The sequence below is a fragment of the Mytilus californianus genome, unplaced genomic scaffold, assembly GCF_021869535.1.
Source record: "Mytilus californianus isolate M0D057914Y unplaced genomic scaffold, xbMytCali1.0.p SCAF_11, whole genome shotgun sequence".
NCBI lineage: Eukaryota > Metazoa > Mollusca > Bivalvia > Mytilida > Mytilidae > Mytilus > Mytilus californianus.
The window spans coordinates 48,567,057-48,628,004 of record NW_026262593.1 but is presented as its reverse complement, the minus strand read 5'-3'; the positions used below and the strand labels follow the sequence as shown (position 1 = coordinate 48,628,004).

General features: G+C 33.0%; 3 protein-coding genes and 1 long non-coding RNA gene across 4 annotated transcripts; all 4 read left to right on the top strand.

The window, feature by feature from the left end:
- The first annotated feature begins 652 nt into the window (after positions 1 to 652).
- LOC127720230 (sialin-like) lies at positions 653 to 22,559 on the top strand. Its single transcript, XM_052226715.1, has 11 exons — positions 653 to 779; positions 12,276 to 12,727; positions 14,963 to 15,199; positions 15,571 to 15,658; positions 16,714 to 16,809; positions 17,672 to 17,799; positions 18,389 to 18,538; positions 19,378 to 19,510; positions 20,249 to 20,399; positions 21,602 to 21,692; positions 22,186 to 22,559. The coding sequence occupies exons 1-11, from the start codon at positions 746 to 748 to the stop codon at positions 22,465 to 22,467; spliced, it is 1,842 nt and encodes a 613-aa protein (XP_052082675.1). The 5' UTR covers positions 653 to 745; the 3' UTR covers positions 22,468 to 22,559.
- A 7,581-nt stretch (positions 22,560 to 30,140) lies between these two features.
- On the top strand, positions 30,141 to 36,824 carry LOC127720234 (uncharacterized). Its single transcript, XR_007990673.1, has 4 exons — positions 30,141 to 30,285; positions 33,499 to 33,735; positions 35,337 to 35,463; positions 36,573 to 36,824. It is a non-coding gene; the product is annotated as an uncharacterized LOC127720234 (long non-coding RNA).
- Positions 36,825 to 46,829: 10,005 nt separating this feature from the next.
- LOC127719230 (acetylcholine receptor subunit alpha-like) lies at positions 46,830 to 47,998 on the top strand. Its single transcript, XM_052225246.1, has 2 exons — positions 46,830 to 47,735; positions 47,993 to 47,998. The coding sequence occupies exons 1-2, from the start codon at positions 46,830 to 46,832 to the stop codon at positions 47,996 to 47,998; spliced, it is 912 nt and encodes a 303-aa protein (XP_052081206.1).
- A 977-nt stretch (positions 47,999 to 48,975) lies between these two features.
- Positions 48,976 to 52,147, top strand: LOC127720232 (acetylcholine receptor subunit alpha-like). Its single transcript, XM_052226719.1, has one exon. It carries the CDS (start codon positions 48,997 to 48,999, stop codon positions 50,173 to 50,175), a length of 1,179 nt encoding a protein of 392 aa, XP_052082679.1. The 5' UTR covers positions 48,976 to 48,996; the 3' UTR covers positions 50,176 to 52,147.
- Positions 52,148 to 60,948: the final 8,801 nt, after the last annotated feature.

Below are 60,948 nucleotides of genomic sequence, written 5' to 3'. Positions count from 1 at the left end.
CAGCGCCCTAGACCACTCGACCACCTAGGCTACATAAAAATATAGCTTTCGTTGTCGGATTTATCTAGGGTTGTAACACGTACAGTACATGATGTATAGTGGCAAGTAGATGGTCTACCTTTCCGATCAGCTATTTTGTCTACTATAAGTACATTTTGCAGTTGGAAATTGTAAAAAAAAATTGACGGTAGTAATGTTTTATTCATGTATACGTGTATTTTTACATACAACACGTTTTACACATGTAAGGGTATCCGGTATCACGATGACCACAACTGACCACAACTGACCACTATGCGGAAATTGTTAAATAAATTTAGAACACTAATCATTTCGACACGTCCATACTAACTGATAATTTGGGAAAACACTTCATGTTATTGTTTATCCAACAATTAATCATAAATCAAAGAAAATAATTAATTCCGATTGATTCTATTTTTTGCAAAATGATAAATAAATCTTATTTCCTATCTATAAAAGTTGTTTAAATGTAATTACATGTAAATTGCACTGCACTTAGTGGCTTGACTGAAAAGATATAATTATACCTCAAGAATGATTACTTTTCGTTTTTCCGTTACATCATATAAGACAAATTAGGGTTATAAAACAGGAAAAAAAAGGAAACAGATATCTGAATGGACAACTACACATATCCTGCGCATACTTAGATCATGTTCATATAAATAAACTAAACCAAACCTCGAAGTATATTTTGGAATATTTCAATGGAACATTAACAATGCATATATCAGCAGTTCCTAGTGATAATAAAGGTAAATAATTATAACAGGATCTATTGCATAATATTTATAAAATAACTGACAATGAATTAAAATTAAACTTAATAAATTTTAAGCTTCCGAAGCAATTTTCTGGATTTTAATACCTTCATCAGGTACGCACAAATCAACAAATTTGAAATTCCAAGGACTTATATATTTTTATATCCGAATACGCGATAGCTATATATTAACCAAATTAGAATATGAAGATTTTAATTCTGTAAAGAATAAAAATGCACTTTGCGTTTAAAAATTAACACACACTTTTCCCAAAGCGACAAACAACAGTGGAATGAGTATAATTTAAAAAAGTATCAGCGATAATAGTCTTCCCCGTGCTTGATCAGGTGTATGCTCTTATGGTTTTTTTTTTAAGTTATATCAGTTTTATTCTTGAGATAACTTCTCTGATGAGTGCTACATCATTCTCTCAATTTAAGGCCAGTTTGTGTAATAAAATTTTAATTCACACCACCTTTTCTTGGCCCCCATTGCTTTCTTCTTTTAAATTTTCACTTTCAAATATTTATGGAAGGCGGGGTCAGTATACCATTATTTACGCATCTTACGGGTGTACTGGTTATTAGAACTTCGGGTACAACAAACCAGGTACTTCATATCTTACATTCTTAGTAACAGGCAATATATGCCCTCAATTTAAGAGTTCTCTCTTACATTTTTGTATTATTCAAAATTATCGGTCAAAAGGTGTTCAACCAGTCCTTCACCTTTCGTTTGATACCTAAATTACTATTATAACTATATTCTACATAGTTTGATATTTACACCTATTCGTAGGAACTGTTTTATTTTTAAGATGTACATGTACTACTTTTGTATGTTCTTTTTGACCGGGCCCGAGTTGGTGGTGTGACATCTTACATAGTCTAACCGAATTATTTGACCTATACATGCGTTATTTCCTGCCAAGTTATCTAACATATATCTCGGTGTGCCCCGTGGTTGTCTAAATGTTTGTATTGTTTTTTTGCACTCTTCAGTGTGATTGTCAGGCTAAATTATGACAGTACATGTTTGATTTATTTGCTAGATTTATTTTAATGATAATACTGCATGGCTTTGGTCTTCAATTCATTTCACAGTTGTGGCGTGATCGTCAGTTTGCAAAAAAAAAAATCCGCTCAAACCGGTGCTAGGGGCCGTCTTAAACTTGCTGTAAGGTGAGAGTTTGTTTGCTGAGAAGAAGAATAGCAATAAAAGAGCTGTTCCTTTTCTTTTTGTGTTTTTTGCTGTAAACATACTGATTTTGTGTCATGAATGGATATCCCGTATCCTTTCTTTTCTACTTTAAAGATCTAATAATAGTAAATTTGCAGAAAATGATCGCATCTATGAAATTTCATGTCCGCACCAGAGTGTTGCCCACACTATGAAAACGGTTTCCTCTAAGAAATGTGCCTTCGCGTTCTCGGTGTACTGTAACTTCCATTTTGCAACACCAATGTTTATTTTGTTTTTATATTGATTCTTCACATTTTTTACATGATGTATATTTTTACAGAATGAATTTTGCATATATAAATTGTATATTTATATAGAAGAAATAATAATACAATTTAAAAGTATTTGGGTGTATTGTCTGAACGTTTGAAGGCGTTCCAAGATTTTTGACAGTTTAGTAAGAGACAGTTTATATAAGAAAATATTGTTACTTCAAAATCAATTTATCTTTGATTTCAAACATGCATGGTCCCTAATATACATGGAATTAATATACCTAGTTTGTTTAGTTTGCAAGTGTGCAGTGACTTGGCGTTCATTTCAGTCCAGTGTACTGTCACCGGGGAAACTGGGTGACTTGTAGGGTGTGTAACAAGAGCCTGACTGAATGGCCTCTTATTACTGAAACTGTGTGATGCACCTGATCACACAATGAAGGATTGCTCTGAATAGCAATGACACTAGTGAGACTGAAACTCTGGTGAAAACTAACTCCTGAGACTGAAACTCTGGTGAAAACTAACTCCTGAGACTGAAACTCTGGTGAAAACTAACTCTTGAGACTGAAACTCTGGTGAAAACCAACTCCTGAGACTGAAACTCTGGTGAAAACTAACTCTTGAGACTGAAACTCTGGTGAAAACTAACTCCTGAGACTGAAACTCTGGTGAAAACTAACTCCTGAGACTGAAACTCTGGTGAAAACTAACTCTTGAGACTCTGGAACTAGCGTTGAATAAATCAATAATTCAGCATGGATACTTTTATTACAGATGGACTGTGTTCAGTGTAAAGTCCTGAGTCCAAATCTTGCTTATCAAAATTATAAACAAGTATTTATACACAATTGAAATGACAAGAATAAACATAACAAATACCAATTAATTTGAGTGATATTGTTCACTGTCAAGAATTAAACTATTTTTTGAACTTGAAGAATAAAAATGAAATGATAATCTAATTATGACAATTTAGAACATACATTATGAAAAAGGTAAATGGTCACTAATTAGGTAACTCTTAGGTCCGAGTACACAGTTATTTCGTAGTGCATTTCTTTTAGACAATAAATGAAAATTAAAAAAATCCCACCTGCGCTTTCTCAATAATATTTTTACAGTGTGTTGTACTACTTTTGGGACAAGTCATATCAAAATTATAGAAAACTTCATCGGCTCTAACTCAAAATATGGACAATTTTATGTTAAGGGGGTCTTGAAATCTTTTGACAGCTATCGAAGTGCTTATTTTTAACCTTTTTCAGCTGGACCAAATCACTACTTTACTTTAAAATTCATGACCCAAATTTTTTTACAGTGTAATTTCATCCCCCTACTTGCTATTTGAGGCATAAAACATGGAGAAATAAATTTGGAAGGGGTATAAAAAAAAATGGCAAGTAACACACTGTCCACACTAGGGACTATATGGACAACGAAAATCAAAGGACGATAACTGTGTACTCGGACCAGATTAAAACAAGTCACTCAATGTCCAAACTGAGAATTTCACATTAACACATCAAAACATGTCAATTAAAAGATATCATGGATAAGAAATGTTAATAGAAACCAAAATATAAAATGAATAATTAAACACAATGAATTAAAGTCCAAAAATGTCAGAATTGTAAATTTTAAGTAAAAGTCCAAAATGATTTCAGAAGCGACTTTTAGCTTGGTCACATATGTGACAGGGCAAACGTGGACATAACGTCTTATTAACTTATTTATAACATTTACGTTTAAATCTTGTATGAAATAAATAAATTCAATTATTTAATGAAAAAAAATGGATTAAGGAATAAATGTAGCCATTTTATCAACATGTAACGATTTTTGTTTACAAAGCTTTTTGTGTTATAAGTTACAATTAAGTGTCAAATATATTTTCACAAAGACGGAAATAAGACTTTTGATAAATAATAGATAAAGTAACAGCTTTACATAATATAAAGATTTCTTATGTAAAGAATAATTAATCCTCTAGTCTTTTCAATTAGCGCTTATTCGACCTAAAACCCAAGCGACAGATATTTATTATGTAATAAGGCATGAGGTCCGTCAAGGGGTTTCAACTAAACTAAACATTTTAAATAGTTTCAAATAAAGATGCCCAATTTACACAAATTATCCCTATCACAGATTCCCTCCCCATAAACGTAACAGGGAGACTGGCTACTTGGTTGACGATGATAACGAGCTGCAACCAACGACCGATTGCAGATGTTTGCGATGTGAACATTAGACAATGACTAAGACTTAGTCACTTGCCTGAGAATACTCGCTTGAACTCCACTTGTAGAATTAGACACAAGTCCTGTGCAGTAGTTAACAATTTATTGATTCAGGATGGAATACATGTACTTTTAAATCCGAATTAAGAAACTAAATGGGTCTATCAATACCCACGCTACGTCAATTTTTAAAGACCCAAATGTTGCAAAACACTTGTCCTACCTCCATGACAAATATATTGTTGTCCCCGCAGATAAAGCCCCAAACAACATCGTTTTTGTGTGTGAATACCATTACATAAACTGCTTGATAAATGAATTAGGTTTTGACAATTCATTTGGAAACTCAACATATACCCTCACGACACTTACCAAAGAGGAAATCCTGGATAATTATAGGTCTGTTCTATGTTCCTTTGGAATTTTAACCAAAGATGAAGAACTGGATCTTCCATCACTGTATTGGATACCTAAACTACATAAGTGTCCTTACAAACAATGGTATATTGCTGGGTCTTCCAAGTGCTCCACGAAACCTCTTTCTAAATTATTAACATCTATTTTATCAGCAATCAAAGCCGGGCTCCAAAGTTATTGTTAAACTGCCTATTCTAGAGGTGGCGTGAATCAGATATCATAATGGATACTAAAAAATTCCAAAGATCTTTTAGAGTGCATACAATCTAAGACTCTCTCATCTTGCAATACTATTAAAACATTTGACTTTTCTACACTTTACACAAATATTCCCCATTCCAAACTAAAAGACAAATTGAAAGAGTTGGGATTACTTTGTTTCATTAAAAAGAATGGTGAACGTAGATACAAGTATCTTGTCTTGGGGAGGGATAAATCCTACTTTGTAAAGAATCACTCCGATTCAAACAAAAAATTCTCTGAAACTGACATTATCAAATGCTTGATTTCTTGATAACATATTTGTTACGTTTGGAGGACGTGTTTTTCAACAGACTGTCGGAATTCCAATGGGACTGACCAATTGTGCCCCTCTTCTTGCCGACTTATTTCTTTATTATTATGAGGCTGACTTCATACAGGAACTTTTTAGGAAGAAAAATAAAAAGTTAGCAATATCCTTTAACTTTACGTTCCGTACATATATAGCTGATGTTCTCTCACTAAATAATACAAAATTTGGTGACTATGTTGAACGAATCTATCCCATCGAACTAGAGATAAAGGATACTACAGTTAAGTCTGCCTCATATCTTGACTTACATCTAGAATTGACAATGAGGGTCGGTTGAAAACAAAACTTTACGACAAAAGAGATGATTTCAGCTTCCCAATTGTGAACTTTCCATTTCTATGTAGCAACATTCCAGCAGCGCCTGCATACGGAGTGTATATATCTCCAAATTGATACGATATTCCCGGGCTTATATTTCCTATCATGATTTCCTTGATAGAGGATTGCTGCTCACAAGGAAGCTATTAAACCAAGAGTTCCAAATGGTGAAGTTGAAGTCATCCCTTCGTAAATTTTACGGACGCCATCACGAGTTGGTTGACCGTTATGGAATAACCGTTTCACAGATGATATCGAATATGTTCCTTATGTCGTAACTACAATACCCTTCCCTTTTCACGAATGTGACCTACCGAATTAGACTATTTACCGGATTTGTAATAACATAAGCAACACGACAGGTACCACATGTGGAGCAGGATCTGCTTACCCTTCCGGAGCACCTGAGATCACCCCCAGTTTTTTGTGGGGTTCGTGTTGCTTAGTCTTTAGTTTTCTATGTTGTGTCATCTGTACTATTATTTGTCTGTTTGTCTTTTTATTTTTGGCCATGGCGTTGTCAGTTTGTTTTCGATCTATGAGTTTGACTGTCCCTCTGGTATCTTTCGTCCCTCTTTTATAAATGAGCGCATGTTGTCAGTACGAATGCCCGACCGTCTCACTGAAGTTATAACTTCAGAAAACATATTTAAATAAAGAATTTACATGGTTACAATAATAGAAGCGAGATAACCGAATGACAATGAAATATACTATTAGCACTTGAAAGATTAACAAAAGAATATTACGAAAATATGTCGTTTGAGTTTAAGGCTTAATAGCGCTAATAGAAATAACTAAAGGATTATAAAAACTATACAAAGCTGTGACTTTATCTATTATTTATAAATAGAATTATCTTGAAACAAATTTCCGACTTTGTAAAAATGTACTGACACTTAATTGTTACTTATAACACAAAAAACTTTATAAAGAAAAATCGTTACATGTTAATAAAATTACTTTGACGGACAAATATTGCAAATAAAATGGTTTAGATAAAACGATAATAAGTATAACAATATAATGACATTTTATGACCGATCAGTTTGTCTGTGAAAGTCAAAAGATATCAGATTTAAGAAAACTAATCATTTTGAATAGTTTCAAATAAAGATGCACAATTTACACAAATTATACAGGATCTCATATCCTTTACTGTATAGAAAGTCTGTCTCTAATGCCATCTGCATCACCTGATTGTGTATCAGCCCTATTTTTTAATTCAAAAGAGAATATTCATAAATTTTGTGATTTTAGATTTTTGTTAGATATAGTCAAACCCTCAATACAACCAATCTCAAATAATGCTGTTTTGGTTTATAAAACAAATACTTTAGCATTCGATTGCCAAAAATTTAATAAGATTGTAAAAAGTTGCAACTTTTGCCTTTTAAATATTCCTTGTATGTGTTCAGTTAAAACATTTCAATTTGGATAATTTCATTTATTTTCAAAATCTATTCGTTGGGGACAACGAATTTCTCAGCGGGAGGGATATATGCGACAGGGCAAAAGTGGACATAACGTCTTATTAACTTATTAATAAAATTTACGTTTGAATTTTATATAAAATAAATAAATTCAATTATTTAATGAAAAAAAAATGAATAAAGGAATAATTGTAGCCATTTTATTAACATGTAACGATTTTTGTTTACAAAGCTTTTTGTGTTATAAGTTACAATTAAGGGTCAAATATATTTTCACAAAGACGGAAATAAGACTTTTGATAAATAAAAGATAAAGTAACAGCTTTACATAGTATAAAGATTTCTTATGTAAAGAATAATCAAACCTCTAGTTTTTCAATTAGCGCTTATTCGGCCTAAAACCCAAGCGACAGATATTTATTATGTAATAAGGCATGAGGTCCGTCAAGGGGTTTCAATCAGTTAATTCTTTGTTAGATTAAGAAAACTAAACATTTTAAATAGTTTCAAATAAAGATGCACAATTTACACAAATTATCCCTATCATAGTACTGTGACTTCTTGTACAAAGTGATTGTAAATTTTCTGTGACTTCATGTTCAACAAATCCCGGGAATGTAATTTTAGTCCCTTAAAATTGTTCTTTGTTGGCAGTTCTAGGCCTGCATATTTATATATTACATGGGATTGCTCTCATTTGACCTGTATTAGTTTTACGAAAAATGTGTATTGATGACTTTCATTCGTTGTACCTTTCAATTTTATTAATTTTTTCAAATGTTTGTTTTGTCGAGTCCACTGTGCTAAAAGAACAATTTCAGTTGTCATTACTGCTATGAAAGGTAATTGGCACAGAAAGACATACTAAAGCATACCATAGTTCGTCATAGAAATAAAGAGTTGAGATTCCAAAACAAAATTTATTATTGTAAAGTATTTACTATTATCATCACCATCTTAACAAAAAAACTGTTCAAAAGTTTTCCAGAATCCGACTATACTCTAAAAAATATTCAAATTGATAATCTTGATGTCTATACATTTATTAAGATGATGATGGTGATAACGAGGGTGATATGTCTTTTGATGATGATATGCATTTGGTATTATCGAACTTTTACCAGCGGTCATAATTTTCTTCAAGGAAAACGAACAGCTTGAAACTACTAGAAAGATTTCTACATGATCCAAGACAACACTTTTGTTTTTAGATATAGTTAAACTACTAAGTTCAGATGATGTAAATCAAATATTCGGATGCAATTAAACAATTGTGGCAAATTGGGTGTAAATTGTTCAATGGAAGATTTCTTCGATTGATGTCTTTAGAAAAAATGCACTTCAAAAATATGATTTCAAAAGAATATGAAAAACTGATAGCTGAGGTTGCGATATGTTTAAATTCTACATCACGAAGTCAAACTACCTTCTTATAGATTATGAACGCGAAGTCACAACTTACATTCGTTTGCAAACTAAACCGACTACGTATATTTAATCCATGTAAACGTATACAGCAAAATTAAGGACCATGCATGTTTGATATCAAAGATAAATTATTTTTGAAGAGGGATTTAATTCATGTTTTTGCATAAATAAATCGTCAGAAATCTTAAAGCGTCATCGAATGTTCAGACAATACACCCAAATACTTTTAAATCGTATTTTTATGTAAATATTCAATTAATGTATGCAAAATGCATTCGGTAATACATCATGTTATTAAAAAGTGAAGATTCAATATAGAATACAAAATAAACATACCAAACTGAATGTACTGTTGTTATTTGGTGTTGCAAAATGGAAGTCACAGTACACCGAGAACGCGAAAGCACATTTTACAGAGGACACCGTTTACAGTGTGTTGACTACCGTGTTGGAAATAAGACCAATACAAGTGAGAACAACACAGGTCGCAAGCACAATATAAAAATAAAGATACATTTTGTACATGCAATCAAAGCAACAGCACAAACGTTTGGGCAATGTGAGCTCCCATAATACCGGACATGAAACCATTTGATTCGGAAAATGTACCACACCCCACAGGGACTCGGTTTGCAGATTAAAAAAAATAATCAATGTTTTTTTTTCTTTTTTTTTTCGTATTTCCTGTCTATTCGTATTACTTTATTATACGTAATTAACGTTGGTATCAATATTTCTTTGATTTCTAGCAATGTGCAGTTTACTATCCTTATCTGTATACTGAAAAATCCTAAATTTTATTAATCTGCTAACCGAGTCCCTGTGCCACATCCTACTTTGCATTCCACATCAAAGATATTTTCAGGTTATTAAACTTTGTAAAGGGTCTAAGACCTATTAGATCTAATCTAATTCAAATGATATTTAAATAAAGAGCCTGTGTCATTGCTTCGCTTACAATGATACGACAACTCTATGTTCTACTATCTGTTCTGATATCATGTCAAATAATGAAATTCAGTCTGCAACTAAATTTTCGAAAGTGTATATCAGTACAACTAAAGTATATCCCGATAAGGTCTCCAAACAAAAAAATAATAACGAAGTTAACAACGTTGTCATGTTCTTGTTAGCGAAGCGTGGACGAAGGCACTGCATTTCAATCAAACTTGCAAACTAAGCAACAGCACGAAAAGGTTGTTTTCATTTTTTACAGCATTGGGTCGATACCGCTGCTGGTGGACTATCAGTCCCCGAGGGTATCATCAACTCATTAGTAAGTACTGCGGTACTGATATGATTTATAACAAAATTTTCTTAAATTGCTCGTTCATAAATTTTGAACTTACTAAGAAAATTAAAATTCAACTCCCTCAGGCAAAGTTGACCTTAGATGGATTTGGCTATTATCTAAGATCCTTTTTTGGTCAAATAGCTCTTCAACTGTTTCGGTTCTTATACATCCTTGGCTTTCAAATATTCGGCTTTGAGCGTTCCTGAAGAAGGTAAATTCAGAAAAAAGCTTCGGACGTTGTTTTCATTTTTTTTGGCAATGTGAACTTTCATAAAAGCGGGTATGATACCCTTTGATCTGGAACAGGTACCATACCTACCTTGCATCCCACTTCCATCCAAGTTATGAAAGATTGTAGAGGGTCTAATTACTATATGAGATCCAAACAAATTTACTTGCAAGGATTTTCACACAGCTCCGTCTTACTTTCTCTTCGGATAATGATATTACGTCAACCAACGATATTTCTTCCTCATATTTTTTAATGTTCGTATCATAACAACAAAATATGAGAATACGTCTACCAACCAGCAATAAACCACGTACCAAAGTCAACTGACGACGGACATGAAACTGTCGACGGACACGTCCACAGTCAAACGTAGTAACATGACCCGCTATCCTGAGTAGTATTTGATTGTGATAAGCGTACATGAGGGTCTGTATGGGGTTCACAAAATAGAGAAAAATGGGCCAAAATCTACAGAAAAATAATCTTTAAAATATAAAGAATATAGAATATTACCTAAAAAAATAAGGAATACAGAAAAGGACCACATCCAGATCCTCAAATATCTCCGACTGTCGCAGAAAGTCTAATATAGTCTTTTTATTTTTATTTGGGTTTGCGAAGACGACTTACACCAACAGAATATTACTATTTATCAGTAACGGAACACTAAACCTTTCGTAATCTGAAATATAATAATCGTCACGAACTTGCTGCTAATGTCTGTTCGTTAAATAATCAATACGAATTGAAAGGATGTGGGGTAAACGTCAATTAGACAAAAAGAACAAAAAGACGTCTATCAATGTCAAAATGAATCACGCGTCTATACAATATGTCAATCTATAAATCGCTTGTAATCCAAACTTTGGGGAAATATCATTCACATTTGAAATAAGACTTTAAAAACAATATGTTTTCGTGAAAAAAACAGGTCAACGATAACGAATTAATTATGTTAAAAGGGATATTTAAAAAAAATAGGAATTCAGAGGTCAGTGTATACAAACAGGCAAATTTGACAGGTACACGAACACACAGGCAAAGACGAATACGAACATCGATCACTATCTATGTCAATTATGATGGCTACAAATTAATATTTTGACGTTTCCTTTAATAGATTAATAATCAGTTCAAAGGAATGTTCTGATAACCGCCACGCAAAGCTAAGTAAAAGGTTACTACTGCGTATTGTCTTTTTAGCAAGAGGAACTGCTATTGTTTCAAATATATATTCCATGGATGAGGAAATATTTAAACTTATCGAATAAAAATAATTTGCATCAATATTTTAAGAAGGTCTGGGTGGGGAATCATTAATTTATGTATTCTGTAATTTTTTAGAGCATTTTTTTTCATCTTGAAAATTTTTACATACTATTTTTTTCCTGTAATCATATCTGATTTCTTTATTCTGTACATCGTTCATTTCTATAATCAGTAGTGTAAATCTATTATTTTCTAAAGTTATTCTCTATTCTCTATTTCTTTTACTTCATTTTTCTCTACTCCATATGTTCAATAACACGGCATTTTCTCACTTTCCAACTTTTCTTAATCAAATGCATAAATTTTACTGTGCAAATAAATGTTTTTCACCGCGAGTTTGATGATTTAACGTTTTTCCTATTTATATAATATTTTATGATAAATTCGAGTTCATGATCAACTTGCATGTGTATCGTTACTTTTGTTAACTAGTATATATGAGAGTCTGGCTTGGGTTAACAGAGAAATATGACACACAAAAAAAAATAATGGATAGAGACAAATGAGAAAAGATTATAAATAAAAGAGAATAATGGGGTGCAAAAGGTCAAAAAATAACTGGTAAATACAAGAATTATGTAATACTTTTACTGATTACAGAAATGAGCGATGAACAAAATAATGAAATCATCTTATTACAGAAAATTTAAATTGAATGATTATTTTCACGAAAATTTTCAAGTGTAAGCGTTATTTTTACAGATAAAGAAAAAAAATGCCCTAAAATTTTAAGGAATACAGAAATTAAGGTTCCCCCATCTATATTTACCCTCATTTATATATATAGTGCAGAGTTAATATTGTTCAATTTTCATTGTCATTCAGGATTGAAAGAATTGTACTTGCAAGTTCCAGCTGAGCAGAAGCCTGAAGTACTAGAAAACATTACACCACCTCCAAGCTACGACGATTGTGCACACAAATGTCTACTACAAATAAAGCATGAAAGGATAGAGAAAATCAGCATCAAACAAATTAAACCTACAAAGTGCAAAATTCATGATGACATTCCAATCCAACCATCAGTGTTCAACAGAAATAGTTCATTTCATGAAAAACTTGAGATTACTAATAAGGAAGGACAGGATTCAACCAATAAGAACGACGAAAGGTGCGTTCTGGAAAAATACGTTTCTTGTAGATGGAGAGTTGCCTTTCTTGCCCTCTCAGGTCTTATCTTACAAATAGCACACAGAAACTGTATCAGTGTAGCAATAGTCTGTATGACAAAAGAAGTTGTGATGAACGTCACCATAAATGGGACAGTTTCAAGCAAAGTAAGTATAAAGAGTGTGATAATGTGTTGGTAGATTTAACAAATATTAGCGTAACTATCAGAGCCAAGAAACAGAATGGTTGTAACAAAACAAACAAAAAAAACACGGTAAAACGAATATACCCTAGTACATGCACTCGTTACCATTTATAACCAGAGTAGAAGTTATGTATATATCCCGTTAAATATATTTAGGTGAGGCATCAAACACCCACTGTATGTGTTTTAACTGTTACATGTACAAAACGTATGATTAGTAAATAAAGAAATAAATAAAGAGCACACGAGTTTTAACGATTTAGAATTGACACAAAATTGTCTTCTGAGTTCAAGAAATATAAAATAAGGAGATGTGGTATGATTGCCAATGAGACAACTATCCATTCAAGTTCAAATGAAGTGGATGTAAGCAATTATAGGCAACCATACGGCCTTCAACAATGGGAAACCCTTACCGTAAATTCGGCTATAAAAGGCCCCGATATGAAAAACATAAAACAATTCAATTGAGAAAACTAACAACCTAATTTATAACAAAATAATTTACGAAAAAAAGTATGACAGACATGAACCAACGACAACCACTGAACTACATGCTCCTGACTTTGGATAAGCACATAAAGAATGTGGCAGGGTCAAATATGTTTGTGAGCGCTCAACCCTCCCCTAATATGGGACAGTAGTGTTACAACAACATAAGAACTAACTATAAAAATCAGTTGAAAATGGCTTAACTCATCAGATCTATACAAAGCAGACAAACATCTAACAAAAACGAAGACCGGACGTGGCAGGGTATTTATACATCCATAACTACAAGAAAGACACAAAGTACAGGTCTGAGAGTACTCGCAGTTACTGACAGCTAGTTCAAAGCCAAAAACAACTTATAAAAGAAATCATGTATCTAACACTAATACATCAATCAGTACACATCCACTGGTATAGTGTTTAAATGCAACAAGAACCAATTGAATGCTTTACCGGTAAAAAACATTGTAGTGACATGTATCTTTGAAAGTTTTTTGCGTCTTTTACTTTATTTATTCATATGTATATATCTTTATTTCCTTGCCCTTATGTCATGGTTATTTTTTTCTGAAATTAAGTTTTGACATGAAATTGTTGCATGCCTGAAATGTCCTCTATAGTTTTTGCTCGTTTAATTACATTTATTTCATGTTTTTTTTGCGTTTTTGTTTCCGTGTCATTAAAGTCTTTCAACACCTGGTGGTTTTGGTGGTATTTTAGGTTTTCTAATGTCAACCTCGTTACTACAGAAACTTTTATGTCGGAAATGGCAAATCTGATCAGGAAATGCACACTTTATCGAGTTCGTAATTTTGACTTTATTTTTTACGAATCGTACTTGATGATATTTCGCCGCGAAGTCGAACATGATGCTCTTGGTGACTTTCTTTCAAGAATCTGATCTAATATGACATGTTTACATCCGACCATACCACATAGGAAAACACTATGCTAATTTAATGATAAACTACTTTTAACCGATTAATTTGATATAACGTACTTTACGTGAATAAGAAGGGAACCTGCCGCACATGCATTAAAAAAGACAGTGTTCTTATAAAGTATATTTGACATTATGACATATATACTATTTTTAAAATTGATTTGTGTTTGTTTACAATCCAGCGGCAAGAATTTCATGGACTTTCAATAGAAATAAGAAGATGTGGTATGAGTGCCAATGAGGCAACTCTCCATCCAAGTCACAATGTGTACAAAGTAAACAATTATAGGTCTAAGTACGGCCTTCAACACGGAGCCTTGGCTCACACCGAATAGCAAGCTATAAAGACCCCAATTATTTACTATTGATTAAATTACCATTAGGCTTTTCTGATCCACTAATCCTCTGAAACAACAAAATGTTTCAAAGCTTTGTTTTAAAAATCAATTCTTTTTTCACAGTTTTCTCAATTTTTGTAACAGTTGTTTGTCACCTCTTCTGATGATCTTTAAAAATATACGAAAACAAAGGATGATTGAGGACAGAATCAAAAGTTGACTAATCTATAAACGAAACAAAAGTAATCTAAAGTTTTTGAAAACCGTTTTCGTATTCCTCCAAAAATAATCCTTTCTGAAAAATAAAAATTATTCAAAATGTGCCCATAATTTCACTTTTAGATATCATTATACATTTATTGATTTATTCTAATTATCAAATTTCTTATTTTCTTATCTCATCAAATGTGACATTCTATTTTAGATATATAAAGAATATAATTGGACATCAGAAATGGAAGGGGTCATCTTGTCTTCCTATTTTTATGGACAAATTATCTCACCATTGATATCCGGGGTGCTATGTCGCCATTATGGTGTGCGAGGGCCAATGACTGTATACGTTTTCTTGTCATCGTGTCTGCTTATTTCAACGCCTTTTGTTGCACAGTACGGAGCATGGAGCGTGATTATAATCAGGAGTGCCCAGGGGTTTTTTGGGGTAAGAATAATCTTATTAATGAAAACGAAAAACTTAAATAATGAAAATTAGGATATGTCAAAAGGGGGATCATAATCTTTACCAAGAAGGACACACTGATAACTTAAAGAGAGAAGAAATAAAAAAACAAAAACAAAAGCAAAACATCGTCAAAAGATTACGCAGAAGACTGTGAAATGCAATTTCCACTAAAAACTGAGGTCAACTTTGGGTTTCCCAGAACGGTTAAATAGCAACTGCTCCATAACATGTATGAAAAGTATTCTAAATTCTAATGATTTAACGGGCAAAATAATTTCTTACTTAATTCTTAATAAATTCTTATTGTAAAAACTGTTGGTTGATCGAAGTGTTCTTTTTGATTTCTCCAGTCAGGTTGCCTGCCTATGTATTCACATTTATGGTCTCGTTGGGCTCCGAAACAAGAACGAAGCCAGCTTATTTCGTTTACATTTTCTGGTAAGTATATGGCTTGGCTCAATAAAGTTTTATCTGTGCTAGGCGGAACTCTATTCGAAAGATTTTCTTCAAAAATAGCCTTTCCTTTTAACTTTTATTATAATTTTATTTATAGCAACACGATGTTTCCGCCATAATGGCTAATGCGCTCTAACCTTATCTCTTTACAAAGTAAAAAATGAACTTAAAAGACTGAAGAAAATCATTGCACCTATATGTCATAAGATAGCACCTATATGTCATAAGATCTATAGCATCTATATGTCATAGGATCTATAGCACATATATGTCAAAAGATCTATAGCATCTATATGTCATAAGATCTATAGCATCTATATGTCATAAGATCTATAGCACCTATATGTCATAAGATCTATAGCACCTATATGTCATAAAATCTATAGCACCTATATGTCATAAGATAGCACCTATATGTCATAAGATCTATAGCATCTATATGTCATAGGATCTATAGCACATATATGTCAAAAGATCTATAGCATCTATATGTCATAAGATCTATAGCATCTATATGTCATAAGATCTATAGCACCTATATGTCATAAGATCTATAGCACCTATATGTCATAAGATCTATAGCACCTATATGTCATAAGATCTATAGCACCTATATGTCATAAGATCTATAGCACCTATATGTCATAAGATCTATAGAACCTATAGGTCATAAAATATATATCACCTATATGTCATAAGATCTATGATATAATATTAATTAAGAAACTAATTGATAAAAGTAATATTTGGAAGTTTAAAATTGTTTTTTCATCAATGATAACATCAACATCAAAAGTGTCATTTAAATATTTACAGAAAAAGTCGGAGAGAACAAGAGGAGAAAAATCTCACTACATACGATACGATATCCTCTAGTATTCTAATGTGCCATTATTCAAAGACTATGCAATTAGTGTCGTTTGTTCTCTTTTTTCATCCGCATGAAATATTATCCACTGGACGTTTAGCAAACACCAATCAATCAATCAATCGTTCGTTTTCATCTGTATATATGAGTTTATTATTTTTTTTATCAGGATTGGACATTGGTGTCATCGTTGCTTTTACAATTTCTGGATGGCTTTGTACATTATCGAATGAACATGGATGGCCTCTGATATTTTATGTTTTTGGTAAGAACATTACATTATAATTGTTCAATCTAAAAAAGAAACAGGGTTATAATCTATCTATCTATCTAAAAATCGATGACATTCATGTATTACAGATAGAAATAATCAGACCTTAGAAAAAAATTAAACATTGGTATATACGTTTTTCTTTTATATAAATAAAAACTATTATTAAAAAAATAGTACCATGGCCTTTAAATTCAATAATTCGTATAAACTCTTGTTTGTCAGTATATACATTAAAACTAAAACATCCTAATACAATTTAATTAGAAAAACCAAAAGTAAAAGACGTGGCAAAAAAATGAAAAACGACGAAAAGACATAAACCGTAGGTACAAAAAACAACATAGAAAACTAATTAAAAGACTGAACAACACGTATCCCACTAAAACGGGGATGATCTCATTAAGGGTAAGCAGTTCCTGTTTCACATGTGGCACCCGTCGTGTTGCTAATGCAAAATTCAAATTTGACGAAAACATCTCGAACGTTTCTAACTACTAGTCCAATTAGGCTATACTCGACCAGGACAATGTGATTAAGTTATACTCGACCAGGACAATGTGATTAAGTTATACTCGACCAGGACAATGTGATTAAGTTATACTCGACCAGGACAATGTGATTAAGTTATAGTCGATCAATCAGGACAATATGATTAAGTTATACTCGATCAGGACAATGTGATTAAATTAAACTCGATCAGGACAATGTGGTAAAGTTATAACACAATTAGAAAGAAATGTAAACTATATTTTAATGTAAAAACTGCCTGGATATAAGATTATGTATGGTATACCTCAATGAGATAGCTGCCCCTAAACAAAATCATAACAATATGTTTTTTTAATGTTTGTAGGTGCTATTTCAATATTGTGGTGTGTAGTTTGGCTATTCTTTTTCACTGACTTGCCAGAGGAAAATTCCTTTATTTCAAAGCAAGAAGTGAAATACATAGTTTCAGAGCGTTCATCTGCAGTTAGTAAGGTATATCAAATATTTAAAGTCGGTCTTCTGTTATTAAGCATTGATCAATCAAAGTTTGTAAAAATGTAGTTGCAACTATTATATACCGTCTTAAATATCTCTACGTACTCAGTTTGAAGATTAAAAAGCTGCTGTTGAGACTACAAATATTCAAATGCAAAACTCTTAAAATGTCTTCCTAAATATTCTTAATAAATAAATTATACGCATCGATACTATTCTTTATATGTTAACTCAGTGTATGTTTTAATTGATTTAGGTGTAAGACACCGTTCAAAATTAATAGTATAAGATGCCAAAATTTTAAGAAAGAGAAAAATGAAAAATTTGTCAAAAATGGATTAAGCATAAGTGTATTAACTCTTCCTTATGAACGGTTTCAGAATCTTAAAGATTATTGATATTTTCGTCGATAATTCACCAAAATGAATATCAAACCGGTTACGTAAAAACTCTATTGTTTTTAACAATTTAAACCAATCCCCAAATATTGATGTACAATTTTAAAAGTTTATTTTATTTTCAAATTACATGGAACTAAATCATTGTTAAAGTAGTTGCATATTTATAATATACTATACTGTTTTAGCATGTATCGACTCCATGGTTTAAAATCTTTACTTCTGGTCCAGTATTTGCCATGATTATGGGAATGTTTACAGTGGCATGGGGAATGACGGTTGTGTTTTCTTTCCTGCCAAAATATATGAATGATGTTCTGAAATACGACATTAAGCAGGTAATGCTAGCTTTGTTAAGTTAATACCTTAAAAAATCTTATTTTTTACTGTAAATATTATCAAGCAATTAATGATTATCAATAACCTAGTGTGGTCCTAATTTATACTATACTTAAAACTTGAATCTGTTATTTCTCAAGACCCCATCAGGAGTATGTGAATATAAACGGTAATAACAACAATAACATGTATACAAAAGCAATAAGATGAATGGAATGACATGGTTACATATGCAGTTGTATAAATGATTTTTTTGCGGTGGAAGGCAAATCTAATTTATGACAGACAGAACAATTTACAAAATTAGGAAAGTTTGACAATTAAACTGCAGTCATCAGAACAAAAAAGTTAACAATACTTAATAGTATTAGGCTTTTTATACACATTACAGGGTATACGTACTTCGTATGTTCTTACTGGCTCCTTTTATTGCTTAATGGGGCCCTGCAATGAAGGATCGAAGGTATAACTGCATCTTTTACACACATAAAGAAATTATACCATGGATCATAGTCATATTTACGTAGAAAATTGTATATACACAACAATGGCTCACATTTTTTTTACATTATGTTATTCGAAATTTGAATGGTATATTTAAGATATATTCCGAACAATATGCATATGTATACGTAAAGGGGAATGTTCTATAAATTCGCCACAATGTCCTCCGACAAGGAAATGACAGTTATCGCTCTTACTACAGATAATCGAGTATTAGACTTCAACCTATATACAATAATTCTCTAATAAAATTAAACTTCGGAAGTTTTTTCCTTTTTAGTGTATTTCGTTATGTGCCTAACAACAATAAAATATATTTTCAAATACATTTCAGAATGGATTCTTTTCTTCCCTACCGTTCCTAGGAAGAGCGTTTTCAATTATCCTTGTTGGAAGATTAACAGATTATCTGTTAAACAGAAATTTTTTAAAACAGACAACAATGAGAAAAATTAACCAGTGTGGTGGTATGTATATTATAATGTTTATATCTTATCTCATATGTAAACAAAACGCTTTCACAGAGCATCATTGAAGCATATAATTAATCATATTGAAATTAATTTTTTACTATATTTTGTTACGAAAGAGACTGAAGATATCAGGGGGAATATTCAGAACCCGAAAAGTCGAAGAAAACTGACAACGTCATGTCAAAAATAGAAGGACGACGAAAATAAAAACTATGAAAAGTCCACAAAACACTACGAAGTAATCTTAATTAAGACCTAACAACACGAATACCACCAACAACTGAACGTTATCTCAAGTGCTATGGAAGGGTAAACAGATCCTGCTCCTCTATGAGTTAAGAATCTATTGATTCAATCAATGTTTGCTCAAATAGATAGTAGACACTAGGAATATAACAAAGAATTGATACCAGGGAGAGGAGGTTTCACCATGGGTCATCATGGCAAATAGATAAATTACAAAAACCAAACAACAACATGAATCATTAACCCTCCAACCCCCAAACAAAACAAACTTAGAGATTGAGAAATACGAACCCCTCCGAAAACGAATGGTGCAATTAAGTGCTCCAGAAGGATAGACAGGTCCTGCACCACTTTGGCACATGTCGTGAAGCTGTCGATGATATGCCTCGTAAACTCGACAAAACAATTTATGCATTATCTTACTGATCGGTACTTGTATAGCCATTGTGTACTTCATTAACAGGTTCTTTTTGGATTTTTCTTCAGCTGGAGTTCTGGGAGCAGCTATGATAATACCCGTCAGTTTTTTATCTGAAGGGGATAGCTTTTCAGCGGTTATGTTAATAACATTTTCCTCGATGGCTTTGGGAGGGACTATGTCCGGTTCGTATGCAAATATCTTGGAAATATTCCCTAGGTAGGTATTTATATGTTGAGACAATCTTAGTTTACATCATAATACAACAAGGGATTGCCGAAAAAAAACACAGTACAACAAACTACGTAAGCCAACAACATCCGACTCCGAAAAAAATACAAATACAAACAAGACAAGACAAGACAAACAACAACGAAATAAACAACGTCCAGATAGCCTTACTTGGTACAGGCACACAAGGTGGTAGAATAAAAACAGTTTTGCGTAGCACACAAACCTCCCCATATATACCTTTATAGACGATACATCGTAAAACTAAAATAAATGATAAAAGACTGCAAAGTGCAGTTGTTTAAAATAGCATAGTGTGTCATCCTCAAATGTTCAACCAATGTTATCATTTTCTTTACTTATATAGTACAATTGTATAAAATACAAAAATAAAAACATAAAATATAAAAACTGTTTGTTGGTTTGTCTAATGTCAAGAGTATTAGTGAAAACTGGCATAATGCCATTCGTAATTAAGACTAAAGCAACTTTTAAACCATAAAAAATATAGGAGTTTGAAATATTTGGTGGACGTCCAGAACAAATGGACGTAGAATTTTGAAGGACATTGAAAAAAGGAAAACTTAGAATTGGTAATAGATCATACCCAATAAGCAAAAAGCAAACTGACCTCGATCAATTTTATCACATTTTATAAAAGATCTTTATTTGCAAAGAGAGTTCATCACTCTACCAACAGACATACTAATACATTTCGTATAAACTGGTTTGTGCCAAAGCTTAACTGCGCATAACCTGTTTTGTTTCAAAGCTTAGCACAAGTGTATAATGTTCTTTGAGCCATATAATGGCAATATTTATGAATGATAAAAAAACAGCAACGTGTTCACATACTAATACATTTCGTATAAACTGGTTTGTGCCAAAGCTTAACTGCGCATAACCTGTTTTGTTTCAAAGCTTAGCACAAGTGTATAATGTTCTTTGAGCCATATAATGGCAATATTTATGAATGATAAAAAAACAGCAACGTGTTCACATGTATTCGTATACATAAAACTGCCTAAAGGAATATGGGGTTCATACTGCTATAAAAGGGGAACAACTCAATATTTAAAACCAGAACGTAAATCAAAGTACGTACAGTACTAATAGAATAATGTTACAAAGTGTTAACGCCGGACCGAAGAAGTCCAAGCTGTCAAGAATAATAATTTCCTTTTTTTCAGTCATGTATCTACAATTTCTGGTGTAGCCTTTGCAATGAATGGAGTAGGACAGATTACTGCTCCTATTATTATCGGACAGATGATAAAAAAGGTTAGTAATATTTATGTACTTTACTTGTTGTATAACAGTCCTTTCCAAAAATTAATTCAACACTTTCGTGCGTCCGAATCGCTTTGTTAGATTTACCTTCATCAGGAACGCTCAAAGCCGAATATTTGAAAGCCAATGATGTATAACAACCGAAACAGTTGAAGAGCTATATGACCATAAAGGACCTAAAAATAATAACCAAATCCATCTAAGGTCAACTTTGCCTGAGGGGTTGTCGTACCGAATAGCATAGTTATCTTTTAACAAGTCTAAGAATATAAACTGGAAAAAAAACCACTCAATCTCAACCTTATTTAGCCTGTCAGCCAATGAAATAGCACTGTTTTTGTACGTCTAAAGGACTTGGTAAACTTTGATAAACAGTTGAATCAAATTTTACTATGTGGAACTTTTATCATATAATTTTTCTTTCTTAATATTCCATAGAAGACATAAATGTACAGTTAAGAAACATTATTTTAATTATTTTCAGGGAAGCAGAGAAGAATGGATATATGTTTTTATTTCAATCGGTGTTGTCTATATTATTGGTGCTATAATTTATGCCTTACTTGGAAACGCTAATTCATGTGAAGAAATTGACGTCAAAATAACAGTATCACAAGAAGAAAATATCGATACTTGCAATTCAGGTGTACAGACAATTTCCGGAAAATGTACATCATTATCACCGTCGAATAAACAGATAGTATATTCTATTTCGGAATGTCCTGTTGTTTACAGGACGAAAAACTCTTACACTTACACTCTTTGATTTTTATTCCTTTGTTTTAAATCTTATTTATTTATTTAATTTATATTTCATGTTGAATATATACTCTATGAATAAATCTAAACAATAGTTAAGTTGTTTTTGTTTTGTTTTGTATGTCATTGAACATATTTCATTGTTTTACACCCCAATGGTGACTAGGGAATAGAAATATGGTCACTTTGGTCTACTTGCTAACGACATTAAAACCCTTGTTAAAGTGGGGCGTCCGTTTGGGTGTGTGGGATGTATAAGTACGCAGCCACGTCAGATCAGAATGGAGACGTTAAATCCGACACCTCTTGTAGAGAGAGTACCACGCTCTTTGCCCGTTAAGAACTCTTTCAACAACTCTTTGAGGTGTCCGTAGGTGGCATATCGCAAGACTAAATTTCTGTCCCTATTTAATATAGTCTAATTTTCCAGTAGCAGTCCAAATTTCCCGACCTCCATCCCGGACGGGCTCTATTACAGCACTTACTTAATGTAGCTATTGTTAATTTGTTCTCGTCCTGAATGTGCATGAAATATTTGCCACTGGACGTTTAACAAACATCTATTTATCAATCAATCATTGTTTTCCTATGTAGCATATCATATTTTACTCATTTCATGAGGTGAAGAAAAGGAATTACCAAAAAATATCGGTCAGTACTAAACAGCACACAAACACCGAGTTCACCCGAAAAAAAATTTAGACGTACATATACAAGTAAAAACAAATACGAACAGCTCTTGGTCCAGATATAGACTGATTTGTACAGGAACACAATGTGGCACAAATATCTACCCTTTGCCTACATAGACATTAAGACGTTAAGGTAAAACGCACAATAAAAAAGTTCCCACAATGAAAGTTTCCTTGTACGAAACGAAAAAAAAATATGTAAAATTCGTCATTTAAGGGCAATAACTCCTATAAGAAGTCGTCTGACAGTTTTGATATAAATTGTCAATAGGTAGATCTTAACATTCTGTCCCTGTCAGATGTTCTCTTATATTGATTTTCAAGATAATAGTCAAAACTTGCATTTTACCCCTATGTTCTATTTTAGGCATGTCGGCCATGTTGGTTGGTTAGCGGGGTCTTTAAAAAAACATTGTTTAGCCATTGAATACAGCTGTATGACATTGGACATATTTCGTGTTTAATCTTTGACAACAAATCACACCAACACCGAGTTAATCCGGAAAAAGACGCACAAAGACAAAATAACTACGACAAACGCTTGGTCCAGATATGATTGGTACACAATGTGGTGGGATTAATTAAGTTTTTTATGAACACAAGTATCCACCCTTTGCCTACATAGACTACTAGTATATTTATAAACGTTAAGGTAAAACGCACAATGAAAAAAAACCTGAACAAAAAGTTACCAACATGAGGATTATCATAAATTCAATAAGGAAAAAAAAACAAAAAAACGACGACACGTTAGGAAAACTAATGTCAAATGTGATTGCTAGGCTACTATTGGAGTATAACTAGGATAGTGACAGTTGTTGGTTTAATTCTGTAGCTCAAGAAATAAAAAAATCTGAAACATGAAACAACACTCCTAACGGGTTTCATGAACTCTCTTCACATATTTTTTAATAATATTTAATTTCCGTATAAAATGCAACATATATATAAAACTGAGAATGGAAATGGGGAATTTTTCAAAGAGACAGCAATCCAACCAAAGAGCAGAAAACAGCCGAAGGCCACCAATGGGTCTTCAACATAGCGAGAAAATCCCGCACCCTGAGGCAGGCTTCAGCTGGCCCCTAAACAAAAATATGTACTAGCTCAATGAAAATGGACGTCACACTAAACTCCAAAACATATAAATGAACTAAAATTAAAAAAACATACAAGACAAACAAATCCAGAGGTTCCTGACTTGGGACAGGCGCAAAAATGCGGCGGGGTTAAACATGTTTTGTGAGATCTCAACCCTCCCCCTATACCTCTAGCCAATGTAGAATAAACAAACACACACAAATACGTACAACAAAACTCAGTTTAAAAGAAGTCGGAGTCCGATGTCAGAATAGGTAACAAAAGAAACTAAGCAAAATGACAATGATACATAAATTAACATGAAGGACTACTAGCAGTTACTGACATGCCAGCTCCAGACCTCAATTAAACTGATTGAAAGATTATGTCTTCATCGTATGAAAATCAAGCACAGTCCCTCCCGTTAGGGGTTTAGTATCATACCATCATAAAATATATAAGAAGAACATAACCCGTTTCATGCCAACAACTGGTTTTAGAATAAATATGTTTTTATTTCCGATGCAAAGACCCTATGAGTGAATCAATATTAATACCAAAATATGCCATCTTTAATGACCTGACAACAGTATCGTAACTATATCCCTTCTGAATAAGTCTGTTTAATGGTTTGGTTAGCTTTTGAGGTGAATGTCGACATTGTTGTGCTTTGTATACAATATTACCATAAAAGATTGGATGTGAAATACCTGAACGTATAAGATGTCTGTATGTTGATTTATATTTACGAATGATGTCCTTGTACTGATGATAAAATTTAGTAATGTTTTGACTTGTTTGTGATATCGAAAACCCTGGTGTAATAATTTTTCCGTAATACAGAGGTTTCTTTCGTTAAAATCAAATACGTTGTTACATACACGAGCGAACAAGTTGAGATATATAAACACCATAAGATGGTGACAAGGGAACGACACCATCTAAAAATGGATAATTAACAATAGGAAATGAAAAATCATCTCTTTTATCATAAATTTTGGTATTAAGCTTCCTGTTAAAGATATAGATATCAAGATCCAGAAAAAGGAAGTGTTCATTGTTTGTATTAGCTTTATTTAAAGTCAGTTCAGCAGGATAAATCTCTTCATAGTGTACATACTGAAGTGGTCATTATTGAGAGCCAATATATCATCCAAATATCTAAAAGTGTTATTAAATTTTTGTATCAGATGTTGTTTCGATGGGTCTTTGCTGATTGTAACTCATAACAATACAGAAACAGGTCCGCAATAAGTGGTGCACAGTTAGTCCCCATTGGAATTCCGATAACTTGACGATATACGGAATCTCCATAGCGAACAAAAAAATTATCTAGTAAAAGATAAGGGCAGTTATCGTATCAAATCTCTAGAACCAAAAAGCTTATATCAAGAGCCTTTAATACATAACGGTATGTTTTCAGTTATTTCCCCTTGTACTTTTCTGTACTCAATTCTTTATAAAATGGTATACACAATCCATTCTTATTTTTTTGCGATGAAACTCTTAGATAAAGATTAACATACCCAAATCTTTAATCACCATGCAGTATGAAGTAATTTAGTGTTTCAGTCGTAGCAAATTGTTCCCTGCCTCTGTGTACTGTGGAAAACAGTCACAAGGTGAGAGTATGTTGCAAATTGGACCGATGTTAGTCAAAGTCCAATAACTCCAGCATACAATTTCAAATTTCAAATTAAAATGACAAAACAGAACGGTCAAGTACACTGGATGACAAACAATCTTTTCGAGTATAAAGGCTTTCGGGCAAAACATTTCAGAGGAGTTGCGTTCACATACAAGGTACCATTGTGTTAAATTAATTATTTTAATGGCAAAAGTCCTATAAAAATGAAAACAACACGTTATAAATTCCAAGCGTCCGAAGCGAGCGCTTTTCTGGATTTACCCTACCTTCATCAGGAACGCACAAAGCCTAATATTTGAAAGCCAAAGATGCTTAAGAACCGAAACAGTTGAAGAGCTATGTGACCAAAAAAGACCTAAACAGCCAAATCCATCTAAGGTCAACTTTGCCTGAAGGAGTTGAAACCTTAGTTTCTTCTAATTATATTTACGGACACTTTAACAAAAGTTTATTATAAATCATGTCAGTACCAAATTACTGACTACTAAGCTGATGATACTCTCGGGGACTGATAGTCCACCAGCAGAGGTATCGACCTAGTACTATAAAAAATAAAAACAACAAGGTATAAATTTCATGTGTCCAAAGCGCTTTTCTGGATTTACCTTCATCAGGAACGGTCCAATATTCGAAAGTCCCTTGGGATGTATACTCTCAAAACAATTGTCAATTCAAAATGGCGTTATAGTAAAATCACATGATGATAGTCATTCCACCAAGTATGAACTCTTTCTGGCATACGGTCTCTAGTGAGTTGCTTTCACATAGTACCATTGTGGTACAATAGTTCACATAGTCCCATATATAACTCCCTTCAAAATCGTCAAATGAAAAAGACGGTAAAATATTATGGAACGACATGACTGTCTTATGTTGATGATATAACCATTATATTTCATCTGAGAAAAAAACCCACCCGCTATTGTCTGCAATTTGGATAAAATTAGATGGTAGTTCACTCCGAGGAAATGATAAAACTACGAGTTACATGCATTATATTTATAGTTCTGTTAGTCCTAAATGAAAAAATAAAATTCTTAATTGAACTAAGTTAACTCATTTACCAATAACATGTTTATCTTCCATGAGGCCTTCAAAACTATTAATACAAATAGAAAATAAAATAAAACAAATGAAGAAATGCGCATGATATAATGTAGGTAAAAATAATGAATACTTATAATGAAACATTAAATGGCAGATTAGTATACCATATGCCTCGAGTTCATTTCTTACTGAACAGCCAATAGCTAGGTGCCACTTTAGTCGATATTCAGCGCCGTAATGCATATATACCTTACAAAGGCTTTACAAAAGTCTTTACAAAGGTATACAAATCCGTCATGTCTCGTGAAAAACATCTTAATTAAGTTGTACTTGAGGCACATATATAAAAAAGTGTATATGATAGGGTTTATTTTTTAAATAGCACACACCACATCAACCTTTAACCAATATAATCTCTCGAGCAGAGCTCTTGTAAATTGTTGAATCGGGTTGATGCGGTGCAATATTGAAAAAGCCATATGATATTATATAAGTAACACATAGCTGAGAGGGTGATAGGGCAGATTGTTACTCCGAGAAAACATTGTCAACTGAGGCGAAGCCAAGGTTGACAATGTCTTTTCGAGGGGTAACAATCTGCTCTATCACCCTCTAAGATATGTGTTATTTAATTTATTATACTGAATGCTGTTTCTATTAAATTTCAAATTCAAAGTAATAAACTATGTCGTCTTGTACATAACAATCATCCGTATTTATTAAAGCGCACACTTGAGCAAGCGTCTCCGTGAAGGGTAATAGAGTATTTGCCATGAGATAGAGTAAATTGTCTCCCTCGTATTAACCAATCAAAGTCTGGCATTTTGACATGAAGTATAATAATCTCTATTAATTGCTATCTGTTTGATAACAATAATAAATGTTATCGCTTCAAGAGTTTTAATTATTTTGAAAGGTATCAACTCAAACAAATGGTACATATAAAAGCTGACTGTTTGATGATGCAATTAGAATCCCACCATTCATCTTTTGTGGGGCATGGGTTTTTTTTTAGAATAAATTGTTTAATTCTTAGTTAAAAAATGAAATTCCACTATGAGATTCCTGTATGTTATTGAAAACTAAATTTTTTTCTTTGATTTAACTCGAAACAAAGTGTCCCAAGAAAAGAAAACCATCCCCCCCCCCCCCCCCAAAAAAAAGATGATTGGTCACGTGATCGGTGACTTATAAAACAGATTTGATCAATGACCTTGATCGAACTCATCCAAATTATATGTGTCTAGCAAAAGACCTTTTATTGCTTGAAAGCTCATCTCATGTGTCAACGACTGAACATAATAGGTTGATATATTGTCTTTATATAAAATTACATGTCCATGTTTTGAACCGGTAAGGTGACACCAAATGGATTTTTTGTTGTTTGGATATTTTCCACTGAAATTTCTGATAGAAACAGGATTTTTTTAAAAATTTTTCTTTCAGTATTCTAAATGAAAAACATTACAATGCTGCCTTTTTCAATTTTGAAACACGAAAAAAAAACCAACAAACAACAAACCCCCAAAAGAAACAAAAACAAAGCACAAATCATTAGATAACTATCCACCAGAGACCAAATGACGTCGATGGCCATATATCTATGTCCAAACTTGTACCACAGGCCTCTTAACATACGTACACAAATGGACACTGATTGAGGTCAATTATTTACCTCAGGCAAAATGCTACACTTTGCCAAATTTGTGTTACTTATTTTAAGAAAGAAAAAAAAAATAATTAAAAAAAAAAATAAAAAAACATTAAAGATAAATTAAATAGATTAATAAATAATTATTGCATTATATTTAGGAACGAATCAGACAATCCTTTCATGACTATTCTTAGCTAATTAAAACATTATCTTGTTTATTTCCTTGCAAAAATAATGATAATGTGACGTAAATATCAAGGGAATCCCAACACGCACAAGCATGACATAAACCACAACAGCGCTCTAATTGCTGTTCTTCATCTCAAAATCACAATATGATCTTCAAAACGAAGCAGAAGCTCACACCTCGCTGCAAATTCAAGATGGACCTCAGCACCTGACCAATCGGAGCTCTTTTCTAACTGTTGTTAGCATAATGTACTGGGCAAAGATATTGAAATAAAACTCACAATTTGCCCGATAATATTATTTAAGGTGGTACCTAACACTACAGGGAGAAAACTCTGTAAAAATCAGCTAAACGTTTTAATTACGTTGTATTGTTTAGGAAATATTAAGCTTCTCAATGATCAAAATTAGTGTTTGTCAAACTGTTATATAACCAATGAAATTTTTCTGATAAAGTGGTTGGTTCAAATTTTTTTAAATTTTTATATTTTTGTCAAAGGGTCAAAGTAAACATTTTGTCAAAATTTTATGAAAATTAAACGAGCCAAATTAATATTAGTCATGGTGTTGGGTACCACCTTAAGAATATACATAAACAATACAAACACTTTGACAAACACAGGGCAAATAAAATTATTGTTAAATATATCTTGACAGAACATTAAACACGAATTCATTTATGTTGATCACCCAGTGTACTAGTAATTCTGTTGCACATCTGATGTCCCTCTGATGCACAAACCTTTCAAAAATATTCGGGTGAAATTACAAGATTTTATGGGGAACACATGTTTTCTTAATTAATTGCTTGTACTCAATTTCATGAGAAAAAAGTGTGTTTCAAATTAGGTGGAAAATTAATTTAACATTGAGTTTCAAAGCAATGTCTTGTATCTGTATTTAGTTTGTATTTAGTTTGTTTTCAATTAAAGTCGAAAAAATTGTTTTTCCCAAGAAACACCTGGTCTGTGCCTTACAGTTTTTTCTTCAAAATCTTAGATAGACGAATAATAAAATACAGTAAATCAAATTGATATACTACCCTGGCCTGTGCATAATTATTGTTGACCATCGCCTCGAGATATTGTAAAAGATATTCATTGTATTTACTACTAGTTCACTTAAGGATTCTATACACAGGTTTTATATAAAGAAAAATATTAACATCCATTTTCAGTGTATAGTAAAAACTCCTCCATTACAAAATTCTTCTTAAACGATTAAAAGTTTTGCCAATTGGTCAGTTCCCGAAAGATTCCATCGGCGGAATCATCACTTAACGAAAACCTTTGGGTGCCTCATTTAATAGTTGTTTTGTCTATAAAACAATACGATATTATTCTAGACAAAATTATTATCTTGCGATAGAAATGGCTTTAACGGTGGTGTCTGCAATTCTGATTTTTTTAATTTCCTGCGTATTGGTTACTTGCTTTCGGATACCAGGTTTCGGTGGTTCGTCTGGTTTGAATGGCTCGCCCGGTTTGACGGGTTTTCCCGGTATAGCACCACCAGGTAAGATATATCTTTGGTTATAATCTTTTTAACTATTGAATTTATCAATTTATTCGATTAAATGATGATTGCTTTAATATTTTACTTTAATTTTTTTTTTATAATTATTTCATATTACTTTGAATTTAGATAATTAGTAAAGTTTTCTTAATTGTTTTTCTATCAATTTATCCCTATTTTTATTTTCTTCTATTTACCAAACAATACCTTTGTTACATGTAGTTTTATGTTGTTAATCTATATCATTTCTAAAATTAATTTTCTCAGTTTTATATTATAAATCATTATTGAAAAAAATAATAATACTTGGATTTTTCCGTGACAGAATTTTTGAAAATTCTATACAATTATCATTTTTTTCTATTCTCTCCTCCAAGTATATCACTGTATGTATAATAATTATTTACCATATCTCTCTTCTTGGAAGGATGCTTATTAAGAAAAGGGTTGAGGCATAATGGGTGGATTATTCTTATTAATAACCCATCTTATGCGAAAAAAAATATTTAGCCGCCCTGTACGCTCTCTTCCCCCACCCCCTGCCCATCTTGAATTTGCAGGTGGAAATGGTTCTTCCAACGACCTTTACTAAAGTGCCAGTAAATACCATAAGAGGTTTGACTTCTGGTTGAATCACAACAGGTGTTACAAAACCGACCTACTTAAAAATATTCAACAAAAGAGATACAAGGGTCTAAATATTTTCTAAGTAGATATAGGAAGATGTGGTATGAGTGCCAATGAGACAACTCTCCATCCAAGTTACAATTTATAAAAGTAAACCATTATAGGTCAAGGAATGTTTGTTTTAAGTGTAGAGCTACATAAATCTGTTGGACATTTAATGATAGATGGCGGTACGGAAATTCATGTATCGGGTGTATTCTATATAGCTTACACTACGGATTGTACTGTCAATTTCATTTATATACTTGCTGTGTCATTTTCATAATTATTGCTATATATTTCTTTAAAATACTGTCAACAAAATTCCTGGAGTTGAAAATATAAGTTGGGAGCAGGTGGTCCAATTTACCTATCCAGGAATTCAGAAATTGAGAATCAAATTATATAAGTACAGACACATAAATTCATATGACACTTAACTTTATAAACATGCAAATGTTATATACGACTTCTACTGGAATTGACAAGCGTATAAAATGATAAAGAGAGATTTAGCTGACAAGGCGCTGATTCAGAATTCCCGAGTCAAGTAGGGGTCGTTGGTAAAAAAAAAAACGAATATATTTTCATAGTTTTAAGAAAAAAAATGCCAAATTCAGGAAAGGCGCGCAAACCTCCACCCCTAGTTTAATCCGCCTCTGCAGATCTATTGGGGAAAAATGTATCTGTAAAGTTAAGTAACCTTATTTACGTGAATTTGGGGTTTAATAATTGTCACCACTTTTGTGATATGGAAACTAAGAATAAAAAATATATAAAGCGTGAAAAAAATCTATATCGAGCATAATACATGAGTGTCTGGATGGGGTTTATAGAATAGTGTGTCAATACAGCAGAAAAATGGATTAAGAAATTAAAGAATAGAGAAAAATAGACGCCAAAAAACTAATAAAGAATAGAGAAAAATAGGCCCCCAAAAATTAATAAAGAATATGGCTGAAAAATAGACCCCAAAAAATTAATAAAGAATAGAGAAAAATAGGCCAAAATAATACCGAATGAAGAATAATGGTCAAGAGTAGAGAAAAACGGCAAAAAAAAAAAATAACGCAGAAATGAGGTACCCCCGACCAGACCCTCATACTTTATGTGAGTAAGATAAGAATACTATTTAATTCATATACTTTGTTATATATTACTTGTTTATAATTCATTCATTTATTCATATATTCATTTATATATTTATTTTTGGTTTATTACTTCGAAATAAAAGTACTTAGAATTGGTATTTACGGCTTCTCTGCTAAGCATGCGGCATTTATGACTAAGACTAAACTGTTGTTCGGCTCGGTATCAAATAATGTATGCTTGTTGGATGTAAATCGTCTTGCAAACATTTTCATTGTGTACTAATATATAAGGTTAAGAGTGTCGGTCTAGTACAAAGCAGGGTTCATATTCATAACACATCAACATGTTCTCGTCCTGATAGGCACGTAATATTTGCAACTGGACGTAAATCACTCATCCACCTATCTTATACATTTAGTATTACTACACGCTGAATATAATCATGATTGAGTACATTTCTACACGCTGAATATAATCATGATTGAGTACATTTCTACACGCTGAATATAATCATGATTGAGTACATTTCTACACACTGAATATAATCATGATTGAGTACATTACTACATGCTGAATATAATTATGATTGAGTACATTACTACACGCTGAATATAATCATGATTGAGTACATTACTACACGCTGAATATAATCATGATTGAGTACATTTTATTGATATTTTTGCCATTCCTTTTTATATCATATTCAAATAATTACAATTCATGTGATCCTGGTATTTTGTTAAGTCAATATTTTAAAAAAGTGCTGACCAATAAGATTTTCTAATTAATGGACAGGCCCAGATTTTTCATATTTACCTGGACAACTTTTGCGTGTGCAATTCATCAATCTATTCATCCTCCCATCTATAGAATGCGTTAGTAAGATGTTTTGTCGTAAGTTAAAAAGGGTTAACTTCAATATTGAGACAGCAAGCTTACGACTTTAAAAACGAAGAAATATATACATGACCTGTAAAGTTGTATTCAACATATCAGGAGCACAAATTGAGCCAAAGAAATTTGGGATATACTTCAATGAGACAGCAACCCACCGATATAAAAAAAAATATCAAGAAGTTATCATACGGTCTTCTATGGATGTCTATATATATATAATATGACTAAGTCTACGTGAATACGATGCGATATGAATATGAATCCTGCTTCTTACTAGACAGACACTCTGAGCCAGATTTTAAACGTGCTAGTTCACAAGATAACAGTCTTTGCTTTAAATACATAATGTCGCGTGCTTAGCGGAGAAGCAGCAAATATCAATTTGAAAGTCTTTGGATGACCCGGCAGTGGATCGAAATCACACACTCCCGCACTGGAGGCAGGCTCGATACCACTAGACCAACTACTTTAAAATAAATGTATACTGCTTCATCACAATCTGTATTTTAATCAGATTGGCTACATTACTTACTATTCTAACATTCTACTCTTCCACAGCTTGCCAGACGATTCAAAGCAAACATTGTGCTAAATATGGATTCAATGTGACGAGCTTTCCGAACTATCTTGGACATACTTCGGTGGATATTGCAGATATCAATTTGGGCACTATACTCGAACAGATTAAATTCTGTACCATAGAAAGGACAAGATCTCAGTTGATAGCATGTGCAATACACGTTCCGATTTGCATTGAGGGCAAAAAAATACCACCCTGCATGGAAGATTGCAAAGGTAGGTGCAGTTATTTTAAATACACTTTTGAGATTTCATCATTACTTTTGTTTAAACAATTGCATTAAATGTAAGACTGGTGAGTCCGCTACTTACACATAAGTCGCTTCTCCGGACTTTTCTATTTTGTGAACGGATTAAGAATATGTTTTGTCTGTGAACTTCAATATAATACACAATTTGGTAATGTTGTTGTGCTGCCTCTAAGGTGAAATTAAAACGCACTACTGATCGAAATAAAAAGAGGATAGCTGAGTACTCACAAAACTAGTTTTATCTCCACCACTGTACATGTGACCTAGGGGGTGGTATATGGTATTGACACTTGATCTTTTGGGTTTTGTGGTATATAGTTGTGCTCATTGGCGTATACCTTAAAACCACTTTGGAAAATACCTTTACCAAGTTAGGTATATGACAATTGTTTTCAATTATTTTCAAATCGTTCCGTTGGTTAATATAATCGAGCGTTTGGTTTTGTCTGTTTTTATGGACTTTCCCATTTTAAATTACCTTTGAGTTCGATTACATTTTTTAATTAATATATGAGACAGAATAAAAAATCCCCTGCTTTTTTGAGGGAATAGGGCTACGATGGTTCAGCGCCATTGGGCCAGTTTCTTTAATTTTTTTTATAGAAAGCTCATATGCAACCAAATAAAAGTACAAAATCAAGCTGAAAAGCTGTCTTTCGGAAACAAACTGTATATATGCAACGTCCGGTCTGTGTTTGTGTTAGATGTTTTTCTGCTTTTAATCGATCTGATGAGTTATGCCCTTTTCAACTGATTTTTAAAGTTTGTTCTTATGCTGTACTGTTACACCACTGTTCTAGATTAGGGGAGGGTTGGCGCCCTCAAGCGTGTTTAACACCGCCACATTCTTTATGTGCCTATCCCAATTCAGGAGTCTGTAGTTCAGTGGATGTCGTTAGTTCATGTCTGTCAAATATTTGTTTTTCGTAAATTATTTTGTTATAAATTAGGCCGTTAGTTTTCTCAATTGAATTGTTTCATATTTTTCATGCTGTAGCCTTTCATCGCCGACTATACGGTATGGGTTTTTCTCATTTTTGAAAGGTACTGTTTTCTATAATTGCTTATATCCACTTCATTTAAACTTTGGTGGATAGTTGTATCATTGGCAAGCATACCACATCTCTTTAATTTTATATAGTGTGTACTAAATTCTTGTTCAAATCATTATAGAATCAATAAGGTTAGCTATATTCTAATTTCTCCAGAACTTCCATTGATTATACTGTAATCCATTGCATATATGCCGTTTTGGTATTGCTCGGTTTGCATTTAATGCAGACCCGATTAATGTTTGGTGAATGTCGGGAATACAAAACAGGTTTAACACCTATTTTAGACAAAGAGCCCTCAAACTTTAAAAATAGGGTTGTACATTTAAATTTAAAATGTGTATACCGTACTGCTGATACATATTGAACATTTTGGGTTGTGAAGCGTTGTCAATTTTCTACAACATTAAATAATGACGGTTTCCTATCTATAATTATGCAATCAACCCTTTCCAATCGGCAGAATATTTGTATATTATATGATATGTGCACCTCGTATAATTTGTCATTTCAGAAGTGATCACTACTTGTAAGGTAAACCAACTGCCAGGATTGCACATGGCTGAAACCCTATGTGGAATTTTCCCCTCCAAAGTAACTGCAGGAAACGGTGGTTGTATTAGTATGCCGTAGAGTGCAAGGTATGATGTTTTTATGGTACAGAAAACTATTCTATTCTAACAGCTTTTGAATAATATCAGCTGGAGAAATATATCCAGTTTTTAATCAATTCAATTAAAAAATTTCTTCAGAATCTGAATTTTACGAGTAAGTTCGTGTACTGGTTTTATAGGAAAAAAAAGGCGAAATATACCAAATGTAAGGCCAACAACGCTCACAAGTCGCAGAGAAACCATTTAAAACATGACAAAAAATGGAAAACGGCGAAAAAACAAACAACAGTTTACAACACAACACCTGAAAACCAAGGCTTAGCAACACAAACCCTACCAATATAATTTTAAAAAGGGAAACTGTTTACAATTTAAGTTTTATATGCAGACCAACGAGCTATCAACCTTATACAATGTATAAAACACAACATTTTACAAGAATCGGTTGTGCATACTACAAGAAGAAGTTTTCAAATATACCATTAGAAAAACTCAAACTTGAATTTGACTCAAAACAATAGATAATCGTATTAAATTACAGATCCCGTGTGCACGCGTTCCACTTTCTGTTCTGATAATGATTATAAATGAACCAATTAAATTAGTTCTCCAAATTTTTTAAGGTGAGTATCAGTAGTAAAACACATTGTTTTGGTGCGTAAACACTCAAACCCTTTTAAAACATTACATTTTTAAAACACATAAATCTTTTTGTTCGTTTTTTACCGACTTTGATTCCAACTTAATTTTGTTGAAATGACAAACCGTGGCTGTTTTCTCTTCATAGTAAGGGGCACATGCATCATGTATTGTAAATAATTCTTAGAGTTCGTAAATGCATCGAACATTTATGATAAAATACTTGGTTACGAAATAAAAGTTGACAGCTTTAAAAATACTCCTTTCATTAAGGTTTGTATTGACAGGGAACACAGTCACTCTGTCCTATAACGTAGTTAAAAGCAATCGTAAATAATCGGCAATTCTCGATCGGCGTAGCGAGAATGACCGAGTAGTAACGATTGACTTGACAGTTGTCACATTTTACCAAGCATTATAAAATTGGAAACATAGTCGACAATTTAAAATTGACGACACCATACATCAGCTACACGATGATTTATTTCTTATTGTAGGTCCATATACGGTTTGGGATATTTGCAGCGTTATAGTTGTATATTTAATAAATGCATCAAGACAATATCTTCTTATATCAATATACATATGCCGTATGTGGTTGATAAATAAACAAAGAAGTTGTATTGTTGATAATATTTGTTTTTAAATCACGGATATAAATATCTACAGAAATTTTGGATAATCATTGAAGACCAATCTGTTTATGAAATAATGTCTACGATTTTGAATTATAGACGATTTTGATTAAACTTTTGTTTCTTGTTTTTATTGTATTTAGATGATGATGAATGTGTCTGATGAAATGTACATCACTTAGTTTTATAGTCTGTTGAGCAGTTTTATAATGATACAACTGTTACAGATTTTGGCAGAACGAAGCGCTCGCAAAAATGTTTAGTTATGATGGTAATTGCACTGAAAAAAATCCATCTATACCTTATTATAACACTTTTACAGAGTAATAGACTGCGAGGTAATATGTTTACAGAGACAGACAAGTGCCTGTGAGTACAGCAAACTGCAGTACACAGGTCTAGTGTTATCCTCATTTAGCAAAAAATTCCGCTCAAACCGGTGTTGAGGGAACTTTTCATCCGTGTTTAAGGCCTCACTGTGACTTAAAGATGAAGAACAGATACGGATACAAAAACATCAAATATCATCTTTTCCATCTTGTCCGTCTATTTCGTGACGAGTCCAGTCAAGTATTGGTCGTTGTTTTCCTTTGATATATGTATAATTGTTTAATTTAAATGTTTTTGACTCAATTATGTTGTCAATTGTTTCTTTTGAATTTTCACTTTCTGTTTATCGTAGGCCTGTTTAGACTCTTAGAGTAGTTCACCCTTTTTTTGTGTTTGGTCATGTTGAAGACCCACAGTGACTAGACTAAGTTGATACTACTTCTTGGCGTCTTTTTTTTTGGTCTTTGGTGGATATATTAACTGTCTCACTTACAAACATACAGAAATCTCCTTTATGTATGAATAAAATCTGTGCCGAACTTTTAAGTCTTCATTTTAACACATGAACACTGGTGGAAAGCCGATGAAAAACACCGCTTGCAACACATCTCCTTACGGGCAGATACGACCTTTCGTATGTTCAAATCTTATACTGAAATGAAAATTGCAAGCATTCTTTAGATTTTTATAATTCAGATTAACTTTTCGCATGTATGAACAAGCAATTCAACAACATAGCCTTGAAAGGTTTGTACCTTGAGAGAATGCTGACATAAAATAACCTGATTGGTTTAGTTCAAGAGGGCGGATTAACGATCCAAGCTCAACTATTTTTCATATGAACAAAGTAAACTTATACGATGAATTGGAGCATAATAGACATTTGCGGAAACTAGGTCTATACCTAGGATTACACTTAGACTTACGATTACAGTTGACGAAAAACAAGGGGTCGTCTCAAAATTAAAAAACAACAACAATAGAGATACATAGTAAAACCAAATGATTTTTTGTTGTTATGTTAATAAGTCTTTACGACGATACACGAATGCAGCGCAAATGATAACAACAGATTCGAAACTCTGTACTGGATGTCACCCCAAAAATCCAAATAACTTTGTACTTTTTTTTTTTAATTTTCCAACGACGTGTTCAAACTTTTACTCTCTAGTGTGTATAATAGGTCTATTTAATTTTATAAACTTCTTCCACATATTCTGTGGTTTTTGAACAATCAATTGTATTGTCAGTATAAGGCAGCAATACTGTTCGGATATATTTTGTCGCCCCCAAAAAACAACAGAGAACGATACTCTTTTCCCTAGAAACAGAGTACTTCTCTTTAAGTTATAGTTCAATGATTTTGTCTTACCCTATTTTAGTATAGCAAAATCAGCAAACATTTATTTCAGAGGATAATCTACAAACGGTGCACTTGAAAACAACGGGAAAATGCGGTAAGCAAGTTACACAATATAATTATCAAACCCGCGCAGCACAGTCCTTTTGATATATAAACGTCCTTTGTTTCACGATTACACTTTTTTGATACGCAACTGCTCCCTAACCGACTTAAATAGTGTGAGATTTTTTTATCGATTCATTCTCGCCTAATATAACTTTGCACCTTTCATCTTTTTTAACCAACGGAATAATTTAGCGGATAAACTTTGTGTGACCGTCATAGTTGCACTCTGTAGTACAATTTCAAGAAATTAAGAAAGTTACTGCTCATTTATCATGCTTCGAGCAGACCAGACCCACCCATGTTCATGGGAGAGAATTATCGACACCTTGAAAAAAAACCTCCTTACCCAAATTATTCCTAAGATCTCTATAAAAATTGCACAAAAAAAATCAATCAGAACCCGGAAGTCATTTTTACCTGTGTCGCTGAAAGGAATGGATTTGATATTTGGTCTGCAGCTTAATAATTATGAGTTGCAGCTTGTAAGCAAAACAATATCTGCCGTGTAGCCACTTCCTGTTTGCCGATAGTATGAAATTTTACAAGATTCATTGCACAAAGACGATTTTCGTCAAAGTTTTCCCGGCTGGTATGGAAGGGAATGATTTTTAATTTGGTCAGCATCTTTCTAATGATGAGTTGTAGCGTGTAATCAGAATTGACGTCGAAATGTTCTTGCCTTCAATGAAAGGGAATGATCAGTTATGTTTCAGTATACATTCAACCCCAATCAATTACATGCAGCAACGCAAGACCAGACCCAGTATTGTTATTATTTAATTTGAAAAGGTAGATAGCAAAATTCCACCTATTTGATTATACCTATTTTACATTTCAACAGAGTCTGACGTTAAAATTATATATATTCGACACAAAGATGTTACTAGTAATTGATAACGGTGTTGTTTTTATTTTGCGTATATATTTTTTTGTTATACCAAAACCGTAACCAAAAAATAAAATAAAAGATAATAAAAATATTCAGAACGGCAAATATAATGCCAAAAAAACTAGATAGAATAGTTCTTAAGGACCCACCCGCTGTAACCCCTCATTCTCTTACAAACAAGATATGGAAAATATCTTAGCATAAACATTCAATATTGTCAACATGCTTAAGTTAGTTGATCGCCCTTTCTTTACACTAAGTCCTGCTGAAATTAATTTCTAATTGTCCCAACCTAGCCAACGACAATTGCGATTTTTTTTTCATGTCTCATGTAAAATGTTTTAAATGATCATTGTCCGTTCTATCAAACTCCGTATATTCACAGCATATTGAATCTGGATCACTCCATGTAAAATATGTACCAGTTGTTCAACTATAGAAAAACATCATAGGAGTTAGTCTTTGTTTGGAACGACGGTTTATATTTACGCTTTGAGACGACCCAAGATTTAAATGCTACCTGTAGATGCAATTGTAATCCTAATCGTAGGTGTATGGCAGTTTCCGCAAATGTCTAATAAGACTGAGTTTGAATAATAATGCCAATAAGGCCTGCATTATAGGTAGATCCTTTCCAGATGTGTGCAGGACTTGAATGCATGTAGGTCCAAAATACACAAACCTACCACCTATCATTTTACAGTAAGAATCATACAATGCATCTCCCTTTTATGCCATCAACCATTACAGTATGAACGTTAAACTGAAATAGCCCAATGTAGAAGATTGGAGGATTTAAGATTTCTATACCTAAACATATAAACCTAGCTCGTACAATAATTCATACAAATCAATAAAACGGAATTTGGGGTATGCGCCCATGAGACATCAACCAAACGAAACAAAATTAAAAATGAAATCTATTGGTCAACTTGCGGTGTTCAACAATAAACAAGTTAGTGTCTATATAATATGTCATTTAAGTTCATTGATTATAATAAAAAAAATCAGAAGAATTTCAATATAATTTAACAGCATTACAGGGGCGGATCTAGCCATTTTTAAAAGGTGGGTTCTCAACCCAGGATAAAGGGGGGGTTCCAACTACATGTATATGTCCCCATTCAAATGCATTGATCGTCCAAAAAAAAGGGGGGATTGCAACACCCGGACCCCCCCCCCCCCCTTCTGGATCCGCCACTGCATTACACAAAGAAAACATTGTAAAACACATTTGAAATCCGTTGAGAACCATATGGTCGTTCAAAAGAGATTTGCCTCTAAACGTATATTTCTGGTACATTTGTGATATTGATTTACTTTCTCGTTAGCATTTACCAACAACTTTATTCTATTCATATTTAAAGATTTCAAAACTTAACACATCAGTATGCGGTAAGCTACATTTTGTTTGATTGATTGTTGTTTGCGTAACGTGCAATGGTAAATATTTCATATATATTTGGGACAAAAACAAATGGACAATTAATCAAAAGGAATGTTCTGCAAAGGGGTTCGACCGGGATGAAGGGTTTACTGTGCAGAGAACGGGACACCTTCCCTTCTCGAGGCATCCGTTTAAACGTTCCTGATCCAAACAGACGTGGCTGCGTATTTATACATCCATTACATCTAACCGGACACTTAAGCATGGTTTAGATGCCGGATAGACGAAGTCCACAAATAACAACAATGTTCAATACCACATTCATCTTTTGGTGAGAGTAACCCAAGGAGTAAACAGGGTGACATTCGTCATTCTGTTCATTGCTATATAGTGCACCAGTACCAACATTAAAAAGGGAAAAATCAGTCCACTGTTGTTATAGGCGGAGCCATCAAGGAGTCAAGTGGGAAGTAGTAAGCATAACATCTGAAACCGCTGATGATGACGGAAAGGACATCCGGAAATTTTTTGTCTTCATATTATTTCACAACTAACCCAATATGAATAATCATTTGGGGGGATAACAAACTACAGTTTGCATACTTCCTTTAGATTAGAGAGCCATATTGATTGATTTAATATGGAAAACAGTAAGAATTGCTGCACAAAATCAGGTCTACTCATCTGATGCATTAAAATTGGTACCGTTAATGTTGTTACTATAATAGATTGATGACACAGGGGTGTTCATGATATGTTGAAAACTTTTAAAAATTGCAATTTTAGCAATATTCACACTTTTTAATTGAATTATTAGAAATAAAGATAAAATGCAGTTGCAACAACCTATATGTACAAACACTGATACTGTAATTGCTAGATTGAAAGGCTCTTTGAAACTGTTGCTACCGGAAATTTAATTCAGGGGAAAAAAGGTCCTACCCCTTTACATCAAGTCACCAGCTGTTCGAAGAATTAAGTATGATTAACATGCACATGCGCGTAGGAAAAGAACAAAGTCTGTGCGCATGACAGTATTTTTTGTTCTATTCTATCATTTGATATACTTGTTTTTTTCTAAATGACCTGGTAACAACTGGTTATATCAATACTCAGTTTACAACCGAATTGAAATGAATTTAATAATCTGACAGTAGTGTAATTTAGACAAAAAATAATTAATCAGTCATAAAGATTGTATTATTGTCAATTTCTTTTCTCCTTTTCTTTTAGTTAGTTTCGGTTTAATTCAGTCCATTGTATTTAACCTTGTTTTTATTAAATCATATTACGAAACAATTAAATTGCACAGATATTGCCCTTTAATTCGTCTACAATTGTTATATCTAGTGTACGGTATGGTTTTTGGGTCAGCGTTGGAATTTATATAGTCACGAAATTCTTCTCGTGATTTTAACATACAATAGTATGGCGCACTTTTACTCGAGACATCGAATTGTACATTTCATTGCGACCAGACGTAACTGTGTACGTGTTTATACATCCCCTTTGCGACCAGACGTAACTGTGTATTTATACATCCCGTGTGACTAAACTGACGTAGCACGAGTCTTACTGCCCGACATGACAAGTTCATGTGACAATTTTTCGATACACCAGTCAAACAGTGAAGAAAAAGTGCACTTAAATTTGAAGTTGGAAATTCAACATTACAATAACAAATTACGAATTTCTAATTGAAGAGATCACCATTTAAACTCTAAGGAAGTTAATTTCAATTTTGTATACAAATGCAACTCAGTAAATACGTAAGGAGACACGGGGGAGTGGGGGGGGGGGGGGGGGAGGGGGGTGTGTTCACAAATCGTACAAAAAAAAATATTGTTTCAGAAAGGAAGTTAAAAAAAACAGTGTTTTTCCGTTGAAATAAGAAAAATATGTTATTGAAAAATAGACAATAACCCCAAAACCCCTACCCATTAGATTGAGACTATACAACACGAACAAAATTACAAATGAGTTTTGAAATCAAATTTAAAAATAGGGCCAGCATTTCTTTCTGTAATCGTAGTATCGCTTTTGCCAAGTAAAATCACTCTAATAATTTGTTTTCGGTGATACCAAAATTGAACGTTTAAAAAAACACGAATTGCATTAAAAACTAGAAACGTGGCAACTCTGACGATAGTACGCGTAGTTTTAAGAGTACTACAGATTAGTGACAACTATGACGATAGTACACGTAGTTTCAAGAGCGCCACAGAACTGTGGCAACTCTGACTATAGTACATGTAGATTTAAGAGTACCACAGATCCGTGGCAACTTTGACGATAGTCCACGTAGTATTAAGAGTACCACAGAACCGTGGCAACACTGACGATAGTACACGTAGTTTAAGAGTACCACATAACCGTGGTAACTCTGACGATAGTACATGTAAATTTAAGAGTACCACAGAACCGTGGCAACTCTGACTATAGTACATGTAGATTTAAGAGTACCACAGAACCGTGGCAACTCTGACGATAGTACACGTAGTTTTAGGAGTACCATAGAACCGTGGCAACTCTGACGATAGTACACGTAGTTTTAAGAGTACCAGAGAAATCGTGGTAACTCTGACGATAGTACATGTAGTTTAAAGAGTACCACAGAACCGTGGCAACTCTGACGATAGTACATGTAGTTTTAAGAGTACCACAGAACCGTGGCAACTCTGACGATAGTACATGTAGTTTTAAGAGTACCACAGAACCGTGGCAACTCTAACGATAGTACATGTAGTTTTAAGAGTACCACAGAACCGTGGCAACTCTGACGATAGAACATGTAGTTTTAAGAGTACCGCAGACCCGTGGCAACTCTGACGATAATACATGTAGTTTTAAGAGTACCAAAACCTCGTAATTATTTATGTATAATAGAGACAAAATAGGTTCTACAATAATACTTGACAATGAAGAATAAAAAAATAGCAATAACTTACGCCAGCTGACAAGAAAATAATGCATTCTGCTCGATGGATATATCCATATTTTTTATAAAAGGTTTAAATCATTAAAAAAAAAATTCTGAGATCGGTAATCTGTGACTTTTAACTTTTTGGTATTGTTGTTTTTTAGTTTTTTGTGTTTTTTAGTGTCTGATGAAATAAGTCCTTTCCAACTGATTTAACCAGTTTGTTCATATGTTTTGTTGGTAAATCAACACCACTGTCCCATTTAAAGGCTTCCTCCACCACTAAAAACTGACCGCCATTAAATAGCACAATAGTGCTGAAAGGGGCGTTAAACACCAATAAATCAATCAATTAATCAATCTCATGTGAAGGAGTCTGATGAGCGCTCACAAATATGTTTATTCCGGCCACGTTCTTCATACCAATATGCATGTTCCAAGTCAGTAGGCATAGCCTGGAAACAAGGGTTCAAGTCAGTCGGCTGTAAAACAGATATTGTCGTTGGTTGTTGTCTGTCTCATTGTTTTTCGTTTATTGGTTTTAGCACAATTCAAGCATGTATTCTTCATAAATGAATTATTTCATATTTGACATACCGGTGTCTTTTATAGCTTACTATATGCATACTGTATATGTTTTGCTCATTGTTGAAGGATGTTCTCATGCTTGTGATTGTTAACATCATCGTCCTTCGGTCTTTGGTGGATAGTTATCACATAAGCAACCATACCACATCTCCTTATTTTTCTTAATCATCTAGAATCAAATATGCTTGAAGGAACGACAACATTATAGTTGAAGCACATTTTGATTATTTATTATTTGAAAATTTAACTTACACTGTAATGTCCATAGCCTTGCTAGTAACTAAGCGTTTGAATCTGTAAGATATAAATCGTGTTCAAAGAGATTCAGTAACTTGAGATCCAAAAAGTGTTAAAATATATGAATCTGATTTCACTGCGCATGAAACATGTTTCATCAAGTACGCTCGTTCGGCCAAATACACATGTTTAAGAAAATCAAGCAAAACATATTAGAATATAATAGACTAGAAACAGAACCAATAAAACCCGCTAGACTGGTTTCCTGTCCTTTTATCTGTTTTACTCTTATAGAAAATAACCTGGAAACAAGGGTTCAAACTTGTGTTGCGTATGGAGACCCACCCTAAAACAACTGCTTATGTTGAAGGTCGTACATTGCCCAATAGTCGTTTCCATCCTCATCCTTTGGCCTCTGGGGGATAGTTGTCTCATTTGCGATCCTACCACATCTTCTTTTGTATACGTTCATCTCTGCCTAATGAAGTTGCGACCTCTAAAATCTCTGCTCATTTTAAGTTAAATTGTTAATGAAATAAAACTTGGTTAATACTTATTATTTTGGTTTTAATAATTTATAAACACTTTGTAGTCAAAGAAACTCAACTGCAAAAGAGAGGCTAACGATAGACAAGGGACATTCAAACTCATAAGTCGAAAATAAACTGACAAACGCCATGGCAAAAAAAGAAAAAGACCAAAAGACAAACAACAGTACACAAAACACAACATAGAAAACTAAAAACTGATCAACACGAACCCACAAAAAAACCGGGGATGATTTCAGGTACTCCAGAAGGATAAGAAGATGTGGATAACCTGAATGTGGAACTACAACGTATCAGGATTCCTCAACTGCAAATTCGGAACTTCAACGTATGAGTGTAATCATGTAATAACCAAAGCACTCACTGTCTTCATGTCTGACTGTATCCTTTGTGACTGTCTTTCTAGCAACACCAGTTGTAACCCAGTGGTAACAAAAAGAAAGAAATGTGTTTTTATAATATTCTTTTTAAACAAAACTAAATATATAAAGCGTAAAACAAATAGTTGTTTGACCTTTGTTCTTTGAAAACTGGCTGAATTAAAAAAAAGTAGGAAAGTCAACACAAACAATCACTGCAAATTTTCATATTGAAATCACCTACAACTAAAATAGAACGCTGGTTTTCTTAATACTTAAGATGAAAAAATTATGCAGCTCATCTACCTTGGAATTGTAATGCAAACCCATAGCCCAGTAAGTTTAAGTTTAAGATCCAGCTCGTCCAATGATATATTTATCTTTTATCAAGCAAACGTTTTGCTTAATATGAAAATTTAGTTGTAACTTGCAGTTTTAGTAATATTCACACTTTTTAATTGAATTATTAGAAATAAAGATAAAATGCAGTTGCAACAACCTATATGTACAAACACTGATACTGCAAATTCTGCTCCTCATGTGGTACCTGTCGATTTCCTCCCATGTAAGTTCAAAGATAAGTCTAATTCACTAGGTCACATTGGAGGAAAAGAGAGGGATTGTGCTTACGACAATTCAAATTCAACATGTCAATAATGTGTTGCTTGAAAATTACGTATTCTTATATGGTTTCTTACATAGGACATGGACATAAATCAATACAATGTCTTGTAAATAGTAGTATTAACATCTTTTAATTTCGTAGATGGATTTTTTAATTTATACAATGTACAATGCACGATGCAGTAGAAGCATCCAAGTACAAGCAAATTTAAAAATACATATTCCAAACTGTCATCTATACATGGTTAAACATTTGTCAATAAAGCAATCGACCTACGTAATAATGTATCTGTTTCGTTATCCATGGTCTAATTCATTAGGTTAAATGAAATCATTGTTTTTAAATAAGTATTTATTGTAATTTTAGTCGTTGCTATGTTTTATAAATATATGCTCCACTATTTCTTTTATTATCTATATAATCTGTAGATCCTTACTAGATCATATTAGTGGTAGCCGGTTTACTTCCAAAAAAAAAGAAAGAAAGAAAAACTTCGAGGGAAGATTTAAGGAAATATTCTAGATCAATTAACAACGTTATGCAAAGAAATGCAGAAAATCTTAACCATTATATATACTCATCTCAAATCAGTATACAGAAACTATCGGATATTGCCATTATGTACATCATTAGAAACATTTAAATTTGAGATTGCTTCTTAATGGCCCCATGTTTCATTTTAACATGTGACTATTCGTAGTAATATATTGACCTAAACCCGATTTGCATTCGCATTCGTTAATCCAACGTTGCTCGCGATCGGTAGACATGGACAAACTAATGAAAATTTTACTGTTCATAATATTTTACGAAGCAATTCCCTGTCTTGGACAGGCGGGTGGAGGAGATGAGGCAAAGACTCTTGTCACTAACCTGTTTGCAAGTTATAGTACTATAGTCCGACCAAACAAGGATTATACGAAACCGATGAACGTTGATCTAGACATGATCCTTGTTGGTATTAATGGTTTAGATGAAGTTGAAGGTAAATTTACAACAACTGGTTACCTATCTGTTAGATGGACCGACGAATATTTAACCTGGAACAATGGTGATGTCATGCAACTGTACGTTCCTCAAGATATAATATGGAAACCAGATTTGACACTTAAAAACGGCTTTACCAAATTGACTACACTTGGGTCTGATTTTATCCTAGCCCAGATTATGAATATTGGACTTGTATGGTGGCAGCCGTTCGAGGTTTTCGAATCCAAATGCACGATTGACATTACTCACTTTCCTTTTGATCAACAAACGTGCGACCTTGTTTTTGTTGTTTGGACATATTTCATAGATGACGTGAATGTTACAAAAGGTGCGGATGGAATTTCTACAGAAGATATGGAAGAAAGTGCAGAATGGAGCATAGTTTCAACTTCCGCAAAGGAGGATAAAGAAGGAACAGAGTCAAAAGTCACATTTACACTTACAATACAACGAAGCTCTGGATATTATATTTTCAACATAATTATCCCGGTCATATTTCTAGGACTTCTAAATGTGTTTACCTATGTCCTCCCAGCGGACAGTGGGGAAAAGATGGGTTACGCAATGACGGTTTTCTTATCATTTGCCGTTTTTCTGACAATCGTAAGTTCGGAATTACCCAAGTCGTCCGGATCCTATTTCGGATATTATTTGATGGTCTTACTCGGATTTGGTGTAATAACAGTTTGTATTACGGCACTTGAACTCCGCATGCATCACAGTCAGCGCAAGGTGCCGGGTTGGGTTGAAAAAGTGATGCGATGTGCATGTTGCTGTTGTTGTTGCGAAGACAATCGCGTCGATGATTTGGAAAACACCAAGAAGAAAAAGAATGTGACCTGGTCTGATTTTACCTCTTTTGTAGATTTTGCAATGTTTTGGATTTTGTTTATAGCATTTATAGTTTTAACAGTAGTTGTAATGATTGTTTTGAAACTTAGGGTTAAAATGTGATTTTGATTTATATAATCTTTTCTAAGAATTCAGTCTGTCTACTTCACGTGTGTAGCGAGAGAACAAAAAAGAAATTATGTCCTGGCCCGAACATTGTGGTGGCATTCTTAATTCCTTATCGATAATTATATATAAATTTGGAACTACATGAATATAATTGATATGATAGACGTTTATATAATTACATATACAGACATAGTTTTATATACATGTATTTATCTTATCTTCTTTTTAATTCGTCGATGAACTTTTGAATTTGTACAATGCACGATGCAGTAGAAGAAGTAGAAACTTTCAAGTAAAAACAAAAAATACAGAATAGAGAATTATGGGGTGCTGAAATAAAAAGAATAGATAATACTTAAAATTCTTGTCGATATTTATAAAGAATAGAGGAAAATGGCCTAAAATTTAAAGAATGCAGAAGTGAAGGACCCCCTCCCATCCCCTAATTCAGGCCGTCATCTATACATAGTTTAACATTTGTCATTAAAACAATTGACCTACGTAATTTAGTATCTGTTTCGTTATCTAAAGCTTAATTCATTTAGTTAATGATATCATTGTTTTAAACAAGTTTTGATCGTAATTTTAGTCGTTGCTATATTTTATTAATGTATGCTCCACTATTTCTTTTATTATCTATGCAGATCGATTACACTTGATCATACTAGTGGTAGCGTGTTCACTTACAAAAAACAAAAGAAAGACAAAAAACTTGCGAGGGAAGATTTAAGGAAATATTCTCTTAAAACACTCTTTGCAAAGAAATGTAGGAAATCTTAACCTTTATATATACTCGTCTCAAATCAGTATATAGATACTATAGGAGATTGCCATTATTTACCTCATTAGAAAAATAAAAAAAATGAGATTTCCCTTTAATGGCCCCATGTTTCATTTTAACATATGACTATTCATAGTATTATATTTACATCGACTTAAACCCAGTTTGCATATGCATTCATTAATCCAACGTTGATCGGTAGACATGGACAAAATAATAAAAATTTCACTGTTCATATCTTTTGAAGCAATTCCATGTCTTGGACAGATGGGCGGAGGAGATGCCGCCCAGACTCTTGTCACTGACTTGTTTTCAAATTATAGTACAATAGTTCGACCAAACAAGGATTATTCGAAACCGATGAACGTTGATCTAGACATGATCCTTGTTGGTATTAATGGTTTAGATGAAGTTGAAGGTAAATTAACAACAACTGGTTACCTATCTGTTAGATGGACCGACGAATATTTAACCTGGAACACTGGTGATGTCATGATTCTGTATGTTCCACAAGATAGAATATGGAAACCAGATTTGACACTTAAAAACGGCTTTACCAAATTGACTACACTTGGGTCTGATTTTATCCTAGCCCAGATTATGAATATTGGACTTGTATGGTGGCAGCCGTTCGAGGTTTTCGAATCCAAATGCACGATTGACATTACTCACTTTCCTTTTGATCAACAAACGTGCGACCTTGTTTTTGTTGTTTGGACATACTTCATAGATGACGTGAATGTTACAAAAGGTGCGGATGGAATTTCTACAGAAGATATGGAAGAAAGTGCAGAATGGAGCATAGTTTCAACTTCCGCAAAGGAGGATAAAGAAGGAACAGAGTCAAAGGTCACATTTACACTTACAATTCAACGGAGCTCTGGGTATTATATTTTTAACATAATTATCCCGGTCATATTTCTAGGACTTCTAAATGTGTTTACTTATGTCCTCCCAGCGGACAGTGGGGAAAAGATGGGATACGCAATGACGGTTTTCTTATCATTTGCCGTTTTTCTGACAATCGTAAGTTCGGAATTACCCAAGTCGTCCGGATCCTATTTCGGATATTATTTGATGGTCTTACTCGGTTTCGGAGTGATAACAGTTTGTATTACGGCACTTGAGCTCCGCATGCATCACAGTCAGAGCAGGGTGCCGGATTGGGTTAAAACACTGATGCGATGTGCATGTTGCTGTTGTTGTTGCGAAGACAATCGTGTCAATGATTTGGAATATACCAAGAAGAAAAAGAAGGTGACCTGGTCTGATTTTACCTCTTTTGTAGATTTTGCAATGTTTTGGATTTTGTTTATATCATTTATAGTTTTAACAGTAGTTATAATGATCATTTTGAAACTTAGGATTAAAATGCCATTTTAATTTGTATAATCTTTTCTAAGAACTTTAATAGTCTGTCTACTTCGCGTGTGTAGCGTGAAAACAAAAAAGAAATTATGTCCTGGCCCAAAGATTGTGGTGGCATTCTAAATTCCTTATCAATAATTATATATAAATTTGGACCTACATGAATATATTTGATATGATAGACGTTTATATAATGAAATATACAGACATAGTAGCATAAACATGTATATATTTATCTTAACATAAACTTGATTTATTAAAAAAAATATTGGCTTTAAAAAAGAGACAACTCAGTTGAAATGTATTTCACAACAGACTGCTCTGTAACGTCTATTTTGTAAGGGTACAAGAAATTAGATCCTTAAAGTATTCAATGAAAGTTGTCTCCTAGATATGTTTAAAACATTTCTATTTTTGCGTTACTGTGTTTTCCCCCATGTGTAATCTTTCAAATTAAGGGAATTGTATAGAACTTAACAAATACTATCGACTTAAAAATATACTTATTAAGCATAAAGCTAAACTAGTAACATATACATTATACCCCAAAAAATGACCTAAGGTAGGTACATGTAGCAAATCTGTTTGGGGAATGACCCGCAAATGTAGATTCTTAAAAAAAAATAATGCATGAGTGGCATTAGGAGCGCATTACGCGAGAATAATTTCAAAATTTACTATTCCCTTTTCTTAAAAAAGTAGTTCATTCTTGCAATCAGGTTTTAGAAACTTATGATTAAATTGAAGATGTTTGCTTTGCAAAATTGAGAAAGCAACCGAACGCAACAAAATAACCTCAACGACATCAAAGAAAATAACATACGACTTCGCAAAGAAATACGGTTTTGTTTGTTTACTTTCTGAAACAAAGTTATATGCTTTGTAACTTGTCCTTCTTTGCGGTTTATATTTTAGATATGTATGCTTAAAAACTCCTTAAAAACTTATTAAAGTAAAGCAACGAAAAGACTTTTATCTGACATATTTTTTTTTTAATTTGCATTTTTTTTTTTTCTAGTCTCATATTGAAATATTTCTTTTAAGTCGCACATCTATCAGTTTATCTTCATTTAACAGTATGGATTATCCCTTAAAACAAATAACAGGTCAAATTCGTAAGCATTCGAGGAATTGTGTCTGATGAAAATAATTTATTTCATGGTTTTAAACTTTTTTTTTTTTTCGGTTTACCAGTTTTGAAACAAATGTAAGTTCTGGCATTGGTATGTTAAACTGTTCAAACCACCCGACGGGGTTTGATAAGCTTATAAAACTGGTTTCAGTTTTCAAGAAACGATGCGAAACCTGTTTGGCTATTCCAAAAAAGGTTTATCAAACCTACAAGACGCTGTAACCAGTTTAGAGGCAACCAGTGCACCCTTTGTGTATAGTAGTCAAAACAGGCAGTAATTAAAACCTGTGCGGGTGATCTTAGTCTTCTAACTAAAATTCAAAGTAATATTACCATCTTTCAGTTTGTATTTTGTAGGGATTGAAATACACATTGTAGCTTTTTTTACACCTCAATGAAAGCATATGATATAAGCAAAATGTATATGTTTAATATATATATATGTATTCAAGTCACTGTGACTGTTTGACAATGGCAGTGGATACACATAATGTTAATTTCATATAAGATATATAAAGTACTATAGAAGGCACCACAAATACCAAAGCACATGCACCAATCACATAATTTATATAACAATTAACATGTATAGTCACATCACAAATTAAGATACTGTAAAATCTTTTGGCTAGATTGTTTAACGGTTTACGGAATTGAGAACAGGGGACACTTGAAGACAATTGTTGTTTGTTTTTTGTTTTTTATGTTGATGATGTTTTTTTATTTAAAAAAATTATCAACTTGTACATTTTTGAATTGAAATTGATATAAATATATTGAAATATATCAACTTGTAAATATGATCGCGTCTTTATATTTGTTAATAAAAAAATTGAAAAAAATTGTTTATTTTCATTTTTTCCTTTTGAATGAAAATTATCAAATGCAAACTGATTCGTAAAAACAAGAAGATGTAGCATGATTTCCAAATATTTAATGTGATGAAAAAAAGGATGATTACTGTAATTGCTTTATTATACAAAAAAGAAAATGTCGTACTATTGTCATTGAGACAACCTTTCACCAGAGACCAAATGACTATAGGTCACCGTACGGCCTTCAACAATGAGCAAAACCCATACCGCATATATAGCAAGCATAAAATTACCCGGAATGATAAATGTAAAACAATTAAAACGAAAAGGCTAACGGTCGGATTTATGTACACATAAACTAAGAAACAACTATGATATACATCAACAAATGACAACCACTGAACTACTTGGCTCCAGTCCCCTTACCCTATTTCGTGGTTAATGTATTAACGAATTATTCTTATAAATCGGGCATTGTCTCAGGTAACTATCATTAGTAATAGATGATAAAATTGAGAATGGAAATGGGGAATGCGTCAAAAAAACAACAACCCGACTAAAGAGTAGAAAACAGCCCAAGGCTTACCCTATATAAGCATTGTAAAATATACATTCTGATTTAACATAACTCATCTGAACTTACAGAACTAAGGGTCTGGGTGGGGCTTTACAGAATACAGAATAACAGGCCATAAAAAAAAGAATAGAGAAGATCCTGTTCAACACTTGGCACCCGTCGTGTTGCTAAAAAAAAGTTAAAATCCGGTATTAAGAAACTTTTGGTAATGTAAAAATCGAGAAGACGAGGATGGGAATGTGGTTACGACTAGTGGAACATATCCGTAGTCATTTGTGACACAGATGTTCCATAACGGTCAATCAACTCGTGATGACGTCCGTGAAACTTTTGAAGGGATGACTTCAAATTTACCACTTAGAACCCTTAGTGCAAAAGCTTCATTTTAAGCAATAACCCTTTATCAAGGAAATCATGATAGGAATATCGTTTCAATTGGGAAATAATTACTCCGTATGCAGGCGAAGCTTAAGTGCTGCTACATAGACATGGAAAATTCACAATTGGAAAAATGAAATCATCTCTTACGTCGAACGGTTTGGTTCCCAACCGACCCTCATTGTCAATTTCTAGATGTAAGTCAAAATGTGAGGTATAATTGAATGTATCTATTGAACCCTTTATTTCAAGTTCGTTGGTATTGGTACATTCAACATAGTCACCAACGTTTGAATTATTCAGTTAAAAGACATCATCTGTATAGCGGAAAGTGAAATTAAAATTAATGATAAAACCAGCCTTAAAATTGGGTGCATGTAAACGTCGGTACCAGTGCGTTATAAGGTACTCGCAAATGTATCTAGTAGAAAATGTGATGCACACACATGTGCACACTTAATTATACCCCACGCAAATATTTTGCGAAGGGTATAATGTTTTTGACCCGTCTGTCCGTCTGTCTGTCCGTCTGTCCGTCCTTCTGTCCGTCCGTCCGTCCGTCCGTCCGTCCGTCCGTCAGTCCGTCAGTCCTGTTTCTTGTCATCGCAACTCCTCTCAAACCACACAACAGAATTTCATGAAACCTTTTCAGATAATAAGGACATACTATGTAGATGTGCATATCGACAGGAATTTACGAATCAATTTTTTTCCCAGGAGTTACGCCCCTTTGAACTTATTTGTCCAATATACTACTACAACCTTTTGTCATCACAACTACTCTGAAACCACACCACAGAATTTAATGAAACTTTGTAGATAATAAGGACATACTATGTAGATGTGCATATCGATAGGAAATTACGATTCAATTTTTTTTCTAGGAGTTGCTGCCCTTTGAACTTATTTGCTTTAATGTACTACTGCAACAGTTTGTCATCGCAACTCCTCTGAAACCACACAACAGAATTTCATGAAACATTTTTAGATAATAAGGACATACTATGTAGATGTGCATATCGGCAGGAAATTACGATTCAATTTTTTTTCTAGGATTTGCGCCCCTTTAAACTTATTTGCTTTAATGTAATACAGCAACAGTTTGTCATCGCAACTCCTCTGAAACCACACAACAGAATTTCATGAAACCTTTTTAGATAATAAGGACATACTATGTAGATGTGCATATCGACAGGAAATTACGGTTCAATTTTTTTTCTAGGAGTTGCGCCCCTTTGAACTTATTTGCGTCAATGTACTTCTGCAACAGTTCGTCATCGTAACTCCTCTGAAACCACACAACAGAATTTCATCAGACTTTGTAGATAATAAGGACATACTATGTAGATGTGCATATTGACCGGAAATTATGATTCATTTTTTTTTCTTACACTCATCTTATTTCTCCAATGACAATGTGGGACGTGGGGTATGTGAGCGCGCTCACTAAGGTTCTTTAATTTACCCGAAATGGACCGTTGAGGTTTGCATGTACTACATGTAACTCGAAGAAGTCTAGATCTAACTCAGTGCATTGAATTTGTTAGGAGCTTGTAATTCAGTGATTGTCGTTTGTTGCTGTATACCATTTTTGTTTTTCGCTTTTTGTTTTGTCATAAATCAGGACTTTAGTTTTCGTGTTTGAATAGTTTTACATTTGTTATTTCAGGGCCTTTTATAGCTTACTATACGGTATGGGATCTGCTCAATGTTGAAGGTCATACGATGACCTATAGTTATTAACTTCTATTTCATGTTTGGTCTCTGGTGGAGAGTTTTCTCATTGGCAATTATAAAACATCTAATTCTTTATATTTAATAAATAGCCGACTTTGATATAGCTACACAATACGCAATTGATGTTAGTGTAGTATGTTGCTTTTTCAAGAAAGGACATTTCTGTGTTTGGAAACTACAATCACTACGTTTTTCTTGTAGCGTGTTCAAAAGTTCAAAATATAATTGATTGTTGAACGTCGTCCAAAATATAAAACATACCATACATCTGAATATCGATATAGTACAGACGTGTCATAATGCTTTTTTTCTTATTTTGAGTTTGACCTCAAGAATAAAGTAGCCAGCAAGTCTATTATCGTATCTTAATGATTTTAACGTTTTCAGGACTTAAAGCTTAAATATTGTTTACTCTTATTTTTTTTTTCATTCCTAGAAATAACATAAGTGAGTCAAATCTGGTGAAGAAGGGTCTTATTTTAATTGTTTTTGATGTACAAAAGACATTAATTTTGCTCTATGCGTAAAAAACCCCAATAACCAGGATATACAACGACGAAAGGAGAAATAAAAAATGTTACAATGAAGTAATTATTGATTTTTTAAGTAAAAGCAGACAAGAAATCAAAACATCTAAATTCTTGCAATTTATCAAAACGTATTTGTACGTATATATGAAAGTCCTGCATGTTGCGAATCACAGACGACTTGGAGGGTGATATCATTGAATGTTACGACAGAAATGTAGGATCGATATCCATTCAATGGTAGTAAAGTAAAAATTGAAAAAAAAACAAACAAACGAATTCGATGCTTCCGAAGGATTGTGCTACATTAACGTTTATCAGTAACGTCCATAGCAACAGATTTTGAAAACCCGAAAGACAAATTGGACCTTCTTCACAAAAAGGGACTGTTAATATTCATTCTGACCTATCGTGTGCGAATTTCGCAAAAACATTTTGAATACTAAGATCACGAATTGAAGATGTTACACTTTGTTTTTATATATCCATGTTTGTTTTCGTCTATTTTCCTGAAATATCCATACAGTGATCACTGTCTTATGCAGTCATTGATAACTTATTTTGTAGATATCTCATATATATCAAAACGTTTTGCTAACCCTATGAGAAATCAAGTGCAGATACCTGAAATAAGACATCATAGGAAAAGTTATGTATTTAGCTGGAACTTTCGCGCTCATCGTTCAACGGTTTTCGACACAGTCTAAATAATCATATTAGTGGGGTCAAAAATAATAACTTATAATATATTGATTCTTATTTCTACAGATACACATTTCTTGATTATGTTTTTTTTTTTACATCAATTTTTACAGAAGGGAAATTTTTTAATCAGATTTTGAATTTATAATTTTCTAAATATATTATCAAAGATACTCTTTGTTTTATAAGGTTTAATAAACTTTGAATGCAAGATTACAACTCAAATGCAGTGGAAATTGTCCTTAGGATAAAACACCAAACACTGTCTTACTCATTATTTAACGGTCAAATTAATATTATTATCAATAATTATATGCACAATGCTAGAAGGATTGCAAAAGAGCATAAACTCATTAAATGGAAAACTATTTTTATAGTGTATGACACGCGTATGATCTAGTTATTTTTTATGTCATATACCATATCAAGTACAAAATGCTTTATAAATATTTCACAAAGCAACAATTAATTGAACGAAATAGAACAATTTGACGAATAACCTTTTGACGAAGTTAACAGTATCGATATCTGCAAGGTCAAATATTTGATATATTTAACTACATACTAGATAATACATGTTCCGTATTTTCACAAGCTGTAAAGAATTAATTCTGCATGGGTAGAAGTGCAGTGACAAATTACTAATGATTTTTTTAGTTTGTAACTTAAATCGACCTACATGACACACGACTAAGCTTTGTTTTGTTTGTTGAGGGAAGCCTGAGATTTGTCACGTGATATATGTTCTTATATTTTTGATATTTTTTATTTATTTGCTTTTTTTTGGGGGGGGGGGGTCTGAGATGACAAATGTAAAACAATTAAATCAAGTAAACTAACGGCGGTCTGATTTATGTAAATGTACAAACAAAAATGAAAAACAAAAAATATGATATACATCAACAAACGAAAATCACTGAATTGCAGGCTCCTGACTTGAGACAGGCAAGTACAGAATTTGACAATGTTTACAAGCATCTTTCCTCTGGAAAGCTTTTTCTCGTTTTCAAATTATCAATGAATTTGTGATCTGTTGTTTGAATAAAAGTTAATGTCAAATACTTTTTCATTCATAATAAGAACGAAAACAAAAAAACATAAATCAAAGAGTAGGATTACCGAGGGATAAAGGATGAAACATATAGCAAATGGGACAAGAGAGCATGTCGGATAAGGATACAGGCCTTGCAACTTGCCACCTATGTAAAAGCAAGGAATGTTTCACCTACAAAGGGCGTATGAGTCTCTCCAGACACGGCCCTCAGTTAACCGTACCGCTTCTGAACGGACGTGTCACTGTATTTATATTATTTTTACATCTCGCAGAACCAATTAGGTTTCCCCTTATCATGCATCTTTGTCAGTACGAGAGAAAACAAATTTCTATTTTTCCTCAATCAAGTTTGGAATCTCCGATAAATCGATACACGCATTATGCTAAATGATAAATTTATATTTCATAAATTTTGTAATTAGGTCTTTCCACTTTTCCGTGGAAAGACCTATTGCTTTTGTTCTGATTATTATTATTATTATTATTTTTTTTTTTTTCTTCCGCCTAATTTTTTTCTTGCGTAGTATTGTTGTTTCATAAGATGTCGCTTAGATATTTGGTATATGATATCGAACAGTTTATACGCTTTTGAAACTGACAACCGCTTAACCAAATACTTTACGTTGTAAGAGTTATCTCCCCAAACACTGTTTTTCTTGTGGCCGCTACTCCTTCGCAACCGTAAAAGATTACGACAAATTTATTTTACCAAATTGCTCCCTATAACTTCAGGATGTTGAGTTTGGTTTTCACCGAAGCATTCCGGAGACTCCATATGAGAGTTATTTCCCCTTATGTATTTGATATAAGTGATATGCATTTCTATCTGGTAAACCATAAGTGCTAGAGACCTAGGGTCTTTTGATTTGAGGTCCTAAGTCCAAAAAAAAGAAAATTTGGTCAAGGTCAAAGGTCAAGGTCATATTCTAAATTTTGATTTTGGCTTATTTTCACTTCTTTTCAAAAACAGTATAAGTTATCGACAACATATCATTACTAAATTGTTAGTTGCGACATGTTGTAACACATACATTTTGGTTTAAAGGGTGCGCTAACATTAAATTAGAGTTTTCTCCCCTCTTGTATTTAAAAATACGCGTATGGTGATATAATTCATTAACCATGTACAACTAAGACCTAGGGTCTTTTGATTTGAGGTCCTTGGTTTATGACCTTGAAATTGAGCTCAAGGTCATAGGTAAATTTGACGTTCTAGATTTTGACCTTTGCTTTTACCTCATATGTATACATGATAAAGCCATGGGACTTTTTGCATTAGGTTGCAAGCCATTTGACGTTGAAAAATCCAACCGGAAGTGACCTTGTGTAAACCGGAAGTAGCTATTTTGTCTACTTATTTAATATAAAAGTATTTAGAACCATATATTTTTGGAATCAGTGTCAAGTAAACATTCAAATTATACCGGAAGTAACATTTTTCAAACCGGAAGTAACAAATCATCTCCCTTATTTAAAACAAAATGTATAGAAACCATATATTTTTGGAATCAGCGTACAATAAGCTATCATTTGACGCTGGAAATGACATTTTAAACCGAATTTTAATATTTTTATATCAAAATAGATCTTTATGGGTGGAAAGACCTTCAATTGTTCTCTGAACAATTGGTTTTTAATTGTGTACAATTTTTTCTTATATCATATCATATTTCATTTACACATTCATTTTTATAATATATGCATTTCTTATGAGTGTCATATTGTGTAAAATCTAAATCAAACTTAAACATGTATTAATGGTAAGTGTATAATACCTTGTAGACATGCCAAAATAAATTTACATTGTATTGAATCCATTCAAAAATCGCGATATTCTTCACTTGCAACTATACATACCTTTATGGAGTATCTGTTTCACAGATGACGACGGATATATTCCACATGTAGAGCAGGATCTGCTTACTTCCGGAGCACATGTCATTGACATCACCCCCGGTTTTTGGTCGGGTTCGTGTTGCTCAGTCTTTAGTTTTCTATGTTGTGTTCTGTATACTTAAGTTTGTCTTTTGGTCTTTTCTCGTTTTTTTTTACCATGGCGTTGTTAGTTTATTTTGGACTTTCCCCTCCTCTCTCTCAAGGGTACCACTGCTGTTTTACTTTTAAGACACGTGAATGTCGCCTCCCTTAAGATCGGCCTCTTGGCACGGCATGAGATTCAACAACCCTAATAACTTACAGTTCATACATTTTGTAATTGTGACTTAAACCTGAAGCCGAGTCTTGCAAAATTCGTTTTTTTTTATATTAAAAGTGGTAAATATATAAACAGTCAAAAGAGAACCTGTGTTTTGTCAGCATTGTGATTCCGAATTTTTCATTTATCTAAAGGATAACAATTTTCGACTGTTAAAATTTTAAAAAATTAACATTAATCAGAAGTATATAATTTAGATTGTTAAGCTGACTTTTTTCATTTGTCTCAAAAATAAACTTTTACGACTAAAATTTAAAAAAAAAATACAATAACATTGACCAGAGGTATATAATTTAGATTAAGAAAGACGATAAATGGAAAAAAAAAGTATACATCATTGCCTTAACTTATACAGTGTGTTGCATCGCTTATTCTTAATGTCCATAGCAAGGCGTTCTAAAAACGTGTGTTTTATCTTGTAACTAATATTATACTGAAAGTTAAATTAAACCAGTCTGTTTATTTTATAAACTCCTGGTAAATTCTAAGGCAGTTGTGCAACCAGTCGAAACCAATAGTTTATGAAAGCAGTGTTTGTGGTTTTCTTCTTTTTATATAATCACACGTGCCTCGCGTATTTCCTGCGACAAAAAAGCGCAAGCGTAATTATAAGCTTCATAAAACATACACATTTTATATAGAAACTTGTCTGGCATTTGAACTGGACATATTTCCAGATATAATTCGAATTTTTGTCTTGTAAGGCTGGCATTTCAACGACTTAAATACCACATCTCCCTTGTCCATATGTTCTTTCTTCGTTTAAAGATTCGGAAACTAGTTACCTGACCTTTTATAGCAACCAAAATGTCTTCTTACTGTAACAATACAAAATTAAACAAAGATCTTTATGAAATTGTATAAAGATGATAATGTATTTTAATCCCGGGATGGACCATTGGACCAATATTATTAAGCAAAACACATATATTATGTTGGTCCAAATTTTACGCTTGATTTTTACCTTTGAACCGAAATAAACCAAAATTTGAAAATGATAAATACTGCTTAAACCGGTCAACACCGGCAATGCATTTTTATAGATCATATGCAATATGGCCTCCTAAACTTTTAATCAACCTTATCGTTCGAATCTCGAAACAAAGAATGAACTTTGATGATATCTGGTCAAGCAGATTTAAACTTTTACAACATAAATTAGAGTTACATGTATGTATTATTCAAAATGATATTTAGAACCTTATCGCTGGTACATATCACTTACAACAAGTTTCAATGGTCGCTTACATCAATTGAATAAACAAGTTTTTTGACGTCTATCTAATAAAAAACAAAGTGTGTGCTATCGGTATATCACGATATTTGGTAGGTATATAAATAAGTTCTGTATTTTAGGGTTTTATTTATTGAAAAATTTAAGGTACACTTTTTTTTACCTTTAAACTGCTATTTTCCTATTAATTAAAGTTTTAACTAAAACAACACGTACTTATTCAATTAATTTGTTGGGATTCGAAGAATAAATTATCTATATTTTATAAAATGTAGGCGTTCAAGGAAGACACAAATGTGGTTAGTGAAATGATCATTTTAAGGTACAGAATTATTTTACCTTTAATCTATTCCTTTCCTAATAGTTAAAGTTTTAACTAAAACGACAACTATGCAATGTATTGCGTTGGCATTCAAA

What these genes read in the sequence shown, in the direction of transcription:
- LOC127719230 (XM_052225246.1), top strand. Translation starts at nt 46,830, where the DNA reads ATGGACAAACTAATGAAAATTTTACTGTTCATAATATTTTACGAAGCA.
- LOC127720232 (XM_052226719.1), top strand. Translation starts at nt 48,997, where the DNA reads ATGGACAAAATAATAAAAATTTCACTGTTCATATCTTTTGAAGCAATT.
- LOC127720230 (XM_052226715.1), top strand. Translation starts at nt 746, where the DNA reads ATGCATATATCAGCAGTTCCTAGTGATAATAAAG. An exon ending in AGTTCCTAGTGATAATAAAG is followed by an intron (nt 780 to 12,275) that starts GTAAATAATTAT and finishes ATTGTCATTCAG; the next exon opens with GATTGAAAGAATTGTACTTG. An exon ending in GTGCCCAGGGGTTTTTTGGG is followed by an intron (nt 15,200 to 15,570) that starts GTAAGAATAATC and finishes TGATTTCTCCAG; the next exon opens with TCAGGTTGCCTGCCTATGTA.